Source organism: Urocitellus parryii, unplaced genomic scaffold (assembly GCF_045843805.1).
Source record: "Urocitellus parryii isolate mUroPar1 unplaced genomic scaffold, mUroPar1.hap1 Scaffold_118, whole genome shotgun sequence".
Taxonomy (NCBI): Eukaryota; Metazoa; Chordata; class Mammalia; order Rodentia; family Sciuridae; genus Urocitellus; species Urocitellus parryii.
In genome coordinates this window covers 143,116-210,527 of record NW_027551893.1, presented here as the reverse complement: position 1 = coordinate 210,527, position 67,412 = coordinate 143,116, and the positions used below count along the sequence as shown (strand labels likewise).

Here is a 67,412-nt window from a genome sequence, read left to right as displayed (position 1 = left end):
AAGTAGCCCGTGTCCACTGTCTCAGGGGAGTGGCAGGAGCCCGCGGATACAGGGTGTCAGGGGTGAATGAGGCAGAAATGCTCTGGAACTAGAACGTCGTGGTGGTCGCACAGCACCGTGAAGGTCCTCAGCACCCCTGAATTGTTCCTTTCCAATGGGTGGATATTATGTTCTGTGAATTTCACTTCCTTTATAAAAAGAAGGGGGAAAAAAAAAAAGTTCGATGTGCAAACTTGGAAACTTTTGCTGAAAAATAGAGTCGAGGGCTCCCTCTGGCGGCAGAGTGGAGAATAGACCATCCTGTGCCGCGGAGGCTGAGGCCGGAGGTGGGACTGATGAACTTGAACTTGACATTTTCATTTCAGAGTACTGGTCGGATATTTGGTACAAGGCCCTCTTTTGTAAATTTTTTTGTAGAGGTGGTAGACAGCACTCAAAGTGGGTTCATCTGACTTGTGTTTCTGTGGTACCAGGGTTGAACCCAGGGGTGCTCCACCATGAACTCCACATCTCCAGCCCCAGGTTTATCCAGGCGAACCTCAAACTTGCCATCCTCCTGCCTCGGCCTCCCAAGTAACAGGGATCACAGGTGTGTGCCACCACGCCCAGCTTCACACGATGATTCTATCACTTTTTGATGACAGGCGGCGTTTAAATAGTGTTCCCTTTAACAGGAGCAGCCTCTTGGTCACAAGAGGTTAAGTGACAGATGTGACTTCAGCATTTTCTTTCTTTTTCTTGACTCTTCTAGAAAAGACTTTTCTCTTCCAACTGAATTGGGCTTTCCCACTGGGATACTAAATGGCTGCAGACCACAGGGATGACCTCACCCCAGCTCCTGTTTGAAACCCATAGCTACGGCATCAACACCCACCGTTTTCTAATGGCAATCAGATGTGGCATGTCAACACTTTTCCCTCTTCCCCTTTTGGCTGTACAGCTTTGTGCAACCTCCAAAATCAAGAGCCGACTGTTGCCAGGCGCAGGGGCGAAGCCTGTGATCCCGCAACCTGGTCAGCTGAGGCAGGAGGATCCCAAGTTTGAGGCCAGCGTTGGCAGTGAATCAAGGTCCATCTCAAAACTTAAAAACTAATAATAAGAAGGGGGGACATAGCTCTGTGGCAGAGCACCCCTAGGTTCTATCCCTAGTACAGAGAGAGAGAGAGAAAGAATATTGTAAAGTAAAAAATAAGACGTGTTCGCCATGGCTGAGGATCAGAGGGAATCATGAGTTTCCAGTACTTTGGTGTCTCAAGGTCACCCTCACAGCACCCCCGGAGAAGTGAGTCTGTGAGCCATTTACCGGTCAGAAAAACAGGCTGGGTGGTGACATAACATCACCAAGTCATACAGTCAGCAAGGGCTATATGTGACATTTCAACGCTCCTCTGCTGTGCAGTGATGCTTATTAAATATAATGAAACCTTCTCCCTCCACCAAAAAACAAGAAAGTAGACTTATGCCAGGTGTGGTGGGTACACGCCTGCAATCCCCATGGCTCAGGAGGCTGAGGCAGGAGGACTGTGAGTTCAAAGCCAGCCTCAGCAACTTAGCGAGGCCCTAAGCAACTCAGTGAGACCCTGTCTTTAAAATATATATATAGGGCTGGAGATGTGGCTTAAATGTTTTAGTGCCCCTGGGTTCAATCCCCATACCAAAAAACAAACAAACAAACAAACAAAAAACTGACTCATGTCTTCTGTGCTTATCCGAAACATCTAGTGACCCAGTCCTGACCCTGGGTCAATCACAAACTGTACCCCAGAGTCCACTGTCCCTTTATTTTTTTAGTAACAGAATCCCCTGCATTTCAGGACATATGATCCCAGCAGAAACTACATTTCCCAGAAACTCTTGCAGCAGAATACGCCCACGTGACGGAGTGTGAGCCAAAGGAACAGATACAATCATGATAAAACCATGTAGAAGTCATCTCCTGTGACACAAAGCCACTTACCCCAGACTTTCTCCTCCTCCTTTCTGCTGGTTGAAACTTGGACAGGAGACAAATGTATCTGAGGACAGTCCCTGGGAGACGGAGGAGCACAAAGGTGAAGGAATCTGGTTCCTTGGATGACCTGGTGAAGCACAGAAAGACAGCAAATACTCCGCGTGTATCTTACTTGACCTTCTTGGCACCCTGCTTAGCTTTCATCAATGACTTGGGCCCACACAAAGTCTGTAGCGTAAACAAAGTAGAATAACATACCATAAAACTTGTAACCATCCCATCAAGTCCCAGGTCTTGTAACGATTACTGTAAAAAACAAAAATAAACTGGAGGCCACAGTGTGGCTATATCTCAAGGCCAAGTGTTCATAATCACGTAGCTGAAACTTAAGCTATTTATGAGATTGGGGTATAGCTCAGTGGAAGAGTGCTTGCCTAGCATGCAAGGGCCTTGGGTTCATCCCCAGTACAGAAAAGAGAAAAATAAAAGTCATGCTGATTTCTCAAAAACACTAGCTCTAGGGCTGGGGACCTGGTTCAAGCGGTAGCGCGCTCGCCTGGCATGCATGCGGCCCAGATTCGATCCTCAGCACCACATACAAACACACAAAGATGTTGTGTCCGCCGAGAACTAAAAAATAAATATTAAAAAATTCTCTCTCTCTCTTAAAAAAAAAAACACTAGCTCTAATTCATAAGCAAAACACACACAAAAAAACATAAGCTACATCCTCATCATCATGACTCAGTGAAATTAAACCAATCAGCTGTAGACACATCAGCTTAAACAGCTGTTTGCCTTTAAAAGAAAGTTAATGAATAACAGCCTATCACGAGAAAAGGTCAAAATACTTCCTCCTTAATGTTTTATAAACTGTGACCTTATGCTGCTGTAAAGGAGATTCTTAACCAACCAACTTGAAGTCTCTCGAATCACAACCTGTGCTTTTTGTATAAAGAGAAACTTACGTTTCTCTTAACTTGATTTGATTTTTGATGTTATAAAAGCATTGGGTAGGCTGGAAGGTAGATAGTACATACAGGACCATCATGCAAACAGAATAAGGCACCTCTCTAATTCACCAGAGGCTGGGACTGGAGATCAGCTTAGCAAGAAGCCTGGGTCCCATACCCAGCCAGGCTGGGTGGCGGGGAGAAAGAAAGAAGGGAAGGAAGGAGAAAACCTTTATAGGACTGGACCTGCTCTCTAGCTTGGAGACCGCAACCTGTGTCCATCAGCCCCAGGACCCTGCCCCTCAGCCAGTACCCTTTGCAGAACACAACTTGTAACGGCCACATACAGCAGCCCTGTGTGCAGGGGAATAAAAAAAATAGAAAGTGGGGAGGGAGAAGGATCTGGGATCTAAATGAATTTCTTGTAACATGAATCCTTCTCAGGGCACTGAGGAAGTTTTCTATTTAAAGAAATCCTGCGGCGAACTCTTTTGTAAAGGATGCTTTCGGAATGGAATTAGTCACCACTGAGTCATTTGTGCAGAACTCTGAGTCGCGGTTTTGTCTAAACAAGTTCTGGCTTGAAGAAGTCAGATAAATTATAGATGCTGTTAATAAATTATATAGTATTCCAAGGCAAAGGAGGAAAGGAGAAAAAAAGGCGGGGGGGGGCCTATGTGATGAGCCAGGTCGACACTGGGAGGTCTTTAAAGCGGTTTCCACTGGCATCGAAGCTGTCATTTGATTAAAAAGTGCTCCCCCAAGGCCTGAAAGTCAGTTTCTGTCCCATCAGAGAGCGAACGCACGAAGACCGGCTCAGAGGAGCGCCAGCCAGCGGCCAGGCAGCCAGGAACAAGCTCTCGCCGCAGCGTCCTCGCCCCGCCCGGTTGCCCCGACAACCGCGTCGGCGTCTGGGCGGGGCCTCGGGGAGCAGCCAACCTCCCACAGTCCCCCGCGCGTGTTCGCGCATGCGCGTGTGACCGGTGTCGCGCTGCGACCGGTGGCGTTCGGCCCACGGACCTCCGGGCGCAGGCCGGTCGCTTTCCCAGCCGAGAACTAGGCTCCGAAGGGCCCAAGAGGGATGAGAAGCTCGTCTGGGCGCCCCTCAGGTCTGGAGCCCAGGCCACCCCCTCCACGCCGTGAGATCGCGGTCTCGCAGCCTCGGGGGCCCCGTTTGTGGGGCAGTTCACGCCCCTGCCGCAGGCGGCCCTGGGCACCCGGAGAACTCGGGACAGGCTGAGCCCCGGAGTGGGGTCCGTGGGGCGAAGGGGCTCCCGCAGCAGCCTGAGGAGGTGGGCGCTGTGACTGTAAGCATCCCACGGGAAGAAGCCGGTCCCGGAGGCCCAAGTGGCCCAAGGGATGCCAGCGGGGCGCGGCGACAGGGCCCTTCCGGGAGCCCCCATGGAGAACCCGGGCCGAGCTGGTGGCGCACCTCCCACGTGCTCGGGGTAGATGTCGAGGGAGGGGACGCGGGGAGAGGGCAACTAGGAGCATGTTCGTCCAGGCTGCAAACGTGGTGGGGAAATGTTGGGATTTAGAAGCCCAAAGATGCTTGACCTTTGTTTTGGAGCCGGGTCGGGTACTGAGAATTGATCCCAGGGCTCGTTGCCACCGGGTTACAGCCCCAGTCGTGTGTCACCTGATTCCCATGTTGGCCTTGTGATCCCCTTGTCTCAGCCTCCTGGGTAACTAACAGGCCACCTTTGGAAATAATACCTTTGGTGGCAGATTCTTCGGCCCACTTGGCTTCTCCCTCTTGGTCAGCACGGCCCAACCTTCTGCCCGACCTGAGCTCCCCTTTTGGTTTCTATTCCTAGAGTGAAAGGTTTCTTAACCACACTACTGGCATCAAAGGCCAGATCTTTCTTTGAAGTGGGACACTCCCCTAGGCACTGTTAAGAAATTGAGCAGCATATGCAGCCTTTCCTCTCTAGACACCAGGAAAGCTCCCTTCCAACCCGAATGGTCACCACGAAAAACATCCCCGTGCCAGGTGCACCTGTAATTCAACCTCCTTGGGGGGCTGGGGGAAGCTAGGGCAGGAGGATGGCAGGCTCCAGGCCAACACCAGCAACTTAGCAAGACCCTGTCTCAAAATAAAGAACTGGGGATGTAGCTCACTGGTAAAGAGCCCCTTTTTCAATCCCCAGTATTGGGGAGGAAAAGTCTTCAGACACTGCCAAACAACCCCTGGGAGAGGAGATGGCCTGAGCTGAGAACTTCTAACCTAGAGCCCAAAATCAGAAGACAGAAAAGTGGGTTAGTCTTCACAAATAGATAGTTTAATTATTTGACCAACATCATATGCCAGAAGGTATATATTATAGGAGTCCTCAGTTTCAGTTCTCTGTAGTCTGAAAATGTTGAGTTGGCAATTCCAGAAATAATGCATAGGTTTCAAAGAACTTTCATTGTATGTGGTTATAATTTTTCTGTTTTATTATTAGGTGTTATTGGGAATTTCTTATTGTGCCTAATTGATAAGTTAAGCATGATAGGTACATATGTATGTGTAGGACAAAACGTGTTAATTGTCTCACCATAGAGATGTTTTAAATGGCCAGATGTTCTGGAAACTGGTTGACCCAATTGGATTATATGAAACACAGTGTATAAAATTGTAATGGAGCCGGGTAATCCGCCTGTAATCCCAGCGGCTCAGGAGGCTGAGGCAGGAGGATCACAGAGTTCAAAGCCTGCTTCACAACAGCAAGGCACTAAGCAACTCAGTGAGATCCTGTCGCTAAGTAAAATACAAAATAGGGCTGGGGATGGGGCTCGGTGGTTGAGTGTCCCTGAGTTCAATCCCCAATACCAAAAAAAAAAAAAAGATTGTAATGGATAGTTCTACTGCATAGAAGCAGCCCTGGCCAAGAATCAGGAGACCTGGGTTCTGTCCCCAGTTCTGCGACTGCACATTGTGACCTTGTCACTTATTTCCCTGGACTGGTTCCTCCTCTGTCAAGTGAGGATGCTGAGGTGATTTCTAAGGGCCTGGAAATACCCAGAGTCTGGTCCCCCCACAGGAAGTTATTGAGGCCACCCAGGCTGCCTGTGACCTTTTCACTTCCCCTCCACATGTCTTGTTCGGTCAGCCTCCCAGCCTGTCCCCTAAACACATCTTTCTGAGTCCGTTTTCCAGGCTGCTACCATAGACAAACTCATTATTATTCCTGATTTTAACAAGTAAATTATGGTGGTGTTGAGCACAGCAGGGCAGGGGCTGGTTTGTGGGAAATTATGGTGTTTAAGCCCAACACACCCTGGTGTTTGTGTGAGGAAAAGTAAAGTTAAAAACTGGTCTTTTAAAATGCTCTGTGACGTTGTGCTTAAGTTATGGGAATATTGCACATGTTCACATCAGTTATTTTGACCTGGCTAATATTCATAACAAACAAACAAACACTGACCATCTCTGAATTCCTTTGGCACTCTCCTGCCTTTCCAGGTCCTCTGCAGTGGCCAGGTAACAGGTCCGAATATTTGTGTGCAGGAACTTGACTGGGATCCTGCTCGTAGGAAAGGGTCTCCCCAGGACAACCCACACTGAGCCCGCTGCAGTGTAAGCTCCAGAGAGGGACGCCTTCTCTGGTCACCACGGCGTCTTTGCAGCGCTTAGTGACCATATTGATGACTGAACAAGGGGTGTCTGGGATATTTGAGTATAATAAACACAATCTAAATGTCTGCCTGACATTCGGGGCGGTATTCCAACTTCCTGGGAGGTATTTGTGTATTGGACATCTCCCCCCCTTTTTTCTCCCCCTGGCTGGGCACCTTCTGTCCTTTGCCCTCTGTCGCCCGCTCAGTGTGAGCAGCACCTGCCGCAGAGCTGGAGCAGCCTTCATGGCCCTTCCTGGTGGCAGGTGGAGAAGAGATGTGCGGCCATGTTGGGGACCGAGTTTCCTTCCCAGGGGTCTCCTGTTGGTCGGGGCCTGGCCCCTGGGCAGGAGCCTGTACTGTGATGTCTTGACCAACAAGAATGGCCTCGGGCGTTCGTTTTGGATTTGCTTCTATCTTGGTGCTGGGGATGGAACCCAGGCCTCAGGGATGCTGAGCTCACATGCTACCAGCTGAGCTCAGCCCAGGACCTTTGTTTTGGACTAAGCTCCTGTACCAGGCCCCAACTGGTCAGAAGAGAATCCAAAATGAGGTCACCCCCCTCTCCCCGCAAAGTAGAGCTCAGAGTGGGGCTCATCTGTAGCTCAGTTGCCTTGCCCAGCACCCACGAGGCCTTAGAAAAGTAGGGAGTCACTCAAACTAAAGTCAAACCAAAATCGTCATGACTCTCTGTCAGTCAGGATCAGAGAAACTATAACCAAATTTGAGCCAGTTTTAATTGGCTGGTTAATGGAATTCACTCTGTCTTAATCCTTACCCACCCCCAAAAAAAGACTAACCTGATGTTGACCAGGTTTTTGCGGAATTGGGGATGGGATCCTGCTTCACACTCCACTAATCCACTGACCACATCTCCAGCCCTTTTAAATTTTTATTTTGAGACAGAGTCTCCCTAAGTTGCCCAGACCAGTATCAAATTTGCAATCCTCCTGCCTCAGCCTCCAGAGCAGTTGGAATCGTAGGCGAGCGTGGTCAGGCCCAGCTACCTTGTCCTGATGTCCTCGGGTAGCCGTGATGGGCAGTGCGGTGCATGGCAAGGTCAGGGCGTGCTTTAAGTTACTGGAAGCTTGGCAGACGGGTAAATAACTTGTACAGGTCCACCCCTTGAGAGTGAGCCAGTGGAAACAGGGAGGGCTACGGGACAGAAGGACTGACGGGAATAACCTGACAGGGCCCAGGGAGGCCGGGTAAAGCCAAGCGAGGCCTCTGGCCACAGGGGTCGCAGGAGTTCAGAGGGAGGTTTCCTTAGCAGCACAGGCTGGCTAAGGCCAATTCCAACTGGCCCTGACCCCAGGGCCCACCTTAGCAGGACTGACTTGTAAGTGAAGCCCCCTGAATAGCATGGCCACCGTGACAGTTCCAGAAAGGACCAATTAGGGACAAAAACGCCACCAGCCGAGATGAAGGAGGAGTTGACACTTGATTGACAAAGTGCAGAGGTGGTCCCCAGGTCTCCAGGCAAACGTCCACAGGAATAAATCTGGGAGCCACATGGTGTCCTCTGTCGTCTGCTCAGGGACAGAGGCGGCCCACTCTCTCCCTTGAGTGTGTTCACTGCCACTTTCTCTTCACTTAGGATAAGAGCCCCCCAGGTGCCTTTTAGTGTCTGACCTTGGATTTTCTTTCGGGGACACAGAACCTAGGTTTGGAGTCGCAAAAGCCCGCTGTCCCCCGACAGTGTTTCCTCGGCCCGCCTCCAGGGAAACTGTTTACCGTTTGTTTTCTTCAGCTCTTTTCTGCCTAAAACCCATCTCCGCGCCTTGACTCATGGAAAAACAAATTCTATTTTATGAAATGAAATGTTGCCTGATTCTAGAATTGAAAATAAAGCCAGTTAAGATTGATAAACTAAATTGTCCTGATTTTGTCCTGGGACGGGCTTGTGTTCTAGGTGGGGGCGAAGTCTGTGGTCCCCAAACCTCCTGACTCCTGCCTGGTGCCCATCACCTTGTATCCTGGGGTTTGGAGTTTGTTTGAAACAAGCTCTCGCTAATTTGCCCAGGCTGCCCTCGAACTCATGGCTCCAGCCATCAGGCTCCCAGGCCCCAAGCAGCTGGCCCAGGCCTGCACTCCTGCTCTGCAGGCTGCTCTTAGCCCGGAAGGCGTCTCAGGTCAGCTGGCACCCGTGAGCTGGAGCAGGGAGAAATCCGCCACCAGGATTTGCCCTGTGACTCTGAGTTTGAGGCTCATGATGTCCTTGCTGAGTGATGACACGCAGTATCCTAAATTCTGACCATAAATTTGAGGTGAAGCACTTCCTCACACAACCCCAGTGAGCAGACAGAGGCCCAGGTCTCCCAGCACCTGCGCAGCAGCCCTCATCAGGAGCTGACTTGTAGACGCTCCCAGGAGAAGGATTTCTTCTTATCAGTCCCTTAGCCTGGCGCTCAGCAGACATTTACATATTGTCAGCTACTGTCCTTCAACAAGCAGGGCTGAGGGGTGGAGCCCTTCTGGCCCCAGAGCCTAAAATGGGTACTGTTTTTACCAACTCACCAACTCGGTGGGATCTTGTGATCTCTGTCAGGAACAGGAGTGTGTCACTCAAACGAAGGGAACTGGTTTCATTCAGATGTTGGTGTGGGGGTGGAGGCATGCTAATTGACCTGGGGTGCATTTCAGAAGGTGCTCTGCTTGTGCTGCCAGCATGTCTGGGGGGGCTGGGTGACACAGGTGTGAGGTGGGGAGAACTAGACTTGCTGGGAACAGGCCCTGGGGATCTGTTTTTTATCTGTGTCTTTGTCCGTTAGAGGGTCTCCCATTAAGGGTCTCCTTATGATGCACCTGGCTCATCGTGCATCTGCTCTTTGGGGGGGGGGGCTGTCTCACTCTCCGTCCCTTTAGGGAATCCTCCCTCTCCCCCCCTGGCAGTGCTTACAGCAACCCCATCTGGTCTCCCTGCCCGTGACTGGTTGAGAGGCTGTTCCTGGCACCCTAGGTCGGAGGCCTGGTCAGTACTGGTGGAAAGCAGGAGGGAAACTTCAGCTGACCGGCTGGTGTGCTGGGAAGGCAGGCAGGGGAGGTCCGCTCCTCCCCAGGGCACAGACCGAGCTGTAGGTCTAAACGGGAAGAGCGGGCAGGGCGGGAGTCTGGGTGATTGAGCAGTCTGTCCTGCTGGGGTCTGGGTGACCCTTCCTTCAGTTCTGGCTGCCGCGTTAGCTCAGGAAGAAGAAGCAGTGGAATGGCCGTGTCTCTGAGTGGCCGCGTCTCTTAAGTGACAGGCCCCCACTGAGGTCCTGTTCAGAGGCAGAGGCCACATCTGGCGGCTGACCCAGAGGCGCCTAAACGCCTCCAGGCAGGTCCTTTGTCCCAGAGGTGGCAAAACCGGAAAGGGGGGGGAGTGTGAACCCAGATGGAAGTGACAGAAAGCTACAGATACCTTGGTACTTTTTCAAAGTGTGTTTTACACAGATTCTAATTGGTGATCTTTGGTGATCTTGGTACTGTGTTCAATAAGGCACCAAAATCACCCATTTTACTCCGTGCTCCACCCAAGACTGCAAAGCCCTAAGCTACCTCACCAAAATCTGTTTTTCTCCTATCCAGCCCGCCCCACGTCACGTGGTGGGAGTGTGTGTGTCTCTCTCTCTCTCTCTCTCTCTCTCTCTCTCTCTCTCTCTCTCTCTCTAATGAATCCTACTGCGTTTGGATTCTATTCTTCAACATTTGGGAGACAAGAGCCCAGCGGCCGAGTGCGGAATCCAGTTCCCCCTCAGAGCTCCTGTTGGATCTCAGGAGCAGTCTTGTCCCCCGAGAGAGCCGCCTTCGCCTGTCGCTCAGGGTGTCCCCTCAGATCTGGGATCCTGCAAAGGGGCCGACTCAGTCCCAGAAGACAACGGCACCCTTTGATCCTGGAAGGTGTGGAATGGCGACTGGAGTGGCCCAGGTGTCCCTGCAGGGAACTGAGACCGGAGGCTGCCACCTGGGCTCAGTCTCGAGGGGAGACAAAATAAGGTGAATTCAGGGCTGAGGAACTTGGGGTCACTAGCTTTAGATGAACACTTCGTAAGTACTCCACGTGCCGCGTACAGACCCGGGCGGGATCCAAGTCAGCACTGAAATAGTAAAGGGGACAGACAAGGACGGAGCAGACATGCCAAGCTGTGCCCTGCTGTGGCGGTGGCCAGGCAGGACGTGGGTGTAAAATGAAGTGATAAGAACATCATCAGGAGAAGGCCGTGCTGGGAGAGGGTTGCTTCCCAGGAAATCTAATTAGCCCCAGGTCCCTGCTTTGGGATTGTGAAAAACCGTCCAGAGCCGCCTGTTCCCTTTGAAGTGTCCTCTCCTTGTCCTTCCTGCTTCTGTAAACAGCTTCCCACTAGAACCCCCCACGGCCTCTGTCATGGAGACAAGTTTACGGAGCCAAACAGCCTGTGAACTCCACTTCCTTAGGGGTCTGGTCTCCTCCGGACTTGGGGACTCGCCCTCCCCAGGTGCCCTTTGTGCTCTCCTCTGCTTCCTGACACTCTTGGTCCCCCAGAGGGTATCTGCCAGGGAGAGTCACTGCCTTCCCCACTTCAGCCTTTCTAAGCCCCTGTTAAGACCCTTGTGCGTGTCACCCCGTTTCCTTGGGCAGGTAGGAAGGCATCAGAGGGTGGCACAGGCCTGCAGTCCCAGCAACTGGGGAGGCAGGGGCAGAAGCCTCAGCAAAGCCGCCAGACCGGGTCTGAAAGTAAAAATCAAACGTAAAAGGGCTGCGACGTGGCTCAGTGGTTAAGCACCCCTGGTTCCAACCCTGGTACCAAAACAAAACACAAGACAGGCCCCGAGGGTCACAAGGTCTGTTCACATTTGTGGGCGCTCAGTGTTGAACGCAGGGCCACCGCAGCAGAGCCACCAGAGGACAGGAGGGGCTGCCGCTCAGGTCCTGCCTTGGCGGGGGGGAGCCCCCTGGCCCCTCTTCCCAGCCCTGAGCGATGACGTCCTGGGTTATCACTTCAAAGGCTTTTTTTAGACAGTTGCCCCAAATGATCTGAGTGTCTGTCTTCGTTCTTTGCTTTCTGAAATTTCAAGAACAGTAGGTTCCAAGAGATGGCCAAGTCCTTAGCGTCACACAGCAGGTCAACTGAAATCCACAGGTAACAGGGCCAAGAGGAGCACCCAGCGCTCCCACAAGGCACGGCCATGGTGTAAATGCGATTCTGTTGGGGGACAGATAGATGAGGACGCTGGGACACCAGGTTGAGGGAGTAATTCTCTAAAGTGGCCGCCGCTGTGCTGATCCCACACACGATTTCTGTTCCAGAAGCAATCTGCCTGCAGCCCTGCCTGGCTTCTGTGGACAGGCCACCTGGACCTGCAGGGGAAATGCAGCCAAGGTAATGCGGAGGGGGGGGGCCCAGGGGGCGACTGTGACGGGATCCTGAAATCCTCCCCACAAAACCTGGGAGAATGTGTGCTTAAGAATCCAGTTAGAGGGCTGGGCTGGGACTCAGGGGTGGAGCACTCACCTAGTGCGCGGGAGGCCCTGGGTTTGAGCCTCAGCACCACATAAAATAAATAAATAAATAAAGGTATTGGGTCCAACTACAACTAAAAAAAAGAAAGAAATATTTTTAAAAATCCAATTAGAGGGCTGGGGCTGTAGCTCATTGGCAGAGCACTTGCCTAGCACGTGTGAGGCACGGGGTTCAATCCTTAGCTCTGCGTAAAACAAACAAATAAAGGCATTCTGTCCATCTACAACTAAAGAGAGAGAGAGAGAGAGAGAGAGAGAGAGAGAGAGAGAATCCAATTACAACTGGTCAGTATGGGCCAAGGTAACCTAGAATCACCATGAGAGTAGGGACTTGAAAATCTAAGGTTGTCCTTCTGTCAGCCAAAAGTCAAGAAGTGGACTGGGCAGGACTCTCTGGAAACTTCTCTGGGACCCCCAATAAAACTGGGATGCAGGAGAGACAGACTCCCCCTCTCCTCTCTGAGAGGACCCACCGTCTCCCTTCAGAGGGTCTCCTTTCCTTCCCTCCCCTCCAGAGGTTACTGGGGATTGAACTCGGGGCCCTCGCCCACTGAGCCACATCCCAGCCCCATTTTGTATTTTATTTGGAGACAGGGGCTCACTGAGCTGCTTAGTGCCTCGCTGTGGCTGAGGCTGGCTTTGAACCCATGATCCTCCTGCCTCAGCCTCCCCAGCTGCTGGGATGACAGGCGTGTGCCACCACACCTGGCCCCCTTTCGTTTTTCTCTGTCCCTTCAATAAACTCCTTCCTGTTACTCTGAGTGACATGTCTGAAATCTGAGTTGGTCACAAGAATCAGGGTTTGAAGGGGGTCTTCACACTGCCTCAGTTTCTCAGAAGACCCCAGCTCTGTAACAATCGCCCCCAACAAATTCATGGTGACACCTGGTGCCCAGGGTGGCAGTGTGAAAATGCCCTGAGAACCTCCAGGGGCGTGTGGTTGGGGGGACCTTCAGGAGGCGGTGGACCCCTCTCCAAGTGCTGGGTGAGGTCTCCAGGTGGCAACCGAGGTCACTGGAAACAGCATGTCATCCCCTTAGTCTCCCCTTCCCCTCTTCCCAAGGTGCTCTCAGTGAGGGGCTGGGGTCTCTCTCTTAGAAGAGACCTGACTAAGCCGGGTGCCGTGGCTCATTCTGCAATCCCAGCAACTCAGGAGGCTGAGACGGGAGACCCCCACGTTCAAGGCCAGCCTTGGCAATTTAGTGAGGCCAGAGCTTTAGCCAATTGATTAACCTCTCTGAACCTATCTCCTAATCTATAAAATGGGAACAATAAAGAAGTTCCACCTCCTAGGAGCATTGTTTGAGGTCAGTACCCAGTGAGTGGGTGATGCTTATTGAGCAGCCCATGCCCAGCCCAGTATGAAGCACCATGATTACATGAGAATTTACCTGTGAGGGCTTTAGAACAGATGAAACCTGGCAGGAAGTAATATCATGGGTGATTAGCATCGTCATCACTTCTCACACTGCCTGTGGTAAACTGTCAGTTATCTGCCTGACTGTGGAGGAAAAGGTATGTCCTTTCCTCTCTCTCCCTGAGGCTTGGCAGACAGCAGATGCCTGATAACATCCCTTACACAAAATTATCAAGCCCATGCTGGTGGGCCCTACACGCTAGAAAGTTCTCAAAAGCCTCTCCTCCCCTTTGCAGAAAGCACCCTCAGCTGGTCTGGAAGCTCTCAAGCAAGCTTCTGCCCATCTCCATAAAGGGGCAGATATTCAATCCTGGAGGTTCTGTGGCCCACACACTCTCTGTTGCAACCATTTAATTCGGACCTGGTAGCAGTCATAGGTAATAGGTCAGTGAGTAGGTGTGGTTGTACTCCATTAAAACTATTTACGGACGGTGGAATTTAAAATTACTGTTTTCACAAGAAATGAAACTTTTTTCCCCCTCCCAATCACTTGAAAATGGAAAAACAAAAGCCGGGCGTGGTGGTGCTGTCCTGTAATCCCAGCGGCTCCAGAAGCTGAGACAGGAGGACAGCAGGTTCAAATCCAGCCTCAGCAATTTAGCGAGGCCCTAAGCAACTCAGCGAGACCCCAGTCTCTCAATAAAACATACAAAAAGGCTGCGGATGTGGCTCAGTGGTTGAGAGCCCCTGGTTCAATCGCCGGTACCAAAAAAGAAAAGGAAAAACAATTCTTAGTTTACTAGCTGTTCAAAAACAAGGGACTGGGCTGGAGGTGTGGCTCAGCGGTGGCGGCTGGCTGGTTTACTCGGGGACCTCACTCGAGCGAGCCCACCGGGCTTCTCCCGCTTCAGCCAGCCAGACGGAGCTCCTGGTGGGCGGTGTCGGGAGGAGGGCCTCGGATTGGGCCTGGCGGAGTGGGCGGGGACGGGGGTGGGGCACCGTGACGTCTGTGCGGTTGGGCGGGGCAGTCCTGAATTGATCCACTCCCGGGGCTGAGAGGGCGAGTCGTATTCGGCAGCCAGCCAATCAGCGTGACGTGCTGCCTCGCCCCGCCTCACGCCGGCGTCCCCGTCACGCGGGAAGGGCGATCCGCTCCCTGGCCGGCCGGGCGCACTTCCGGGCCCAGTCGCGGCGTGACGTCAGCTGGAGGGCAGGTAAGCGCTGGTGTGCTGGTGAGTGGGTGGGCTGGCTGCGTGGAGCCGGAGGTCTGGCCACCGCCCACCTGCGGACGGTGCTTCGGGAGAAGTGGGGCTCTGAGGTGCCAGCCGCGTCGCCTGACCCAAGTTCACAGGGCTCCAGCGGCGCCCCCTACCCTGCCCTGGCCCCTACGGTCTCTCAAGGGCCGCCCCGTTTTCTCCTCTGGAAAATGAGACCAGCCAGCCCCTACCTTGCCAAGCCGTGGTGAAGTGGTGACGGTGGGTAGGAGAACTAAAACTGCCACCGTTGACCTCGACCTCGGGCGCTGCCCCGACACTGCAGCCCACCTGGTCTTTAGGCAGCCTTAGCAGGTGGATGCTTTTTGTAAACCCCCGTTTTACAGCGGAGGAAAGTGAGGCTCACAGAGAATCCGCAGTTTACGTCAAGCATCTAGGACTCCGCAGATGCCAGATCCAAATTCACCCTGTGACTCTGGGCCAATGGGGTCAGTACTCTTTTGACACTGAAGATCGGATTTCCATCCATCGTTCTGTGGCCTTGTCTGTGCCACTCACTGGGGGGGTAAAAACACTTGAAGACACACATCCAGCTCCTGTGAGCTGCGTGTTTAACACTGTGCAAGCACTTCCCGTGCATCACTGCATCCACAGCAACCCCCAAAGTCATCCACTGTCGTCATCATCCACTCTTCAAAAGCCCAGGGAAACTCAGACACTGACCAAGGTCACCCAGCTGGTAAGGAGTGGAGCTGGGATTTAAGCCCAGGGAGCTGTGACCCCCCAAAGCCTGCATGGGCACTTAAGTTTTTTCGTTGGTAAGAAGGACTTTTTAGGGTTAAAAAGACCTTGGAAAAATCCCATTCAAAGGGACACACACGAAAATAGTTTCAAGGAAATGGCAGAACAGTTTACATCATGGGCATTGCACAAACCCCTACCCCCACTCCCTTAGAATCTTTGCTATCAGCTTCTGAGGCTGGGCAACTTACTAGATCCCACCCCCCACCCCTGTCCTCATTGGTTATCCAGAGATAATAGTAGCATAATGCAGACTAAACTTAGCTGTATCAGCTCCTCCTCCTCCTCTTCCTTTTCCTCTTCCTCCTCTTCTTCCTCCTCCTCCTCAGACCCCACCCTGCCTGCCCCTCAGTGAACATCAGAGAACATGCTCTGTGTGGTGGTGCACACCTTTAATCCAAAGGCTGAGGCAGGATTCCAAGTTGGAGACCAGCCTGGTCAACTGAGGGAGGTCCTGTCTCAAAATTTAAAAAGGAATGGGGATGTAGCTCAGTGGTAAAACTCCTCTGGGTTCAATCTCCATTATCACCAAAATTAATTTTTAAAAAATCTTTAGAGAGCATATACATAAGTAGGCTAAATAGGTAGTTAGAGACCAGTCTTCGTGATTCTTGGGCAAGAGCTGATAAACTCGGCCCATTTGATTTTGTACAATATTCAAGTAAAGAATGGTTTTAAATTTTTAAATCATTGTGGGGACAGATCCAAAGAATAATATTTTGTGACAGGTAGTAGCAATTTCAAATTCGAATTTTGAGTCCATAAATAAAATTTTTTATTAGACTATAGCCATGCCCATCATATGCATATCTTTAGTTTGGCTCTGAGGAGAGCTTTGAGTTGTTGAGCACAGACATTCTGGGCCAAAAATCCAGAAACATTAACTATCTGGCCTTTATTCATTTATTTATTGGTAACAGGCATTGAACCCAGGGGTGCTTAACCACCAAGCCATATCCCCAGCCTTTTTTATTTTCATTTGACACAGGGTCTCACTAAGCTACTTAGGGCCTTGCTAAGTTACTGAGGTCTGCTTTGAATTTGTGATCCTCCTGCCTCAGCCTCCCGAGCCACGGCCCGGATTAGAGGCTTGGGCCACCTCGCCCGGCTGTGAACTCTTTAATGTAAACTAGAACTTCCTTTTATTTGACCTAAAAGTCTTTCCTGTAAACCCTGGGGGTAGTCTGCAGCCTCCAGCCTGCACATTTAGTACCTGGGTCACCCAGTGGACACTTCTGAAACCTCCATCAGTTGTTTCATTCAGTCTCCAGTCAGCATCCAAAGGTGGCATGGGCCACCTGACCGAGATGACAGCCTATAAGGTGCATTAACAGCATGTGGCCTGTGGAAGAGCATTCAGGGCAGAGGAAAGAAAACAAAACCCACGTCTTCAGTGCTGAGGTGCAGCTCGGGTGGAGCGCTGGCCCAGCATGCACGAGGCCCAGGTCCCATCCCCAGCACTGCAGAAACCAAAAAGGAGGGGCAGAGGAAGAGTGTGGCAGGCCAGCTGCACTGGGCCTCTGAAGACGGCCGGGAAGCCAGCGCTGGGACCCAGGACCCAGAGGGAGACAGACAGCTCCAAGAGGCAGGCAGGGCCCACAAATTGATTCTAAAGGAATCACACCTCTTGGCCTCTTTGCAGGGAAGCCTGCAGGAGGGCAGGACTGGTCCACGCAGTGACAGAGGAACTCCAGGTTGACTGCCTCCAGGGCGAGGACCCTAGACAGCTCCCAAGATGGTGAGTAGACAGCCTGGTGCTCCCTGTGGTTTGCCCTGGGTCTTTGTGGGGTCCCCAGAGTGGCCCTGTCCTCGTCCTCCACAAGCTCCAAGGTAGTCATTTTTTTCCATATTTTTAATTGGTGCATTTTAATTGTGCATGATGGTGGGATTCTGCATAATTGGTGATTTCAAACTCCAGATTGTGATTTTTTGGTGTGGTAGGCTTGAACCTTCATTATGCACTAAAATGGTCACCCAGGGACTCTCTTTGGGTGGTGCTGGGGGTGGAACTCGGCTTCACATGTGCCAAGCAAGCACTCTGCCACTGAGCTACGTCCCTAACCTGGGCTACGTTTTTGAAATCTGTCATCTGTTGATGGACACTTGGGTCATTTCCATCTGCCGGTTGTTGAGAGGTGTGTTCCTGGAATGTGTGTCTCCTGGGCTTTGTGTCTCCTTTCCTGGGAGCTGCTGAAAGGCCCAGTGTCCAAGCACCATGCCCAAATGGGTCCTGGTGTCTGTACTTTTGAAGCACCTCAGGTGGCCGTACAGTCAAATTGCACAGCCAGGTTTGAGAAGCTGCGCTCTGAGGGGTCTTTAGGTCCATTGGGCGGGTGATGCCAGCATTTACTAGGACATGTGCCAGCATTCGTGATCCCTAAGGAGACCTGGGCTTCAGCTGCATTACGTGTGTGTCTGCACAGTGGTGACGTTAAAAGCGGAAGCGCTCTGCTTACTGTGGTGAAGACACCAGAGGTCAACACGTGCCGAGTCTGCACGTCTGCCCACGTTCCAGCCTAGCAGGGAGCGCACCCTCAGATCCCAGGGTGACTGGGGCCCTCAGCATCAGGAGATGGGCTCACAGGAATATCATGGCCTGTGGCGAGATTCACTTGCAGAATCTCCAGTGTGGTTTTCACTCCGAGCTTTCAAGCACCTGACTTTTGCACTGTTGTAAAGTCAAAAATCACTAGTCCAGGGCCTGGGGCTGCAGCTCCATGGTCAAGCACTTGCTGTCGTGAGTGGGACCACTGTAAGCCAGTGGCCCTCTGCATTTCTGACTGTTAGCCACGGTCCCCAAACAGTGAAGTGTGAGACTCCGCACCTGTGGGACTTCCCAGTGCGGCCACAGAGGGCCTGTCACCAGGTAGCCACCGCCTGGTCAGACACTGGACCCAGTCCTGTAGGAGGTCCTGTCCCTGGAGGCGGCACGGGCAGGTCTCCTGCAGGCCCTCTCCAAGTCGCGGCTCTCCTGCTTTCCAGGGTGAAAGGAAAGGTGTCAACAAGTACTACCCTCCGGACTTCAACCCCGAAAAGGTAAGGCCGGGCTCCCTGCCTCCTCCACGTCCCTCAGCAGAGACTCACGCTGTGCCCTGAACGTGGGGCCAGGATGGGAGCCCCAAGATCTGCTCTAGAGTCTTCTTCATCCCTGGTAACGTGTGGCTGTCCTCAGTGACCTTGCCATCTGTGCCCGAGTAGGGCTGAGCACACGGACTCTGGGTCAGATCCAGTGCCCTCCCGGCCCCAGCTCCTGCACCTGGAAGCTTTTCCTCCTTCTGACCCGAATCTCCTGTATTCCTTGAAGCTCCTTGCAGAGGTCTTCCCTGATCACTGGCTCATTCTCCACCACATCACCTGCTGCTTCTCTTTAATCTCCACCGCCATTTTAACTCTTGGCATATGATTCATCTCCCCAACTAGCACGTCCTCTCCCCAGGGCAGGGGTGTTCATCTGATTGATGGCTGCCTCCCCATGCAGAAGGCACTTAAGTTAGGCCCAAGGACCCTAGCACGCGCCCCTGGGCCTGGCACTCCTCCTTTCTGGAGTGGTGGCTCTGGAGGAAAGTACAGCCTGACCTCACCGAATCCTTGGGTGATCAATGAGGTCACGCACGTAGAGTGCCGAGTGAGCATCTGGCACTGCGGTCCTTCTCCCGACCCTCCCCACCAGACCTGCAGGTGATAGTGAGCAGCAGCCCCGCTGATACACGGGGAAACTGAGGCACAGAAGGGCAAACTGAGCTTCCTTGCCCACGTCACTCCCTCAGCTCAGAAACGGGAGCAGGACTGTCGGCCCTCCCAGCGGCCCTCCACCTGCAGGTTCCCTGTCCCTGGATTCACCAACTGCAGACTGAGAACCTCCTGGGAAATCCAGCGGCTTCTGTGCTGAGCATGCCCTGTGTTAGTTTCTTGTGCTGATTTAAGCACAAGAAATCAGCTACCCCAATTTATATCAGACTCAAACACACACAGACGGGGTGTCCCTGGGGCCCGGGAGCCCACCCTGGGGATACGGAGGGACAGCTGAAGTCCTGATTCCAGGTCCCCTGCTTCCCTAAGACCTCTGTGCCTCCCCTGCCACCTCTGACCACCCCACCCCACCCCACACACAGGGTAGGACAACCAGGCCTCTCTGCCCCGCCGGCCTCTTGGCCCAGAGCAGTGGGCCACAGAAGACCTGAGCTGCCCGCCCTGCAGCACTGACCTCTCGCTCTTGCCCACAGCATGGCTCCCTCAATCGATACCACAACAGCCACCCACTTCGGGAGCGGGCCCGGAAGCTGTCCCAAGGCATCCTCGTCATCCGGTAAGACCCTGGCACCACCCTGGCACCACCGGGGGCACCCTGCCCTGTGCACCCTGGCCTCAGGCTCAGCCCCTCTCATGGGCCCAGTGCTGTGGGGCCCTGATTCCGTGAGGCAGAAAGCCCCGTCTCGGTCCACTTCTGCCACACGACAGAATCAACACCGTCAGTGCCGGCCCGTCCGCAGGCCTCTGCTGGGCATGGAGGGCAGGCCCGGGCCCTCCTGTGTCTTGGGGAGTTCCTGGGAAGGACTGGCAGGTCCTGTACGGCTGGACTCTGCCTCCAGCACATGAGCCCGGCCTTCCCTGTCCTCCCAGCGCAGTGCGTGGTCTCCAGAAGAGGAAGCAGACGCCCGCCAGGCCTCCGGAGGCCGAGGCCCACACTTGCCACGCTGTCCCTCCCTTGTGTCCCACTGACTGCCCAAAGCAGGCCTTCACTCCAGGGCTGCGGCCACAGACTCCCCTCTGGACAGGAGTCTAGAGCCACGGTGCAGAGACCTGCAGGACAGGGAGGCAGAGTCAAGCCAGGCCAGGTGCGGTGGCCACCCCGGTGGTCCCAGCTGCTCAGGAGGCTGAGGGAGGAGGCTCACTTGAGCCCCAGGAGTTCAGGGCCAGCCTGAGCAGCGGAGCAAGACCCTGCCCCAGGAGCCAAAGCCAGATCCCCCTGTGTGTGGCCGCTGAGACTCCGCATCGTGTGCAGCCAGGGGAACGGGAAGTTGCGCTCCATTTGTGTACAACAGAACGCGTTCTGCTGGCGTGTATAACTAACGAGGATAAAAAATAACATCTAGGAGCAAAAAGCAAAAAGAAATTATTTGTTTCTGTAGATTCGAGATGCCATATAACATCTGGTGCGACGGCTGCAAGAACCACATCGGCATGGGTGAGCTGCGGCCCGCCCCCCTGCCCTTCCCCTTCCCCCTGCTCTTCCCCTGCCCTCTCTCTCTGCCTTTCCCCCCTCAGCCCTGCAGACAGGGAGCCACTTGCATGCTGGGCACTGGGAGGCTCATCTCCTCTGGGAACCCCTAATCAGGAACTGGGGAACAGACACCCAGGTTGCAAAGCCATTAAGTCTCTGGGCCCTTCGTTGAAATCCCGTCTCTGCCACTTCTTACCTGGCTGACCCTCAGCAGGAGACTAGCCTCTGTGCCTCAGTTTACCTGTCTGTAAACAAGGGCCCACCTGGTGTGACACACGGAGCTTGACACAGCACGTGGTCCGTGCAGAGGGCTGGAGCGGGCCAGCTTCCAGCATTCTCACTGCTGCCATTATCACCGGACCCTGGGGGTGCACAGGAGCAGGCGGGAGGGCCCAGCCTTTGTGAGGCCTTGGGCAGGGCCCTGGCTCTCCCCGCTCAGCAGGGAGCACAGAGCAGCTCTGACTCCACACGTGGGGGCTCTCTGAGTTCAATTGATTTGCTTGAGTGGCTCCCAGAACCAGGGAATGTGACTCAAACGTGGAGCCTGGCACGGTGGCCCACACCTGTGACCTCAGCCGCTTGGGAGGTGAGGCAGGAGCGTCACGAGTTGGAGGTCAGCCCGCGCAACCTAGTGAGACCCTGTCTCAGAGTGAAAACGAAAGCCTGGGCATGTAGCTCCGTGGTAAAGCACCCTCGGGTTCAGTCCCCAGCACAAAAACAATAATCTACACACACCATTTATTAGTTCTGGGGAGCTCAGGGGAGGACGCACTCCATGCTCACCTCGCACGAGTGAGGCCCTGGGTTTGATCCCAGCCGCCAGGGAAGTGGGAAGGGGCCTGAGCTCCCGGGGTGCCACCTCCAGGAAGCTCGAGCTTCCAAACCCTGGCCCTTTGGTTCCTGCAGAAACATCACTGCACGGCGTGTTTGTGACAGACAGGCCTGCCGTCCGCTTCCTCTTGGCCTTTCAGCATTCCTCCTCCGGGTATAGGGCAAGACCCTCGGGGGTGGGGAGGGTCCTGTGACCCCCGTTGGACAGGGCTGGGTAAGAGTTTCTTCAGGGCCAGCTCCAGAGCAGAAAGGCTGGGGAGGGGTAGAGGTTGAGTGACCCACGGCAGGGGGAGAGATTTTCATTTCTATGGGCCATGGGAGGAATTAGGAGCTGGGGACCACGGAAGAAAACCCAGATGCCTGTGTCGTAAAGCTGTGGCGGGAAGCCGAGCATCCTCCAGGACTCGGCCGAGGGGTGAACGCCTGCGGCTCACCAGCCCTCTGCACGGCACCTGGCCAGAGCAGCTCCCCGGGCAGGGGTCAGCAGCTGTGGGCAGGAGGGCCCAGCCCTCGCTCTAGGGCCCCAGAACTGCAGGAGGAAGGGGACAGGCCACCTCGTTGTCAAGGGGAACGAGTGAGTCCCATGTCCTTCTAATCAGACCCAGCTGGGTACCTACCTCATAAGCCTCCAGGCACTTAGAGGACACAGATTGCCCAGGGGCTGGTTGTAGTTCCTGTCCCAAGACAGGAGGGGAAACTGGGCCTCAGCCTGGCGCCAGGGTGCATCCCGGAGCCTGAACTAAAGCAGCCGCCCAGGAAAGTAAACCGCAGGCCACACCAGCCACCAGCCCGCTCTGCCTGCCAGGTGCAAGCCTTGAACAGAGTCAGAAGTTAGAAATACTGATTACCTGCGGCTGGGTAGTCGGTGGTGGGCCGGACTCACACCCGGGGTTTTAGTCCCCAGTTCCTATTAGGAGTCCCCAGAGTCGACGCTCAGTGGCAGAGCACTTTCCTGCATGTGTGAGGCCCTGGGTTCCATCCTCAGCACCACATAGAAATAACGAATCAGATAAAGTTTCATTGACAGCTAAAAAGAATTTAAAAAAGAATACAGATTACCTAACTAGAACAAAAAAGTCTGACCGTTTTTCTAAACAGGTAATAAAAGCCAAGCCTCCTTACACACCTGCCGAGTGCCAGCCCTGTCCAGCCCCTGTGCCCTCTTCTGGCTGGCTTCAGGGCCCCAGGAAGCAGGCGGTGGATCCTGGGACACAGGCCCAGAGGGCAGGGTGCAGCCTGAGTGCCTTGGCCGGTGGTGGAGCCCCACTCAAACCCGGGCCCTCTGGCTCCGGCCCACCTCTGTGGCTAGAGCACCTGTGGGTGCAGCCAGGACCCCCCCCCTTCCCACGTGGGTGTCTGTGCCCTCCCGAGGCCCCTCCAGTGCTGGGCCTGCCTGTCCCCATCCTGAGGAGACACGGGTCCCAGCCTGAGCCTTGTTCCCTGCCCTCGCAGGTGTGCGGTACAATGCAGAGAAGAAGAAAGTGGGCAACTACTACACGACCCCCATCTACAGGTAGGAGCGCCTGGCACCGGGAACAGTGTGGGCCAGGTTAGGGGACCACAAAGGGGGAGCTTTGCCCCCTCCTTGGGCCCCTCTCTGTAGAGCTCCCGAAGCCCCTCCCCACGGTCAGGCAGGCCTACCCCTCCACCGGGTCCTCTGGGGCTCCCGACCCCCGGGTGTGCCTCCGTCACCACCCTCACAGAAGCCTTTGCTAAGTGGCACTCACCTGCTGACACTGTGCGGTTGTTGGACCCCTCTGTGACTCGTCCCCCTCTGGAGCATCAGCAGTGGCACCTGCCTGTAATGCCAGCCTCGGGCTGAAGGCAGGAGCATCACAAGTTCAAGGCCAGCTTCACTCCCACTGAGCCGCGTAGCGAGACCCCATCTCAAAACCAACAGGCCTGGGGTGGCTCAGGTGCAGCGCTTGTCCGCGCGAGCAGGGAGGGCCAGAAAAGGAGCAGGTTGGCTTGCTCCACTGCCCAGCAGCGTCCCCAGCAGCTGGCCCCAAGCCTGGCACAGAGCAGCCTGTCTCAGGTTGTTGAATGAGCGAGCTCGTGCACGAGGAAGTGAAGGCGGAGAGACATCGATGAAGGAGTAAAGGAGCCGGCCCCTGCCCGGCCTCTGCCTGGCCTGTGCTTTCCTCCTGTTGGCCTTCTGCAGTGCTGGGGATGGAACCCGGGCCCTGACGCACACAAGCCTGTGCTCTACCCCTGAGTTGTTCCTGGGACCCAAGGTGGCCACTTTGTCAGAAGGGCACTGGGGGTAGGACCACACCTCACCTCGCCCTCCTCCTAGACACAGCCCGAGTGCGTGGTCGGTGCCCAGCGAGTCCTTACTGGGTGTCGCTGGTGGGTGGAAGGAAGCGAATGGGGGCCCTGGGCGTCCCGGGTGTGCCCACAGCATCCGACTCCTGCCCATGCCCTCACCCAGGTTCCGGATGAAATGCCACCTGTGCGTCAACTATATCGAGATGCAGACAGACCCCGCCAACTGTGACTATGTGATCGTGAGCGGTGCCCAGCGCAAGGAGGAACGCTGGGACATGGCGGACAACGAGCAGGTGCTGACCACAGGTGAGCGCCACCTGCCCGGCGCGTGCCCGGCTGCCTGGCCCTGGCCCTGAGCGGGGCCCAAGCCGCACTGTCGTGGTCCCTGCAGAGCATGAGAAGAAGCAGAGGCTGGAGGCAGACGCCATGTTCCGCCTGGAACACGGGGAGGCGGACCGCAGCGCGCTCAAGAAGGCCCTGCCCACGCTGAGCCACATCCAGGAGGCCCAGAGCGCGTGGAAGGACGACTTCGCCCTCAACAGCATGCTGCGGCGGAGGTTCCGGGTGAGCACCCCGGTCAGGAGCACAGGGCGGGGGCTCTGGGGGGCCGTCAGGGCAGGCGTGGAGCCGGAGAGTGTGGGTTGTGAGCCGGGATCAGCTAGCACCCCACCACACCCCAGGTCATTTCACCCCAGAGCCTCAGTGTCCTCCTCTGACCCGTGGGTCACTCCCGTCCTGCTGGAACAGAAACACAGGCGGCGACATGGCCACAGCAGGCCTTGACTGCTCATAGTCCTGAGGCTGGCAAGCCCAGGACCAAGGCCCGGGTGGATGAGTGTTCAGGGAGGGCCATTCCTCACAGACAGCACCTTCTGGCTGTGTCCTCGCATGACAGGGGACAAACAGATTCCTAGGCCCAATTTCCTCGGCATTGATCCATTACCTCCCCGATAACTAATCAGTTCCCCAGCGACCCCACTTGATGCTGTGACGGGCCCTTGGATCTACGCCTCCCCCTGGGGGCCTCCCCCTCTGCCCCGCATTGGTGCCCCTGGGCCACGCAGCCTCCTCGCCCCTCCTGGTCATTCTGAGCACTCCTCTGCCATAGGCTCTGCAGGAGCTGCTCCTTCTGCTCCTAGAAGAACCCACAGAGTTCCTGCACACACAGGTCTTCCCAGAGGTGACTTCCCGGGGAGACGTCCCCTGGCCCTCCATGCACTCCCCACGGACCTCCCTGCCTCTGCCTCCCCGCGTCCCCATGTCCTTATCTCTCCTACTGCTTTGCCCACTGACCCACTGCAGTGTCAGCAAGGGCTTCTGGTTTTTGTTTCTTGGTACCAGGGATTGAACTCGGGGGCACTCGACCACTGAGCCACCTCCCCAGCCCTATTTTGTATTTTATTTAGAGATGGGGTCTCACTAAGTTGCTTAGGGCCCTGCTTTGGCTGAGGCTGGCTTTGAACTTGTGATCCTTCTGCTTCAGCCTCCTGAACCAGCACAGCTGGGATTATAGGCGTGTGCCAGGCCACCACACCTGGCTCAGCGAGGGTTCTTGTCTACCCGATGTTGGGTTCCCAGGACCTAACAGGGCCCTGCCAAGGTGGCATCCTGTGCACACAGTTGCACCTCGCCCCACGACAGGAACGCATTCTGAGCAGTGCTAATGGATTCTCTGCTGTGCGTACATCAGGCCTTGACTAACCCAGAGTTGATGGCTAGATGAGCCACACACGAGGCCTCTTGCCACAGGAGGTGTGGCCAACCCAGTTCGTGACGCACCAGGTGCCGAGGCTGCAGCGGGCACGGATAGTACATAGACCCAATTCACTCCAAGTGCAGCGCAGTGTGCACACCTGTAATCCCAGCCACTCAGCCTGAGGCAGGAGGATCCCAAGTCCACGGCCAGCCTGGACAACTTAGTGAGTCCTGTCTCAAAATAAAAAGGGCTGGGCCAGACACAGTGGCACACGCCTGTAATCTGAGCAGCTCAAGAAGCTGAGGCAGGATCGTGAGTTAATATCCATCCTCAGCCACTTAGTGAGGCCCAAGCAACTCAGCAAGACCCTGTCTCCAAATAAAATACATTTTTTTAAAAGGGCCGGAATGTGGCTCAGTGGTAGAGAACCCCTGGGTCCAATCCCAGTACTAAAACAACACCAATAAAAATTGTACTCTCTAAAATAACAAACTGCTGCTCAGGAGGCTGAGGCAGGAGGATCACTTGAGCCAGGGATGCAAGACCAGCTTGGGCAACCCAGAGACCCCATTGCAAAAGAGAAAGGGAAAGCACAGTGTAGTAAACACGCAAGTCAGTGACGGTCACTAATCACTCATCAGCACTGTGTGCTGCAGGTGGCCACACCCTGTGCTTCCCTCTAGCTGGACGATGTTTACTTACACCAGCATCACCACCAGCACGGGAGGGGCATGGCCAGAGGAAGCCACGGTGGCTGTGCCACCAGGCAGCAGGTGTTTCCAGCCCCATCCATCTTACAGGGCCACAGCCGTCCCTGGGCAGCATGGCCATCTTGTCTAGATGGACAATAGAGGGGCCCTGATTTGTGTGTCGGTGACAGTGGCATCTCCCACAGAGGGGGAGCCTGAGACCCAGTTGCTGGAGCGGGAGAGGCGGGGCTGTGACCCTGAGCCCCTGCTGCTCCCTCACAGGAAAAGAAAAAAGCCATCCAGGAGGAGGAGGAGAGGGACCAGGCCCTGCAGGCCAAGGCCAGCCTGGCCATCCCCCTGGTGCCCGAGTCGGAGGACGACCGCAGGCTGGCCTCCCTGCTCAGGTTCCACACCCTGGACTGTGAGTTGGGGGCTCCCGGGAGTGGGGCAGCCATAGGAGGGGCATAGAGGTGGGGGTGCCTGGCTGTGAGGGGTGTGGCGGGCCGCGAGGAGCTATTTAATTTTTGGTGCCAGGCCTCGCTGGCGCCTGCTCCTCCGCGCCCTACCCTGAGCCACACCTGTCCCTTCCTCAATCCCCTCCCCCAGCCTACGAGGACAAGCAGAAACTCAAGCGCTCGGAGATCATCAGCCGCTCCTGGTTCCCCTCCGCCCCGGGCCCCGGCAGCGCCAGCAGCAAGGCCAGCAGCATCCTGAGGAAGCTGGCCCAGGGCCGCAGGTGCGCACCCAGCAGCTGCCCCATCACTGTGGAGGACCTGGGCATCGTGCGGCGGCCTCGAGACGTCCCTGGGAGCCCCCAGCCCACGGCCGAGAAGGCCAAGTCCAGGGAGCCGCAGGCACCTCAGGGGACCACCCAGGACAGACCCGCGTCCTCCCAGGACGGCTCTGAGGAGACATTGAACCCCAAGACCTGCGGACAGTGGGGGCAGGAGGGGAACGGTCAGGACAAGTCCCGGCCCCCATCAGGCTCCTCCCTGGAGGCACCGGACCCTCCAGGCACACTGCAGCCCGGCAGCCTGAGCTCCTCTCTGGTGGCCGACTACTCTGACTCCGAGAGTGAGTGAGGTGGACTGGACCCCTCGGGGCCATTAGAGCACCCAGGCCCTGGCCCACACCCCGGAGCGCCCCCTCGCCGCCCCTCCCCCTTGCCCTCCTCAGCGATGGATTGCTATTTATTTGGTCCTGGTGAGGGCCTCGTGCCTTGTGGGACCCGCATCCCCACATTAAAGCCCTGTTCTCTGCCCGGCCTTGGGTCGCTGGACAGGCCCAGGGGCTGTCCGTCCTGCTCTGTCCATCTGGCTCCCCGGTGGTGAGGGTTTCCAGGTGGTGGCACAGATGGGCTGGGGTCAGGCACCTTCCTGGAAAAGGCAGCACCAGCTGAGGGTGGAGGGTGGAGGGTGGAGAGGGGTCCAAGCAGAGGAACCAACAAGATGGCCAGAGATGGGGCCCAGGGCACCCAGATCCAGAGCAGGTGCGGGAGGGGCTGTTGGTCACCACCCCCCGGCACGGGGGCACACGGAAGGGTCTTGAGGAAGGCCCCAGGGGTTGCTCTGAAGGAAAGGGGGCAGAAAGTGGCCCAGAAAATGACATCTACAAAGGGCGTGTGGCCTGCCACCTCCCCTCAACCTGCAGAAAGACCATTTTATAAACACTGATTGAGCACCTAATGTTTACATCCACAGTCTTGCCACTGGAGACGGGGGTGAAATTTAAGGCCTCCTGTCCATGCCACACTGAGATCCAAGCCAAATTGGCATTTCCCCCACCCCCTTCAGGGAAGTGGCACCCTTGGCCACGCCTACTTCCCGCTGTGTTGCCCAACGCTGGTGCCTGTCTCCGATGCCAGTCCAACAGTGGGGACTCGTTTTGAGAAAAAGGAGAAACGGGTTTTATCCTTTGCCAGCAAAGGAGAAACACGGGCATCTCCAGTCCCAAAGGCTGTGATTCTGCCCACCAGCAGGCAGGGGGCCTTTAATGAAGTGCGTCAAGAGTGACATTCTCTGTCTGGAGTGGTCATTCACCTGTTAATTTGGGAGACAATTTCTGAGCTCTCCCAGGCCATCCCCGAGGTCTGGAGGACTTCGGTCCTGCGGGGCATGAGCTCAGGGACAGAGGCCTGTGGCCGGGATGGGAAGAAGGGTAGCCCTGCCTCCCCTGAGATTAGGGCGGAGGAGAAACGTGTCCCCTTAAAATCTCAGTAGCCGTGGGAGAGCAGCAAGGGCTGTGCTTCAAGCATCAAGTGGACGCTGTTCCACTGGGATGGACAGGGCTTGGGGCAGCGTTGAAGAGCCTGCCGGTTCCTTAGTCCCCAGTCCTGGAGTCCCCCAGGTAGTGGCCTCGGCCTACACCTTAGGATTCTGGGATGATGATGCGACCCCCACTCCAACTCCTGTCAGCTGGACGCCATATGCTGGCCCCGTCGGGGGGTGGGCTTGCCAGTTACAGGGTCAGGCCCAGGGGGCCCTGCCTGCGGAACCCAAGGGACTTCAGCACTCGGGCCTCCGTCTCCCTTCAGAGGCCGCTGCGCAGTGCGGTCAGGGGCCAGGCGCTCCGCAGACGCTGCGTTTTGGGGTTCCAAGGGGCCGGGTAACTGGCGAGGGGCTGGGGTGGCTTCTGCCACATGGACTCGGGTCTGGGAGTCCCTCGGATAGGGCTGGAATGCGCATGTGCAATCTTCCGGGAGGTCCCGCCCCGCCTGCGCGGTGGCTGCAGCGGCGGTGACGGTGGCGGCGGAGCCATGCCCCTGGAGGCCATCCGCTACTCGCGGGGCTCGCTGCAGATCCTCGACCAGCTGCTGCTGCCCCAGCAGAGCCGCTATGAGGCGGTGGGCTCGGTGACGCAGGCCTGGGAGGCCATCCGCGCCATGAAGGTGGGGCCGCGCGGGGACGGCGAGGCTGGGGGCGGGGGAGCGCGCGCCTCTGCAGCCTCTGCAGCCTCTGCAGCCCCTGCCGCCCTGTGCCACAGGTGCGGGGCGCCCCGGCCATCGCCCTGGTGGGCTGCCTCAGCCTCGCCGTGGAGCTCCAGACGGGCGCCGGGGGGCCGGGTCTTGCCCCTCTGGTGGACTTCGTGCGCGACAGGCTGAGCTTCCTCGTGACCGCCCGGCCCACCGCTGTCAACATGGCCCGCGCTGCTCGCGACCTGGCGGACGCCGCAACTCAGGAGGCGGAGCAAGAGGGCGCCACCGAGGAGGCGGTCCGGGAGAGGTAGGGAGCCCTGCGCCGGTCACCCCGGCAACAGACGCTGTTGGCTTTGTGTACGCATTTTACAGATGGGGAAATAGAGGCACGGCATTCAGGTGACGCCACGGACCTGGGCCCTAGAGCTCTTGACCTCAGCTATGCAAACCCCACCCCTCCCATGCCCAGCTCACCTGTGCCCGTGTGGCTCCCCTGGTTCCCTTGATTTTTGCTTTTGAGGAACTTTGTTTCCGGTCTTCATCCCTTACCTGCCTTCTTCCTTTCTTCCTCTTCCCGGTGGCTCCAACCACACCTGTCTCCTCAGTGTTCCTTGACTAGGCCAGGCTCACTCCTGCCTCAGGGCCTTGGCACATGCACTTGCTACAAGCCAAGTAACCCCAGAGCTTGGGGTTTCAGGTCTCTGCCTTCCCCAACCCCTCTTCATAATACAGCTGGCCCCCTGCTCTCTGTTGGGAATTCTGCTGCCTCCTCCTTCATTTTATCTGCTCATCACCTGCCCCCCGACCCCAGTGTCAGCTCCACAGGGACAGATTTTCATCTTGTTTACTCCTTTGCCCCCTCCCTAGCATTGGCACACCAGAAATAGCGAGCACACACTGTGAGCATAAGGGGTTTGTGCCGGTGGCAGAACGTCCAGCCTCACAAGAGCAAGAGGCCTGAGCAGTAGGCCTCACACAACAGCCCTGGGCAGAGGCGGGACCAGCCTGGACCTGGCAGCTGGCGCTAACCCTCCTTGTCGGCCCAGAGTCATCCGCTGCGCCGAGGACATGCTGGAGAAAGACCTCAGAGACAACCGGAGCATCGGGGACCTGGGAGCCCACCACATCCTGGAGCGGGCAGCCCCTGGGGGGGGCAAGGTGACCGTGCTGACCCACTGCAACACTGGGGCACTGGCCACTGCTGGCTACGGCACGGCCCTAGGTGAGTGGTGTCTTCAGGGACAGGAGTGGGCCTTTGTTTTTATTGGATGGAAAAGAAACTCAAACCACTTTATCCACCCAAAACAGTGAATGTAGGTGGTTGGCATCAGGTACAGCTAGACCCAGGGCTCAACCAATGACATAAGGATCCACCTGTCCTGTCCTTAGCTTTGCTCTCCTTTATCTTCATGCTCTGGGGGTTGGCACGGGGGACTCCCAGGGCTCAGATCACAAGAAAAAGAGCCAAGAGTATCAAAACTTTCCTTGTATCTCAAGATTCCTGATAGGATCACCTGCTCTTCCAGGCCCGGTCACTTAATGGGCCTGGACTGAGGCTTATGCCTGGAGAGTGGGTGGGATGTGGACTCCAAAAGGACAGGAGAAGGGAACAGCCTCCCTGCAGGTGAGATCGGGGTGGCTGTGACCAGGAGGGGTGGGCAGTGTCAAGGCGGCAGGTCCCCTTGACGCTCAGGATCCGGGAAGCTTCCTGGCTCTCTGGGCCCCTCCTGTAGTCCTGGAATTCTGGTCTCATAAAGGACTCCTGCCTTTGACTCATCCACTCAACCGGCTGTTTTCGTTTCCGGTGGCACTGGACCTCAGACATGCCAGATACGCGCCCTCCCGCAGCGCCACGTCCCCAGCCCTTGTTATTTTGAGGCAGGGTCTGCTAAGTGCCCAGGCTTGTCCTGAACTTGCAGTCTCCTTCCTCAGCCTCCCAAGCAGCTGGCACTGTGGGCGTGCACCACCATGGCACTCCAGTGCCCTGCTGCAACCAGCATGCATTAAGCACCTGCTGTGTGCTGGGCACTGGAGTCCGAAGGAAATAAAGCAATCAAGGTCTCTGCCCTAGGGAGGCCCCAGGGAAGTGGGAGGGGCCGACTGCGGGAAGGACAAATAGGTGTTAGCAGGGACAGGACTGCGCTTGGTGAGGTTTTGGGGATCCCCTCCCAGCCTAGGCGCCTGCGTCCCTCACCACTGGGCAACCCTGTCCTTCTGCTGCCCCCACAGGTGTGATTCGCTCCCTGCACAACCTGGGCCGCCTGGAGCGCACCTTCTGCACAGAGACGCGGCCCTACAACCAGGGAGCCCGGCTGACAGCCTTTGAGCTGGTTTATGAGCACATCCCCGCCACCCTCATCACCGACAGCATGGCGGCCGCCGCCATGGCGCACCGGGGAGTGTCAGGTCAGCGGGCTGCGTGCTGTGGGCAGGTGGGCAGGGCTCGGGGCAGCCAGGACCAGGTCACGTGACCCCCAGCCTCTCTCTCCCAGCCGTTGTCGTGGGAGCCGACCGCGTGGTCGCCAACGGTGACACAGCCAACAAAGTGGGCACCTACCAGCTGGCCATTGCCGCCAAGCACCACGGCATCCCCTTCTACGTGGCCGCCCCCAGCTCCTCGTGCGACCTCCGCCTGCAGACGGGCCAGGAGATCGTCATTGAGGAGCGGCCCGGCCAGGAGCTGACTGACGTCAACGGGGTCAGGATCGCAGCACCCGGTAAGCTGGGGGCTCAGACAGGAGACGCTGGCACCTGAGCACTTCTGGGGGTGGGTGGCATGTAGGGCATGGGCAGCCTGCTGGGCGGGGGGGACAGGCAGCTCCGTCAAGCCATTCCTTACAGCAGGGCACTCTGAGTTCAGGTGAGAGTTTGCAGTGAGTAACGTGGTGTCCTGTATCCTCTGTGACCTCCTCACTTGAGTGAGAAACAAGAATAGTCCCGCCAGCTGTCTCGGAGGAAACTGAGCCAGGCTGTGGTGTGGCTGTGGTAGGGCCCCAGCCCAGCATGTGGGAGGCCCTGGGTTCCATCCCAGGGCTGCAAAGGAAAAAAAAAAGATAAGCTACCATTAAAACCTCTTCATAGAAGCCAGGCTCCGTGGAGCACGCCTGTCACCCCAGTGGCTCCGGAGGCTGAGGCAGGAGGATCTCTAGTCAAAGCCAGATTCAGCAATGAGGAGGTGCTAAGCAACTCAGTGAGACCCTGTCTCTAAATAACACAGGGCTGGGGTGTGGCTCAGTGGTCGAGTGCCTCAGAGTTCAGTCCCTAGTAGAGAAGAGAAAAGAACCTCTTCGTAAACTCAGGGACCTTCAGTAAATGAATCCACATGACCTTTAGAAGCATGCAGTCCCTTTAAATATTAGCTCAAGAAATATCAGCAGTTACAGTGATGATCACAAATAGAAAATGATTTTTTCTTTTTCTGTTTGGTGCCGGGATGGAACCCAGGGCCTTGTGCATGCCAGGCAGGTGTTCCACCTACACCCAAGCCCCAGTTTTTTTTTGTTGTTGTTGTTGTTGTTTGTTTGTTTGTTTTTCCATTGGCCTGGGAGTAGCTGAGTGGTAGAGCACTTAGGTTCCAGCCCAAGTGCTAGAGAAAAGGAAAGAAAGAAAAAGACCTCAAGGAGGACAAACGAGGCAAGGCACCTAAGACGACAGGAAACAGTTGTATTTGGCTGCAGCCAGGTTCAGAGGGCACAGCTTTTGCTGTCATCAATCAATTCCCTGAACCCCAAGTTCAGGGAGTTTCAGAGTTTTATACCCAGCATGTAAGGGGAGGGGCTCAGAAGTTCACAGTCTGCAGAAGTTCACATAAAAGCAGCCTTTTCTTTCTCTGTTCTGGGCAAGTTAACTCTTCAAGGACAACACCTGAGAAGGGGAGAGCTTCTTCTCCCCTTTCTTCCCTCCCCCTGCCAGCTGTCACCATGGAGCCCATTTGTAACTTATCTTAAAAATGTAGACATCTCTGTGAAGCCCAGCTCAAGGCCAGAGGCCTTGTTTGCACATTTCTACAAAGTACTATACTGGATACGTTTGTGAAAACTAGTAAGGGATGTCCAGCACCTGGAGTGCTGGTATCTTCCTGACCAGTGGCCAAGTAAATAGGGCGACATGAAAATAGGAAGTTTATCTACACTGGACTCTTTCACAGAGACTCTTTTGCTGAAAGTCCTAAAATCAGCCATGGGGAAGATTTCTGGAGAGGCCCAGTTAAGACTTTCCAGTGGAGAAAGGGGTGCCACTTCAGAACAGGGCTAGGTCCTGAGGTTCTTTCCCACCCAGGCTTGACGGGCTGCGCCGCACCCTGCGGGTCTGAGGTTCCTGATGAAGCTCCACGGTGGCCAGAGGTGGCGGAGGCGCGTGAGGCCGTGAAGCTGCCTGCCTGGGCTGGACGGTCCAAGAATGGAGGGGTCTGACCTTGTCACAGGTGCACTGCCCCAGCCTTCCTGCGCTTCAGGGGCGAGGACTCTCAGATTCTCAAGAATCACCGTGATGGACACAGGTGACAAGAGCCTGGGAATGTCCACGGCACCACATCCTCCCTCCACACCTCCCTCTCTCCCTGCAGGAATTGAGGTTTGGAACCCGGCCTTTGACGTCACCCCCCATGACCTCATCACGGGCGGCATCGTCACCGAGCTGGGTGTCTTCGCCCCGGCCGAGCTCCGGACGGCCCTGAGCACCGCGGTCTCCTAGCGGAGGGACCCCAGACGGACCGGATGGAACCACCTCAGCCTTCTACCTTGCCCATGTCTCTCAGGTTTTATAATAAATTGATCGAGTGGCCTACCCAAAACTGACCTTCCCCCGGTTCTCTCTAGAGCAGGGAGAGCGGTCAGGGCCTTGCACAGCTCTTCAGAACCCAGCAGCAGGCTGGGGTGGTGGCTCAGTGGTAGAGCACCTGCCTAGCATGCGCGAGGCACTGGGTTCGATTCTCAGCACCACATATAAATAAATAAAATAACGGTCCATTGACAACTAAAAGATATTTTAAAAAAGAACCCAGGAGCTGCAACTAAGCTGCCCAATTTCAAATCCCAGCTCTATCTCTTTCTCCACTGTGTTATCTTGGGCAAGTCGCTTCACCTCTCTGTGCCTTTCCTCAATTATAAGATGGGGCTGATACTAGTACCTCCCTTAAGTAAGTAGCGTAACACCTACTTACTTAAATGACTCCCCAAAACCTTAGTAATTAAGAGAAATAATATTTTAATACAATTTTTTTCTTTTTCTTTTTTCTTTTTTTTCGGGGGGGATAGGTACCAGGAATTGAACTCTGAGCCACATCCCCAGCCCTTTTTTTTTTTTTTTTTAGAGCCAGGGTCCCACCGAGTTGCTTAGTGCCTCACTCAAGTGGCTGAGGCTGGCTTTGAACTCATCCTCGTAGTCCCCCAAGCCACTGGGACTACAGGCGTGTACCACCACGCCCCACCTAATGCAGTATTTTTCTCTTTTAAAAGAATTAGGCAGCTGGACACAGGGCCACACACCATAAGCCCAGCATCTTGGGAGGCTGAGGCAGGAGGATCGAGAGTTGAAAGCCAGCCTCAGCAATTTAGTGAGGCACTAAGCAACTCAGCGAGACCCTGTATCTAAATAAAATATGAAAAAGGGCTAGAGATGTTGTTCAGTGGTTGAGTGCCCTGGGTTCAATTCCCAGTTACAAAAAAAAAAAAAAAAAAGAATGTAAAAATAATTCCATGGTTCCAAGATTTTAAATAAAGAATTTAACCTTATATTTGCCATTTGAGTTTACTCTCCTCATGCCTGATACCAGCTATGGTTCCAATAAAACTTGATTTACAAAATCAGGCAGCCATTCTACACGCTATAGTTGAATGTGGTGAATTTTATTTGTTTTTGTTTTTTGGGGGAATAGGGTGCTGGGATTGAACCCTCACACACAGCAGGCAAGTGTTCTAGCATAACCACATCCCCAGCCCCGGCCTTACTGGGGATTGAGCAGAATCCAACCAGCTTTTTTTTTTTCCCCTTTCAGTCAAGCTCTCCCTAAATTGCCCAGATGGACCTTCTGGAATTTGCGATCTTCCTACCTCAGGCTTCCAAGTGGGTGGGATTACTGGCGGGTACCATGCGCCTGGTTTAAGATGGTTTAAAACATTGAAAGGATTCTTGGGGGGCTGGGGTGTGACTCAGAGCTTCTGCTTAGCCTGCAAGAATCCCTGGGTCCTATCCCCAGCACTGCAAAGAAAAAAAAAAAAAAATGTATATATATATATATATCATGATCACTGAAGTTTTTGTCACCCCTTACATTTTCCAGGCCTGGCCTCACCCTAATCCGGGCTTCTATGTATAAAGAGCATAAAATGATGCGCCTTTTAGGAAGCACTCGTAAAGTTGGCCTTACACACTGGGAACTGTTCGCTAGTGGTATGATTGACAGCTCCTGGGGAGCCACGCTATATCCCGTGAGCCCTTGCGCCCTCTGGCCCCGCTGGATCCCAGGTGCCGAGCTCCTTCCGGTTACGACTGGCCGAGGCCTCGCCCCTTCCGGCGGTGCCCGATCATGGCGCAGGGGCAGCGCAAGTTTCAGGCGCAGAAGCCGGCGAAGAGTAAAACTGCAGCGGCGGCCTCGGAGCGGAACCGCGGGCCGCGGAAAGGAGGTGAGAAGCGGGGCCGGGAAGGGCGGGGAGAGCTGGGCTCAGGACCCTCCGGCCTCATGCCACCGCGTCTTTCCCAGGTCGCGTTATCGCCCCCAAGAAGGCGCGCGTCGTGCAGCAGCGGAAGCTCAAGAAGGTGAGCGGGGCCAGCGAGCGGCGGCGGGTGGAGCCGGCGGGCGACCTGAGGTGGCTCCCAGGGAGCGTCGAGGGCCCGGGAGAAGGCCCGGCCTCGGAGCCTCTGCCTCCTCTCTGGCGCGGGGAGTGAGAAACGCGCCTCGCGTTCTGCAGGCCTGGAAGCAGCAAGGCCTGGAACGAGGAGCCTTCCCAGCCCGCCGGCTGCGGGGTGCAGAACCCCGGCCTTGCCAGGAGGCAGCGCTGGGTGCAGATCTCGGCTCCGGCGACGAGCAGTAGCTCCTCGCTATTGGCCTTTTACCTGTGAGCCGCCCTAGTAAGGGCACCGCCTTCCCGGCGCTGAGAGCCCTGCGGGGCGACAGGGGTGCACGGCCTCGGTTCGCGTTGTCTTTTTTTCCTGGTACCAGGAATTTAACTCAGGGGCGCTTAACCACGGAGCCACACCCCCAGCCCTTTTTAGTTTTTGAGACAGGGGCCTCACTAAGTTGCTGAGGCTGGCTTTGAACTTGCAACGTTCCCACCTCAGCCTCCCGAACCGATCGGACTACAGGCCTGCGCCACCACGCCCAGGCTTTTTGTGCTAGTCTTGAAGTGTAGCCGTTCTGTGTAAGTGGGTAGGGTTGAGCTGATGGAGAAGTTGGAAGGAGATTCAGGTGTGTTTTGTCGGCAGCAGACGTGGATTTGAATTGTAGCCCACACTCACTAGTCTCGTCACCTTGAGCAAATCATTAGTCTCCCCAGAGTGTGATTCTTTAAAAACTGGGTACCTAACCCCCAACCCATGCACAGTGGCTGGCCCCTTTAATCCTCGCTATTGTGGAGGCTGAGAGAGGAGGATGAAGGCTAGTCATAGTACCTTAGAGGAAGGTTGGGCTTGCACTTGGTGGCAGAGTGCTTGCCTAGCATTTAAGAAGCCCTGGGTTCCTTGACCAGCCCCAGTGGGAAGAGAAAACCTGGGTAGAAGTGGTCTGCGTATCTCTGTGGGGGGTGGGTAGGAGTTTCAAGTACATCCCAGACTCCGAGTGTCCAAAAGAGCTCCTGATGCATCTTTCCCGTCCCCCTCCTCCCCACCCATGGTCCTGGAGTCTTATCTCACTACATCCTATTCCCGCTTCTCTCCATCCCTTTAGAATTGGTCTGGGATCCACCCACTTCCCATCCATGTCACCTCCCAACTGGACTTCGTGGTCATCCCCTGCCAGGTCTCCTGGCTTCCACCCTTTCCCCACAGCCACCACAGCAGCCCTAGGGAGCCTGTCCCTGCTCTGCCCAGAACCCCCTTCACAGGAAAAGCCCAGGTCCTCACCTCAGCCAGAAGGGCCCTGCCCATCTCTCCTCCCCTCTTCCCCCTCCCTCCCTCTGGAGAGTCCCTTACTCATCCCTTAGTGACTCCTTGTCCACTTTGGAACTTCACTCTGGCTGCTTTCCCTGCCTGGACTCTTTCCCTGAGAATCTGCATGGCTCCCTTCCCTTCTGCAGGTGGCTTTAGTGACACCTTCCCTGATGGCAGCGTCACCTCCCCATCATCTCTGATTCTGCACAGCAGCGCTTAGTAGCATTTAAAAGTCTAATGCACCATGTCACTGAGACTAATTTCTTCCACACGTTTGCATTGAATATTGGCTCCACGTGGGCAGGGATTTTTCCACATCTTGTTCACTCTCCTGTCCCCTGTACCTGAGCACGCGGTCAGCCACCCTGGTGGTGGTGGTCATGGTGTTGGAACTTGTGTAGGTAGGGAAGGTGCAGTTTGAGGGTGGTGATTCAGCCAGACTGGTTCACGTCCCCATTCAGAGCCTCAGTCACCTTCAGCAAAGCAGAGATGACATGGGATAGGAGGGTCATCTGAGGTCAGAGGCTTTGGGCACCCATGTGGCTTGGGGATCCCCGGCAAGGACCTCCTTGCTACATAGCCTCAGTTTCCCCATCTATAAAGTGGACATGAACAGAGGTACAGATGTGAGAAAGTTGAGCATTTAGGCCCCAAAGTGGGTGGGTGAGACTTAGGTCCAGACTCCCAGGCCGGTGCCAGGTGAGGGGAGACCTGCCGACCCAGCTCTGAGGGCTCTGGGCAGGAGAGTGGCAGCCCGGCTTCCCCACCTCGGGTTTCTCTGGTTGCCTCCTCAGGACCTGGAGGTTGGGATTCGGAAGAAGATCGAACACGACGTGGTGATGAAAGCGAGCTCCAGTCTGCCCAAGAGGCTGGCACTGCTGCGGGCCCCAGCCAAGAAGAAGGGGGCCTCTGCCACCTCCAGGAAACCCTCCTGAGGCCCCAGCCCCACTGCACCCCGCAGGCGGCACCGTAGGCAGAGGGTCCTGTCCCCAGCTCCGGGTGGCACCGACTTGAGGGGGCACCATAGCATGCAGGTGGACCTCCCAGGGCACCAAGAAAGGGGTGTGCTCAGCTGCCTCTGTCCCGTGCCAGGGCCCCGTCTCCACTGCTGAACCCCAGAACAATAAACCTGGCTTGGCCTACCTCCTGTCAGCCCTCCTGCCAGCGGGTGGTGCCCACCGGGCTCCACTGAAGACCTGTCCTGTCCTGCTCATCCCAGATGATGGTGCTCTGCACATGGAGCTGCGAGGGCTCTTGTGCTTACTGAGACCCTAGGTGACTCTGGTCATTTCCTCTGTCTGCCCAGCCATTCCTCAGCCCTGGGGACACAGCCAACGAGGAGCCACCTTGTAAGGTCCCAATGCCAATCAGCCCTGCCCCCATAAAGCATTGCCTGTGGGCAGGCACTGTAGGTCACCGCAACTGGCGGGATGCCCAGGTTGGTCATGGCCTTGATGTTCCAGCTGGAACCTGCAGCTGTCCCCGGCACTGTCACTTGACCACAGTCTCCCTGTCCATCCTGGGGCCCTTCCACCTGCATTGGTACTCAGGTCTGCTGGACTGGACTGCCTGTGTCCGCAGGGCACTGGCCTGGTCACTGCCCTTTTCTCCTGTGGCTGTGGTCTGGGTGACACTGAACTGTGGCCTTTGGGGAATGGGGCCTGTGGACACAGATGGCTGGGCCCCCATGGCCCATGCTTTCCTGACCGCCCCATTCCTCCCTCCAAGGAGTTGGCGTCACCAGTGGATGTCCCTAAGGACTTAAGCATATGGATAGTGGCTCCCAAAAATCCACGTGTGTAGGTGGTCCCCAGGGTATTGCTATTGGAGGTGCTGTGAACCTTAAAGAGTAGAGACGGGCTGGGGCTCAGTAGTCCAGCACTTGCCCAGCACCTGTGAGGCCTACGTCCAAATAAATAAAATGTGTTGTGTTCATCAACTAAGATTAATTTGGTTTTTAAAAAAGTAGGGGCTGGGGTCGTGGCTCAGTGGTAGAGCGCTCGCCTAGCACATTGCAAAGCCCTGGGTTTGATCCTCAGCACCACATAAAATAAAGGTATTTAGAAAAAAAGTAGAGCATGCTAGGAGGTCCTTGGGTCACTGGAGAGACGTGCCTTCAGGAGCCTGTGGGACCCTAACTTCCTGTCTTTGTGAGCAGTTGCTCTTACACATGTCCCCTGTGTCCCCTCCCACTGCCATCTGGCACCCTCACCACAGGCCCAAAGCAGTGAGGCCCCCTGGTCTTGGGCTGAAATGAAGCTTCATAAATGATAGTGAGGGGTGCTCACTAGCAGCCCAGCACTGGGTGTGATGTCCCCAATCCACCCCAGCCAGAGACTTGAAAAGAGAAAACAGGTGTTCACGCAAATACCTGTGCACAGGTGATTCTAGTAGGATTATTTACAACAGCCCAAAGGTGTGGAGGAGCAGAGGGGGTCTGGCCACACAGTGGAGTGTTGTTTTGCTTTGAAGAAGGGCGAAGTGCTGCTGCAGACCATGGCACAGTGACCAGTGAGAGGCCAGACAGGAGAGGCCGCAGAGTGTGGTTCTGTTGGTAGGAAACTTCCAGAACAGAAAAGTCTACAGGGACAGAAACATCGGGGGACAGGGTCTTCTTTTAGGGGATGGAAATGTTCTGGGTCCAGGTAGAGGTCATTGTGCACATTGCGGTGGCGAGTTTTGCCAGGTGTAGTGGCGCACGCCTATGATCCCAAGGGCTCAGGCGGCTGAGGCAGGAGGATGGCGAGTTCGAAGCCAGCCTCAGCCACTCAGTGAGGCAGGAAGCAATTCAGTGAGACCTTGTCTCCACCGTTTTTTAAAGGGGAGCGGGCTGTGGCTGTGGCTGTGGCTGTGGCTCAGTGGTTCAGTGTCCATGGGTTCAATCAGTCCTTGGTACCAAAAAAGAAGTGTATGTGAATTTTACATCCAAAAAGTGGGGGGAAGAAAATTTTCACAAACGAGAAAATCCTGGCTCAACATATTTTTAAATATTTGTTTAGCTGTAGGTGGACACAATGCCTTTATGTTTATATGGTGCTGAGGAGCAAACCCAGTGCCTCCCATGTATGCCCCAGCCCCAGCCCGACTCCACCTCTTCAAGAAGTGAAGTTTTGGCTGGGGCTGGAGCTCAGCAGAAGAGCGCCCGCCTGGCACGCGTGGGGCACGGGGTTCGGTCCTCAGCACCTTATGCAAATAAATAAAATAAAGGAATCGCGTCCAGCTACAGCTAAAAAAAAAAATGTAAAAAGAAAAAAAGAAAGAAATGAAGTTGTGGCAGCAGCGCCCACTCAGACGGGGAGGCCCCAGTTGGAGTTTCCCGTCTCCCACCTTCTGCTTCTGCGGCAGGAGGCGGCTGGAGGAGAGCCGGGCACGGGGCCGGGGGCGGGGGGGGGGGCGGGGAGGGCTGGGGTGGGCCGCTGAGCCTCCCGCAGGGGACCAGGGCCCTCACCTGTGCCCAGCTCAGCAGCGAGTGACATCTGCCCTTGGCGGCGGGCTCTTGGAGCACTCAGAATTCGTTCTGTGCCCGTCTCTGCCCTGGGCAGAGCTCAGAACTGACTCTAGTGAGAACAGGACACAAGCCCCACCCCAGCCTGTGTCCCCTGGAGACCACCCTCCTCCCCGCCTTGGCCCACGGCCTTTGCATCTGGAATTTCAGCCCCTGACTGCCCTTCCCAGATGTCCCCTGGAGCAGCCTGCCCTGTCCCCTGCCCTGGTAGGGGCCTTTCTGAGTTTCTGCTTCCGTCTGTTTTTGTTGCGTGTGCTGGGGTGGCACCCGGGGCCGCACGCAGAGCACGCAGGTCCCCTGTCTCAGGCTCATGCGGTCTTGGTGGTGGCTGTTGGCTGCTCATGCGGTCTTGGTGGTGGCAGGTGTGCTGGGGCGGGCGCAGCCCTCCTTTCTACGAGGACAGCCCGGCTTCAGGAGCCGGTCCTGCGCGGCGGGCGGGGGGCGGGCCCACGGGCGCGCCCTCTGCACAGCCGTCGCGGGTACCGCGCCACTGGCCTCTGAACCCCCCCATAACTCCCGGCTGGAGCCGCGGAGCCACACGTCGTCCTTCTAACCCACTGGGCTCCAGACTTCGGGGCCTGGGACGCTGCAGGGCCACCTCCGACCCACGGGGAGCCGGTGGCCTGGGCGCCTGCGCTTCACACCCTGGACCCGCGAACGGCCGCGCCTCCGGCTCGGGCCCTTTGAAGCGCTGGGGCGTCTGCCGGCTCCGCGGGAGTTAAATTAAAACTTAACACGTTCGCATCTTCCCATGCCTTTGAGAGTCACCGTCTTTTGAGAACTATCTTTCCACCTTCCAGTCTGAAGAGGAAAGAGCCACGACAGGCTGCGCCCTGGTGCCATCTGGCACCTGCCTGCGCCACCAGGAGGCGCCTAGGCTGGAGGCCAGGGCCGCCCACAGGCTGGCGCGCGGGCGGGCCAGAGAGCCCTGAAAATTGGCTCCTTTTGTGTCTCCGCCACCAGCCCCTGGGAGGAGGAAGGACCTCGGGGGCAAAAGAGCTTTCGGGAGCTACAGGTAGGGAGTCTGGAATGTGGACCCACCTGTTTGTCCCCCTTCGCCTGCCCCCCTGGCCCCAGCCTCATTTTCCCATCCTTTCCCTGGACCTCCCCCCACCAGGACTTCCACCTGCCCACAAGCCCCCCTTTAGCACCGGACCCCAGACTCCAAAACCCCACTCCTCAAGTTCTACACCATATTTTCGCCACCGAGCTGTGTGACCTTTAGCAAGTGTCTAACTCTCTGAGCCTCAGTTGTCCCATCTGTTAAATGGAGAGCCCAACACCCTGTCCTTGTGTGGACTCAGCAGCCTGAAGGACTTGGGACTCGCTGATGTAACTGGGTACAGCCCTTGGGTGCTGGAGGATGGGGCGAGGAGACGCCAGGGCTGTCATTAAATGTGAGTTTTCAGACCCAATTTTTCTCACTCAGCCCTCTTCCTGCACCTCCCCGGGGCCTGGAATGCCCGTTTCCTGGCCAGGCCCTGATTCTCGCACGTGAACTTGTGTTTGGAGAGGAAGGAAGGGACGCAGGCAGCTCTTGCTTGCCAGCCAGCCATCTCCACCAGGAAGCAAGTGACTGACGGGCTGGTTTCCTGCTGCGTCAGCAGGGGTTCGGGGTGCAGGGGGCTGGACTCTCAGAGAAGTGGGGTGGCATGTCCTGAGCCAAAGGTCCGGGTCCCCTCCCTCGTCCGAGCCTCCAGGAAGCCCCATTTCCATTCCGTGGGTCAGGTCGAGAGAGGACACACGTGGTTTTGGGGTCAGGAGCTGCACATGCCTAGACAGTGAGCTCACGCCGCGGCAGGGATGAATGTGGCTTCCATTTCCCAAAGCCAGAGCTCGCCGGCTGCCCGGAGACCGAGGGAGCGAGTGTCTGGGACCCACGCCTCACCAGTCCCCCACTCTCCTCCCCTGAAGCTCTGCCTGGAAGGAGGCCGACTTGAAATAAGCCTAGAGACTCCATCCTGCGGACTCCCTACCTCCCAGGGGCCTTTGGACATCCCACATTCTCCCAGGATTACTGTGTGGCCTTGGGCAGTTTCCCAGCCCTCTCTGAGCATCTTTTCCCTCACCCATAGAATCAGGGGATGAGAGCCCAGTGTTCCTGTTTCCCAAACTCTGCTCAGGCGCTTCCCTCTCCTGCTGTGGGCCCAGGGCAAGTCATTCTGTCAGCCCCCTGCCCCCTTCCCTGTCCAGCAAAGGTGGCAGTGAGCCTTTGGGATGGGCTGGCCCCCATGGGGCTGTGCTGCCGATGTGAATACAGACTGCGTTTCAGAGTCGTGGGTCTTTCTGTGTCCCCGACTTCTGGCATGGGAGACGGGGTGTCCCGATTAGAGGACAGAGCACCCTCAGCCCATGACACCCTTCTCTGTTCTCTTAGGACCAACCCGCTGGCCTAGGGTGCCCTCAGGACACCACCGTGCCCCCTGGAGGGCAAGGACGGGCTGGCTGTCACACAGCCTGGTGGGTGCTGGAAGCCAGGCCTAGATTGTTTGGAGGGGATCTGCCAGGTCCCCCGCCTCCCACTCCTGACTCCCTCCCACGTGGCCCCAGGTCGGGGGTGAGGCTCACCCATGCCAGGCACACACCCGCACACCCGCACCCGCACCCCGGCTCCTGCAACCTCCGACTCCACACAGCCCCACCTGGCTTCCACCTGGCTCGCCCTTCCTGCTGGGTGACCTCAGGCCCGCCAAGCCTCAGTTTCCTCCTCTGGGAGATGGTGACGCTCCCCACTGGCCAGTGCCTTTGGAAAACCAAACTCCATCACCCATCTCAACAGGGACAGCACCGCACGAGTGGCCGCCTCTGTGGTCGACCCACGCAGGCCCTGGCTTCTCCCGACAGCGAAGTCCAGTAGAAACAGTGCAGCCAGGTTGAATGTCCTGACGCCACGTGAAACTCAGCAGGGGGCTAGACCTAACAATGTATGACGTTTAGCCACCATCTCAACCTTTAACCAGTATTTTAATATGTGTGTGTGTGTGTGTGTGTGTGTGTGTGTGTGTGTGTGTACCCTTTCAGGACGGGGGATTGGAACCCAGGGCAAGTGCTCCACCACTGAGCACTTTGCGCTAGCCCCACCTTAAAGTTTCTGAGACCTCTGGTGGCCACTGCCACCCCAGGCTGGTCAGAGGGAAGTGTCCATATGGAGGGGAGAGTCAGGCCTCTGAGGGGCGGGCTTGAGGTCTTCCTGCTGGTTCTTGGAGGAGCTGTAGACTGAGTGCCTACTGTATGCATTCCAGGTGCTGCAGAGAGGAACTCCAGCCTCCTGGGGCTCACAGTCAGGAGCGAGACAGAAATTAGCCTCAGGAATAGACAGACAGATCCACGATAATGGAGAGAAGAGGGAGGAAGGTTCTCTGAGACCATGAGCTGGGGATGGGAACGACCCACAGAAGATAAGGCTGCTTTCCAGGCCAGAGGTGGTGGCCTGAACAAGCTGAGTTGGGAAGTGGTGGGATTTGACATGTATTACACGGAATGAAATGGCCACTTTTACAGATCGAAAATGAGGAATTTCATATGATTCAACATATTATTTAGGAAGTAGAAAGGATTGGGGAGTATCCTAGCTTGAAGCTCAAGGAATGGTCTACAGACCTCCTAAGTGAGCCCGGTTTCAGGAGAGAGGGTCTGCAGCCCACATAAACTCTACAAGGAAGGCTGCGACCCACAGCCCTCCTCCCGAAGCATCAAAACGACCCGGAGCCCAGAGAGGTTGAGTGATTTTCCTGGGGGTCATACAGCCCGGAGAGAAGAGAGGCTGAGCTGTTGCCCAGGATCCCACCGCTCTGTCTAGCTCCTGGCTGGCTTATGTTGATTGTCCCCATGCGGCGCCCGGAAGCGACCCTCAGTAAACAAAGCCGTGTGTGGGCGCAGCCCCAGCTGCCCCGGGCGCACTGTCCAGCCGGAGGGGGGCGGGGGAGGAATGTTGTGAATGAACCCAGGGCCCGCCCCGAAACTCCGCATAAGGCATGCGCCACAGGGGTTCTCCAGATCTGATTGGCCGGCGGCACCCCGTGATTGACAGCGCCCCTCGCTTTACTCTCTGATTGGGTGGATGCGAGAAAACAGGCACCTCAGCCAACGAATGAACAGTGGAATATTGGAGACGGGTCTGGAAGCGCAGCCAATGATAGGAGAGGACCGCGGAGGCCGAGGGGGGGTCCAATGGGGACAGGCGCCGGGGGCGGGACTACGGCGGTGGATAAAGCGGCGGCCGAAGCAGCTTCATTGTTGTGAAGAGTCTTAAAGGGGCCGCATCACCCGGCTGGCCCGGTGCGGGGCGGGGTGGGTGCAGCGGGGGTCCCGGGGCGGCCGAGAGCAGAGGAAGGACAGGAAAGCGAGTAGGGGCCGCGGGCTCCGGCGAAGCGAAGTGAGCACCGGACAGACCCCCCCAAGCAGGCCCCGCCCCGGCCCCGGCCCGGCCGATGGACCCCCCCGCGGCCAAGCGGAGCCGGGGCTCCCCCGCGGGACCGGAGGAGCGAGATGCCGGGGCCGGGGCAGCGCGCGGCCGGGGCCGACCCGAGGCGCTACTGGACCTCAGCGCCAAGCGAGTAGCCGAGAGCTGGGCCTTCGAACAGGTGACCGAGGGGGGAGGGGTGCTGGGAGGGACGCGCCCCCAGCCCTGTCCTCACCGCCCCTTCTTTTCACCCCTTCTCCTCCCAGAGACTCCGGACCTACCTCTGCTCTGAGACCCCCTGAGATTGCACCCCCTAGAGCCCTCACCCTGCCCGAATCGCTCCCGCATCCTCCGTGGCTGTTCTTCAGACCCTGTGTCCACCCTCCTTCCCTTCGCCCCATCCCCACCCCTCGGCGCCCCAGATTCCCACGCGGGGCACTTCCTTCTCCTCTGTCCCTGACCCCGGGTCCTCCCGCATCGCCAGGTACCTGGTGTCCCCACTGCACCCTCATCTCCCAGTGAGGACGCCCCACTAAGACCGCACTCCTCTCTCAAACTCTTAGGAACAGCTCCCACTTTGGGACACTCTACGTCCCCAGAAGCCCGCATTTCCCCACTCCTGCCCTCCATATCCCCAGGTGGAGGACTCCCCCGGTCTCCAGATCCCAGCTCAGGACACCCCCTTTCTGCCCTCCTATCCCAGCCCTCAGGTCTACAGAACCCACCCATCTTTGGGGCCCTCCTCCTCTCCAGATCCTCCCTCCGGAGGCTGCCCAGCCCCTGGCAGCAGGGGTTACTCAGGGGGGTCTTCCCTTCCCCCACATCTCACCTCCCCCCCCCACCAAGCTATCCCAGTGCTTCTGGGAGGAGGAGCCCAGGCAGAGCCTAGGAGGTACCTGTACAGGTACACCTGGAACCCCACAGCTGTGGCTTCTGGGGGCTCCTTGGAGTCCTCTTTCTTGTCCTGGGTGTGGGTCCCAAGGAGCTGGAGCTGTGTCTGAGCCTCACTAAGCAAGGGCAGCCCCCAGGCTCTGTCCTCTGACCCTGGGGGGCATCTCTGCTCCCAAGTCAGGACTGATGGTTTCGGCCGATTGTGCATGGAGTAGGCTCTGATTCACGGACCGGAAAATCCCTCCTTAGTCATCTGCCAACTGTCACTGGGCCAGTCACCGGCTCTCCCACTTCCCCCAGAAACCTACATAGGACAGGGGCTAAGGCCCCTTTATTGTGTGGGAGATACACAGAATAATCCCCAAACCATATCCAGGGCTCCCGTGTACCTGCCCTGGACAGGCCAGATGCTAGAGAAGTTCTTTCACCCTTTAAGGATTGTCATTCTCACTTTGAAGGAACTGGGGCACAGAGAGGTTGGGAAACTAGCCCAAGGTCACCCAGCCTGTGAATAGCAAACCCAGATTGGAGGGCAGGCTCAACCAGCTGGTTTCATTGCCTGGAGTCCACAGGGGTGGCCTGGGCACACCTTGATTCCTGGGGGCCCTTCCCAGGGGAGGGGCTCAAAGAGGAAACTGAGGAATGGAGCCAGCTTGGGGACCCTGAACAAACGAAGTCGCTGTGCGCCTGAGCCTCAGCTTCCCCTGGCTGTAAGACGAGGTCAAGGCTCAGTGTGGGCCAGGTGGTTGTGAGGTTAGGGAAGTCAGTCCCCAGGACATTCCACACAGTGCACACTGAGAAAGTCACCCTTGATCGTCATTCTTATCGCTTTTATGTCACTTCCTTCTGACCCCCTAGTGCCTGGGAAGTGGGAGAATCTTATGCCAGAACCCAGGGACCTGGAATCCTGGAGGGAATCTGTAGAAACTTCTGGAATGCTAAGGATGGACCAGGCATCATTTTAAGTGCTTTACATCTATCAGTGCTGGGTTTTGTTGTGGTGGTTGTGGTTTTTTCTGTCTCATTTTTGTTTGTACTGGGGTGAAACCCAGAGGTGATTTACCCCTGAGCCACATTCCCAGCCTTATTTATTTATTTTTTTTGTGGTGCCTGGGGTCAAACCTAGGGCCTCATGCATGCTCCCCAGCCCTTTTTATTTTTTTTATTTTGAGACAAGGTAGCGCTAAGTTGCTTAGGGCCTCATTAAGTTACTGAGACTGTCTTTGAACTTGTGATCCTCCTGCCTCAGCCTCCAGAGTTGCTGAGATTACAGGCGTGCGCCACTGTGCCTGGCTCCCAGCCTTTTTTATTTTTTTATTTTGAGACAGGGTCTGACTGAGTTGCTGAGGCTGGCCTCAAACTTGGAGATCCTCCTGCCTCAGCCTCCTGAGTCACCAGGATTGCTTCCTGCTGTGAAGCTCAGTTTTTTGTTTTTGTTCTTTATTTTAAAGATATGGGGTCTCAGGCTGGAGATGTAGTTCAGTTAGTAGAGTGCTTGCCTGATGTGCACAAGGCCCTGGGTTCTAATCTCCAGCACCACCAAAAAAAAAAAAAAAAAAAAGAGAGAGAGAGAGAGAGAGAGAAAGAGAAATGGGGTCTCTCTGATGCTCAGGCTGTTCCTGAACCCCTGAGCTCAAGCAGTCCTCGCTCTTCAGCTTCCTGAGTCGCTGTGACACCAGGCAACCTGGCTCACTTGAGCATATAGATTTCAGGAGATGGTTGCTATTCACATCCCACTTTATACTGGGGACGCCGAGGTTCAGGCCGTGTGCCTCTTGTACACAGCAGAGGGTGGTCCAGGGGGGGTCCCAGCTTCTAACCCACCAGCCCTCCCTGCAGGTGGAGGAGCGCTTCTCCCGGGTACCGGAGCCGGTCCAGAAGCGCATCGTCTTCTGGTCGTTTCCACGCAGCGAGCGGGAAATATGCATGTACTCCTCGCTGGGCTACCAGCCCCCGGAGGGCGAGCAGGACGCCCGGGTGCCCTTCACCCGCGGGCTGCACCTGCTGCAGAGCGGGGCTGTCGACCGGGTGCTGCAAGTAGGTGAGTGTCTGTCCCCAGCCCTCCAGGGAGGTCCAGCGCAGGCGGGGGTGCAGGGGGGCTGTGGTGGAAGGTTCCAGACCTCGGGCTTGGAGGCCCAGGTAAGGTCCACAGAGAGACTGTCACCTCAGATATGGTCCTAGACCTTGGGCAGCAGGAAGTGGGGGCAGGGAGGCCCAAGCAAGGGCTGAGCGCAGAGACAACAGTCACCCCACATCCCGGCAGAGGTCCCTGGCGGGGCCTGCAAGGGGCCCAGCACAGCGGGTTGAGATGGTCTTAGACCTCGGGCCTCAGGCCCAGCTGGGCTGGGGCGCAGGTTGTGAGCTCCAGGTGGAAGGCAGACCTCGGGCGGCTGAATTGGGGACCAAGGGAAGAGGTGGGATCAGAGGAGCCATCAAACCATGGGTAAGAGAAGTTTCTAGACTGCAGACAGAGGGACCCGGCGATTCGATGGAGAGTTCAGAGGCACAGGTAGGAGCGATCCCAGACCTGGGGCCATGTGACAGGTGGACCCAGACATGCAGAGCCAGGTGAGAGCTGGTCAGAGCTCAGGCAGAGACTCAGGCAGAGGCTGGGGTCAAGGTCAAGAGCCCTCTGCACTGCAGCAGTTACTTCAGGTCACAAAAATGTGCTCTGTATTATATAAAGAATCAGAAGGAGGAATGGGAAGCTTTCAAGCACAGAAACAGTCAGTGTTAGAGGAGCAGGAAAGGCCGATTCTCCTGACTGGATCATCACACGCCGTGTGTGGTGCGGAGTTATCACCCACACCCCATAAATGTGTGGGATTGTTCTGTGCCAATTAAAGAAATGATTAAAACCGGATTTAAAAAAGAAGGGTTTAGGGCCATCGTGGAGAGATGGTCTCAGACCTAAGGCAGTGGAGCCGAGGTAGGAATGGAGGGTAGAAGTTCAGGGTCAGATATGAGAGGCACTCTTGGACCTCAGGCGGCGGGGCCCAGGTGAGGTCGGAGGCCCGAGTCCAGAGCTGGAGGAGGAAGCTGACCTAGACCTCAGGCGGCGGGGCCCAGGTGAGGGTTGGGGGGAGGTTATGAACTAGAAGGAGAGGAGGGGACTGCAGAGCTGGAGCTGGGGGAGATGGGGAGGAAAGGCCTCAGACCTCAGGCGGCAGGGCCTGCAAGGGGACCAGCACAGCTGTGCCAGGAAACTCTAGCCTCCTGGGTGGCAGGCCATGGCAGGGACCCAGTCAGCCGTCGAGCCCCCCTTGCCTGGACAGTGCCCAGCTGTCCACAGGCTGCTGGCCTCCTCTGGTATGAGGAAGCCATGTCTCTGGGTGACGCAGGCTGGGCCCGGGCTGCCCAACCAGTCGGATGAGCCTGGGAGACATCTGGGCTGCCCAGGGGCCAGGGAGGGGCAGGGGGTACCAGGGTGATGTGGCCCCTGGCCTGCCACATCAACCCCTCACTCTCAAGTGTCACCAGCCTTTAGCATCTTCCCAGGAAGTCCGAAAGCCCCGGGGGTATCCATGGTAACCCAAGGACTGACAGACCATCTTGAACTTGGGGACTGTGGTACACTGTCATTGGAAGGAGAAGGAGGGTTGCCCAGGACTGAGCTTTACACCAGTGTCCTGAACGTTTGTCGCATATTAGGTCACTCAATTTTTCTGTAACTCCAGGGACGTCGTTAGCATTCCAGGTGGACAGTCGGGAACCGAGGCACAGGCAGGGCTCGGCTGGGCTGTGCAGAGGGACAGGGCCACCGGGATCTGGGTTGACACACCAGACACCAGGCGGTGGCCTCTGCTTGTAGGATTCCACCTGAGCGGGAACGTCAGAGAGCCCGCGGCCCCCGGGGAGCCGGAGCACCTCTACCACGTCTCCATCAGCTTCGACCGCTGCAAGATCACGTCTGTGAGCTGCGGCTGTGACAACCGAGACCTCTTCTACTGCGCCCACGTGGTGGCCCTGTCCCTGTACCGCATCCGGCACGCGCGCCAGGTGGAGCTGCGGCTGCCCATCTCCGAGACGCTGTCCCAGATGAACCGGGACCAGCTGCAGAAGTTCGTGCAGTACCTCATCAGCGCCCACCACACCGAAGTGCTGCCCACCGCCCAGCGCCTGGCAGACGAGATCCTGCTGCTGGGCTCCGAGATCAACCTGGTGCACGGTGAGGGCGCATGCGCGAGGGCGGCCGCTCAGCCCACGGCCATGGGGGTCGCTCAGTACCAGGCGCCTCGGTGCCTGCCGTGGGGGGGGCACAAGGCTTTGCCTGCGCAGACCCAGGGCACGTCCCCAGTGAGTGGCACGTCCTGGTTATACTTTGGCCCTGGGGCAGATGAGTGGTCAGGAACCAGGACATGGGCAGAGGGCGGGGGCCAGAGGGAAGAGCCCGCGTGCAAGGTCCTGCCCAGGGTGGAGACGGCTCAGAATCCCTGGCGCAGGCCTGTGTGGGTGGGTGGAGGGCGTGAGGGTGGGGGTCGTGGGAGGGGCCTGGGGGATACACACCGAGGGGACCGCAAGGGCTTGCCACGGTGGGGTGGCGGGAAGAGGGCAGCTGAATGAGCAGTGGGCGGGGCATCGGAGGGGGACTCTGGGAGGGGCTGGTGGGTGCAGAAAGCTGGGATCAGGGGGTGAACTGTGGTGTGGGAGAATAAGTGGGGTGAGTGCATGGGTGGTGAAGGACGATGGCGGGTGAGTAGGCGCTGGTGGTGAGGAAATGGGTGGGAGGCTCTGGCAGTGGACAGTGGGGTTGGCGGAGAGCGGAGGCCCCGCTTGGGGTGCGTCGTGGGTGCGGGGAGGGTCTGCAGTGTGGACGGATGTGTGGTGGCCGTGGAGGGTGGGTTTGTGTGGGATGGATGGACAGGTGGAGGGTGTTTTGAGAGGGACTGTGAGCGGCTGGTGGACACAGGAAGATGGCAGGGGCAGGGACTAGTTGGATGGGGGTGAGCAGGTGTGGGGGTTGATGGTGAGTGGGAGGGTGGGGATCCCCAGTGGTAGATGCACGTGGGTTGAAAACCTGGGGCAGTCAGCGGGTGGAGTGATGGGATGGGTATGTAGGTGGAAGGGCCGTGGGATTTATGGGTTGGGTGGCCTCGTGGTCATGTACAAGGGGTCAGATATGTGGGCTAATGGGGGCCATGGTAAGATGGATAAAGACAGGCATAATGTGGCTTGGCAGATGTGTGTATCCGGTGGGATGGGTGGATGGGTGAATGGGTGGGTGGATGGATGGGTGGATGGGTGAATGGGTGAATGGATGGGTGGGTGGATGAGTGGATGGATGAATGGATGGGTGGATGGGTAGATGGGTAGATGGGTGGGTGGGTGGGTGGAGGGGTGGATGGATGGATGGATAGGTGGATGGGTAGGTAGATGGGTGGATGGATAGATGGATGGGTGGGTGAGTAAGTGGATGGTATTCGAGGCAAGGTGGATGGATAAAGGAACTGGTGGGTGTATGGGTAGATGGACAGACAGATGGATTGGTAGGTGGATGGGTGGGTGGGAGGGATGGACAGACAGGAGGGTGGGTGGTGCTTACTCTAGGAGAGATGGAACTTTGGGATAGACGGGGTGACTTAGAGGACTCGATGGGGAAGGCGGACAGACACCCTCTCTCCCACCCCAGCCTGGGCTTCCCTTCACCCACCCCTGCCTTCCTGCAGGTGCCCCCGACCCCACAGCAGGTGCAGGCATCGAGGACGCCAACTGCTGGCACCTGGATGAGGAGCAGATCCAGGAGCAGGTGAAGCAGCTGCTGTCCAACGGCGGCTACTACGGGGCCAGCCAGCAGCTGCGCTCCATGTTCAGCAAGGTGCCGCATGGGCACGGGGCACGGGGGCTCAGAGGCCCAGCCCTGGCACCCCACACCCTGCTCACTGCCCTGTCCCCGTGCAGGTGCGGGAGATGCTGCGGATGCGGGACTCCAACGGGGCGCGCATGCTCATCCTCATGACGGAGCAGTTCCTGCAAGACCCCCGCCTGGCCCTGTGGCGGCAGCAGGGCGCGGGCATGACGGACAAGTGCCGGCAGCTGTGGGACGAGCTGGGTAAGGCTCCCTGCCCAGGTCTTGCTCCCCCGATAGGAGCATGTCCCTGGATCCTCCTCCATTTATTGAGCACCTCCAACATGCGGGTGCTGTACAGGGTGCTGGTGCCACAGCAGAGAACAGACAGACGGGTCCTGCTCCCGGGGGCTGACAGGAGAGGGACAATGAAATACCATACCCTTGTCCCTCAGTATCCAAGGGGGATGGGTTCCAGGATCCCCAGGGACACAAAAATCTGTGTGTGAGTAAGTCCCTCATATAAAAAAGGAAAAGGGGCTGGGGTGTCGCGCAGCGGGGGAACGTTGCCTAACGTGCAGAGCCCTGGGTCCCATCCCAGCACCACAAAAGTAAAAGTAAAAGTGGCCTACCATGTGCAGAACCTACTCACATCCTTCATGTATTCACTTATTTATTTGGTGCTGGGGATGAAACCCAGGACATGTGCTTAAAATGCACAAGGTTCATGTGCATGTTCAGCACATGTCCTGCCTGAGCTGTGCCCCAGCCTTTCTGTGTTCTTTAAGTCACCAGGAGATCACTTATAACACCCAACACAGAGGAACCGCGACGAAAGGAGGGTTGTGTTGTCTAAGGACTAATGTGAAGGGGGGAAAGTCTGCACGTGTTCAGTACAAATATAATTTTTTTCCCCAAAATATTTTCAACCCAAGGTTGGTTGAATCCAGATAGGTGACCGCTGGATTTGGAGGGCAGATGGTCAGCCTAGGAGGCCAGGGGTCAACGTGTGTCAAAGTCAGATAGCCCCAGTGTTTTCAGCTTCTCCGGCCATTTGGTCTGCAGCTCGACAACTGAATTCTGCACATTGTAGCAGAAGAGCAGCCACAGACGTGGGCCACTAAGTGGAGGTGGTAGTGTTCCAATAAAGCTTTTTTTAATGGACACTTTATATATTTATTTGAACTTCACAACTCATAAAATACCCTTCTTTTGTTTTTGTTATTTTTTTCCCCCACCAATTAAAAATGTAAAAATAAGTCTCAGCCCGTCGGCTGCTCCGAGAAACCAGATTGTGGGTTCTGTTCTCTGCATGTGCTGTCCTGCGCTGTTGGCTGACCCCCGTATTAGGTGGGGAAAACATGCGAGAGATAAAAAGGAAAACAGAAACATTGAGGGGAGTCTGGCGACCTGGATTCGAATCCCGATTTCTAACTTAAATGACCTTGGATGAGTGTGCTTCCTCCCTGGGCCTGATTTTTCTTACCCATTAAGTGAGAAGTCTATGAGCCGCCACCTCAGAGGGTCCAGATTAGGAGTGAGCGGAACTGCCCAGGACTCAGGGGACGCTCTGTCGTGTCTGGTGGGAATGTGGCCTCCTCTGTGCCTCCTCAGGGGCCCTCTGGGTCTGTGTCATCCTGAGCCCCCACTGCAAACCAGAGGAGCGGGCGGGCTGGCTCCAGCTGCTTGGCACATGGGACAAGCTGGACGTGTGCCCACTGGAAGAGGGCAACTACTCCTTCGATGGCCCCAGCCTGCAGCCCACCATGGCTCCCAGCCCAGGTAGGAGAGGGTTCCAGCCTGCTGTCCCCCACAAACCCATCACCGCTGGCCATGTCCCGACTTTGTATCGTGCAACTCTGTCTGAGGGGAGAGAGGGAGTCGGGGAGAGAAGGGAGCCCCAGCCGTTGGCTGTCCTCTCAACCAGGAGGGAGGAAGTGGTGAGGGCAGGTGCAGAGGCAGCCTGCGGGACAGTTAAATACAGTGCGTCACCCTGAGCTGGTCTCCTAGCTCCACCTCCTGTTATCTGTGGAGACAGTCCAGAGGGAAGAAAACAGGTGTCTGCAAACACAAGGGGGAGGTGAGATATTGAGAAGGGGGAGGAAGGAAGAAAACAGAAAAGAATGGAGAGAGAGGAGGAAAGAGGCAGACAGGAGGTGGAGAGAGAGGCCGGGGGAGAGGAGAGGAGAAAGGGTAAGCCGGGAGAGAGACGGTCACTGAACTGCTGTTCTGCTGTGACCGCCACCAGCAACCCCACGCACCTTCGAAGGTGCTTTGAGGACTGGGAGCAAGCCCGTGCCCATCCTCTGCCCAGGGTCTGACCCCATGGTGGCACCTGGTGGGGGAAGGTGAGCGTGGCTAGGGCCCCCCTCACTGGACCACACTGGGTCCCTCTCCCACAGGCTCTGAGGAACAGGAAGAGGGGGAGGTGGCGGCCACAGGTTCCCGCCACACGGTATTTGGCCGAGCCCTGCAGGCTGGAGACCTGCACTGGGAAGACTCTCACCTGCAGCGGATCCTGGCCGGTGACTCCTACAGCCCCAGCCTCACAGGCACCATGGGCAGTGACAAGTCAGCCTTCGACCCTCAGGGCCGCCCACTCTGGCTGGGCGAGCCCTTTCCAACTGCTTGCGCCCGAGTGGACACCCTGCGTGCCCATGGGTATCCCCGCCAGGCCCTGCGGCTGGCCGGTGCCATAATCAACACACTGCGGCTCCAGCGGCGGCATCAGCTTGAGAGCTACAAGCAGCAGAAAAAAGGTGGGGGCGAATACTCTCCTCACGTCCCTGGGGCGGTGGGGCAGGCCTGTCATCCCAGCAGCTTGGGGAGGCTGAGGCAGGAGGATCGCCAGTTCAAAGTCAGCCTCAGCAACTTAGCAAGGCGCTGAGCCACTCAGCGAGACCCTGTCTCCAGATAAACTGTCGACAAGGGGCGGGGGAGGAGGCTCAGTGGTAAGCTCTTGCCTGGGGTGCTGCAGGGCCTGGACTCAGTCCCAGGACTGGGAAAAAAAGAAAAAACGTTTGGGGACTGGATATGGAGGACAGGAGAAGCCATCCATTGAGTTCTTGGGCAGGGAACGGGTCACTTAGTTACCAGGAAATTGAACAAAGTGTAATGAAGGATCTTCAGGGTGCTCTGGGCTTGAGAAGAGCCCTGACCCAGTTTGAGGGCTCAGGGATGGCCCGGGACCCTTCCAGAAAAGCTGAGAGGAGGGGAGGGAGGAGGTGCTGCGAGGAGCAACCCACGGGCAGGAGCCAGGCGGAAGAGAGCCAGGCCAGGAGGTCCGTGGGCACCGCACCCTAGAGAAAAGAGAAGCGTCAAGTGGCCCCCCGGGGTCCCAAAACCTATTTGGGCTTTTGAACATTAGAAAGGTGCAGAAGAAGCTATTTTGGAAAGTGCCCAGTGTTGTCCCTGTACCCTGCTGGGTGGCCACGGCAGAGCCCCAGGACAGAGCTGGCCTCTGGGTGGGCAAGTGGTGAGACTCTGGAGTCAGGAAAAGGAACCACCCAAGAGGCCCTCGCGGAGGGGTGGGATCGAGCCCCCTCTTTCTGCCTGCAGAGTTGCTCCAGAAAGGCGCCACCTGCATCACCAACCCCGAAGGCTGGGTGGGCCACCCCCTGGACCCCATTGGCTGCCTCTGCAGGGCGCTCCTGGAGGCCTGTCGCCTGGAGGAGGAGACCCTCTCCCTTTACCCAGGTACCCACGGGGGAAGCCCTGGAGGACCTGGGACACACTCTTGCTGTTAGCCACGCCCCTGCTATTGGCCATGCCTCCTGGCGCTCTGGAAGCAGATGGGCCCAGTGAGGCCACCCATAGACCTAGCGACCACCAGAAGGGGCCCTGTGGCGAGTGCTGGGAGATTGCGCTGCCCCCTGCTTCACCCACCCCTATCGCGGTGCTTGGGCCCAGAGATCCCAAGAAAGGGGGTCCATGGTCCTCCTGTCCCCTCTTCCTCAGACTCAGGACCCGAGAAGCGGAAGGTGGCCTACCAGCACGTACCAGTGCCCGGGAGCCCTGGGGAGTCCTACCTGGCGCTGGCACTAGAGGTGGCACTGCTGGGGCTGGGACAGCAGCGGGCCCTGCCCGAGGGGTTGTACGCCCAGGACAAGGTGGTGCGCAACGAGGAGCAGCTGCTGGCGCTGCTGGAGGAGGTGGATCTGGATGAGCGGCTGGTGCAGGTGCTGCGCAAGCAGGCGGGGCTGCTGCTGGAAGGTGAGGCCCCGCCCCTGCCCAGGCCCCGCCCCCTGCCCAGGCCCCGCCCCCGCCCTCCATGTCCCTCAGACCTCGCGGGTCCTGAAAGGGAGAGCCCGCTCCTCTGGCTCCGCCCATGGTCTGGTCCTATTGGCCTGTTCGCTGTGTCTCTGCCCACACCAAGATGGCCCCGCCCCCTCCAGGGCCTCTGTGCTGCTGAACCTTGCTGGTAGCTCTGCCCCTGGGACAGCTGCTCCTTCATCTCCTCTGACCCATCCTGCATGGGAGTCTGGCCTCACCCAAGGGTGCCTAGGGACTCCTTTTTTCTTTAGATTTCCGGAGGTTGGCTCAGTCTCGATGCCTAGTGCCTGCCCCTGAGACCTCTCAGACCCAGCCTATCTTCCATATCCATCCTGGAACCTGGGGAGACGTGGGATGGGGGTGGAGGAGAGCCCACACCGAGGGGCTGAACTCAGACTGTCCCTCTAGGAGGTCCCTTCAGTGGCTTTGGAGAAGTACTTTTCCGGGAAAGCGTGCCAATGCACACCTGTGCCCGCTACCTGTTCACTGCGCTGCTGCCCCATGACCCCGACCTGGCCTATCGCCTGGCACTGCGAGCCATGAGGTGAGGACAGGTAGCAGGGGACACTGCCTGGGTTTGGTGTGGGAGCAGGAGGGGGACGGGAATGTCCACGTGGTACTGGATTCAAAAAGTGCACAGAGTGGAGTCCTTTTTGAGGCGGGTTTGTCGTGGTCCACCTGAATCTCAATCTCTCTCCACGTGATGAACAATTTGGAGGGGGGGGTCTTTCCAGGACATTTGGAAAGAATAATATGTAAGCATCATGAGTTCACGAACAGCCTTTTTGATTTTTCTTTTACTTTATTTGGTTGATTGATTGCGGTCCTGGGGATGGGACCCAGGACCCCCTGCGTGCTAGGCAAATGCTGCACCGGACTGTTGGTCCCCAACACTGAAAAATGCGCTATTATTTGCGGGACTTTTCAAGGCTGCGTCAGGGAGCTGTAGTCCACAAACTTAATTTGATCTGCCACCTATTTCTGTGCAGCCCACGATGTTTCCATTTTGGGTACCTGGGGCACAACTCTGCTTTCGTAGCATGTGCCAGGCCCTGGGTTCCATCCTCAGCACTACCAAAAAAAAAAGTAGTTTTTATTTTTAAATGATTGAAAAATATATGAAATTCAAATTTCTGTGCCCCAAAATGAAGTTTTCTTGGCACCTAGCCACACGCACTAATCTACTCCGCCGTTTCGTTGGTGACTACTTTTGCAGGAGGCAGAGCAGAGCATGTGTTTGCAACAGGGACCAAACAGCTTGCAAAGCCAAAAATATGGGCTGTGCAGCCTTTGGCTGATCCTTGGCCTAAGTCCATATAGCAACCTAGCTAAGTGAGCTTAAATTTACCCCCATTTACATACCCGAAAAGACTTAAGGTGTCTTCCACTACCAAGGTCACACAGCAAGGTTATTTATGTAATATTTGGAACCGGAATAGTTTTCACTGCTGATAATTACATCTAGCAACTCTGAATAACTTTCATAACAGAAAATTACACGCACAAGTTGGGCTTACACACCTGTAATCCCAGCAACTCGGGAGGCTGAAGCAGGAGGATGGTAAATTAGAGGCCAGCCTCAGAAACTTAGTAAGGCTTTGTCTCAAATTTAAAAAAAGGGCTGGGGAGGTAGTTCTGCTTAATAGTAAAATGCCCTTAGGTTCTGTCCCCAGTGCCAGAAGCAAAACAAAACACAAGACTTTAGAGTCCTCTCCTTATCCATGAATTTGATCAAACGCAGATCAAAAATATTTGAAAGAAAGCTGTGCCTGTACTGACCGCGTACAGACTTTTTGTCTTCTGTGATCCCATAAGCAGTGCAGTGTGACAGCCATGTACGTGGCATGCACGTTGCCACAGGTGTCCTAAATCTAGAAATGAAGACACAGGAGGATGGGCCTAGAGTCTTCAAAGGCTGCACCACGTAAATCTGAGCAGCCACAGGCTGGAGTCCACGGGGGGTCCCAGAATCAGTCTCCCACGGAGTCAGAGTGACCGCACAGTGCGCCTCTTAACAGGGCACTTTGTGGCCACCTTGAATCATCCAACAAGCAGGTTCCCCTTCTGTGGCCAGGGTTGCTCTGGTACATAGAACAGTAAACAGAGGCACATCCCTGCCCTGGGGAGGGGACATTCTGGTGAGTGGCAGTAAATAAATGACTAGGTGAACACTCTTGTCCGCCGCTCAGTGCAGTGAGGACACAGAATGGGCGGAACACAAGGCGGCAGAGTGCCTCAGGGTTCCTTGGTGGGGGTGTCGGGAGTGCCCACTGAGCAATGTTTGAGCAAAGGTCTGGAGGAGGCGAGGGAGGGGCCACCAGGCAGAGGGGACAGCCAGTGCCAAGGCCCTGAGGTGGGACTATACCTGGTGGGTTTGAGGGCGACTAGAGTGGAGGCAGCGAAGGGAAAGAGGCCGCGGGGAGTGACGGGAAGCCGTGTCAGGAGAGCACTTTCCTCCCCCCGTTTTTTTTGGTACCAGAAATTGAACTCAGGACCACTGGGCCACGGAGCCACCTCCCCAGCCCTATTTTGTATTTTATTTAGAGACAACACTGAGTTGCTTAGGGCCTTGCCATTGCTGAGGCTGGCTTTGAACTTGAGATCCTCCTGCCTCAGCCTCCTGAGCCGATGACAGGTGTGCGCCACTGCGCCTGGCTGTCTCCTCCCCTCTATATCAGCATGTGGCCTGGGGGATGAATGCAGCATTATTTTATTTAACTAACTTGCAAGTGATGGACATCTAGGCAGTTTCCTATCCCCTCTCTCCTTTTTTTATTTAAATGAATTATGATGATGGTGATGGTGATTGATTATTATTTGCAGGACCAGGGGCTGAACCCAGGGGGCGCTCTAGCACGGCCCTTTTTATTTTCATTTGTTAATTTGAGACAGAGTCTCACTTAGTTGTGAGTCTGTCCTCAAACTTGAGCTCTTTCTGCCTCAACCTCCAGAGTTGCTGGGTTAGAGACATGTGCCGTGGTGCCTGGCTCAATTTATTATTTTTTATTGTCGGTTTTATTTGTGTTTCTGGAGGAGGGGGATAATCTGATACACGCATATAACGTGCAACGGCCAAATCAGAGTAATTCGCACTTCCATGTCAAACCTTTCCCTTTCTATGTGTAGGGAACCTTGGACTCTTTAGATATTTTGAAATACATCATAAATTGCTGTAGCCTATCATCATCCTCCTGTGCTGGACACGGGAACCCCTTCCTCCCATCTAGCCGTGTCTGGTACCCATCGTCTACCTCCCTCCGTTCCTGTCCTCCCGCCCTTCCCAGTCTTCTGGTGACCACTACTCTCCTCTCTTCTTCTATGAGATGAACATTTTTGGATTTCACATGAGTGACAACAGGCAGAACTGTCCTACAGGCTTGTTTCACTTAAAACATCCCCCAGTTCCATCCAGGTGGCTGCAAGTGGCAGGATTTTAATTTTTTTTTTATATTTTATTTTTTAGTTGTAGTTGGACACAATACCTTGATTTTGTTTATTTTTATGTGGTGCCGAGGATCTAACACAGGGCCTCGCCAGTGCTAGGTGAGCACTCTGCCGCTGAGCCACAACCCCAGCCCTGGACTTTAATTTTTTTATTAATTTTTTTTTCTTACTTGTAGTTGGACACAATACCTTTATTTTATTTATTTATTTTTGAGGTTCGAACCCAGCGCCTTGCACGTGCTAGGCGAGTGCTCTACAGCTGAGCCACACCCCAGCCCCTTTAATCCTTTTTATGACTGAATAATATTCCATTGTGTAGGCCAACATTGCCACAGTGAGCACCTCACACGTGTCCTCTGTCTTCCTGGGTGTGCGGGGTGGCTGTGCTGGGCAGCCCACCCACGGAGTCGGCAGGGCCACCCGCCCCTCACCAGGCTTGCTTCCCCCAGGCTGCCCGTGCTGGAGACGGCGCTTCCAGTTGGAGAACCCCATCCCACCCCGCTGGACTCCATCCCGAGCAACCGCTTCCCCCGCTGGTTCATCCTGGGCCACCTGGAGACCCGCCAGTGTGAACTGGCCTCCGCCATGCTGACCGCAGCCAAGGGTGAGGACGGCGACCACCTCTGTCCATCATCCTCTCCACCGTCACTCTGGCCTCTCCCCCTTCCTTTGATCCTTTTGCCAAATTGCCCCGATATTCCTTGAGCGCCTTCTCTGTGGACCAGGCAAACTGTCCCCAGCCCCCTGACCCACGGGGCAGGCGGACAGTAAGGAAAAGATCTGCCACGCAGGAAGTAAGAGAAGGATCTCGGTGTGGGCGGCCAAGCAGGGGCAGTGTTTGACTTGTTCTTTGGCAGCGCTGGGTTGGAACCCAGAGCCTCACACAGGCCTGTCCCGGGCTTGACCACAGAGCGGGGTCCCCAGCCCCAGCAGGTGGATGCTTAAGCAAAGATCTGCAGGGGAGGGCAGAGCTTTGCAGATATCTGGTCTTGGTCAGCTCGGACGGCCACAACCAAACACCATCGGCTGTCAGTGCCATGGCACACGCCTGTAACCCCAGTGACACAGGAGGCTGAGGTCAGAGGACCCAAGTTTGAGGCCAGCCTGGGCCACGGAGCAAGACCTTGTCTCAAAATATTTTAAAAACGGGCTGAGGATGTGGCTCAGTGATAAAGCACTGGGCTCCATGTTTCAGAGTTCTGGATACTGTGTTTCAAGGTCAAGGTGCCTGCGAGGAGCTTCTGGGTGACAGCTCCCTTCTTGGCGTGCACATGGCCACCTTCTTCAGTCTCCACGCGGCGGAGGCTGGGAGAGGGAGGGAGAGTTCTTTGGTGTCTCTTCTTATAAGGGCCCTGATCCCCTCTGAGGGCCCCACCTCAGACCTGGCTTAACCCTCCACAGTCCCCACCTCCAAACCATAGCGGTGGGCTGTTCAGCATGTGAGCTGGGAGGCCAGGGGGCGAGGGGGACACAGTCCAGTCCATGGCATCTTGAAGAGCATTCCACGCAGAGGGACAGCCAGTGCTCAGGGTCACACGCCCAGGAGCAACAGGAGTGACAGGACAGACTTTGATTCCTGACATTCTGGGTCCAGAATCGACCCCTTGCTGACATGGCTTCCTCCTGCTAGGGGAGAAGGACCCAAAGGACACTGCGTACCTGGCAGGTGGCGTGGGGCCGCCAGGGCTGGGAGTCTTCACAGGTGCCTTGCCTGGTCCCCCTCTTTGTGCCGCTAGTCCCCAGGCAGATGACCCTGGAACAGGTCGCTCAGCTGCGCGCCGCTGGTGGGTGGGTCTAACAGTGCCCCCGTGGCTCCCTCTGCCCAGGAGACCCCAAGTGGCTGCACGTTGTCCTGGGCTCCATCCAGCAGAACATTCACTCGCCCGCTCTGCTCTTCAAGCTGGCGCAGGACGCCTGTAAGACGGCCACCCCGGCCGGCGCGCCACCGGACAGCACGCTGCTCGGCATCGCGCTGGAACTGGGCCTGCAGGTGAGGGTCACTGAGTGGATGGGGACTGGGGGCACCGCCAGGAGTGGGGCCTCCGGGGACGAGGCCTGAATAGGAGCTGCTCCTTTGGGGGCGAAGTCTGAGCGTGATCCTGTCCCTGTGGGCCGAGCCGCAGACGCACCTGTGAAGTGAAGGTCTGGGGTAACCGAGGGCGTCCTCAGGGGTGAAACTGGATGACGCTCCACCTTCTAAAGGACTCAAGGTGGGGGGTCACCTCAGGGGAGAGCCCGGGCCGGCCAGCTGTACATGGGCCTTGAGAGGGAGCAGAGCACCTAGGGTGTGGCTCGGGGTGCACAACCTGCCTGGAACGGGTGGCCCTGGGTCCCATTCCCAGCGGGAGGTGGGCTGGTGTGCTGCTGGCTGAGGACCATTGGAAGGTGGGGCTGAAGTAGGAGGGGGGACAGAGCCTGCCAATAGGGAGCTTCCTTGGGGGTGGGGCCTGGAGGAGAAGGCGGGGCTCTAGGAGGGCTGCAGTACTAAGGGTTGGGCCATGGAGGAAGGACCAGAAGGTGAGGGGCAGCCCCTCTGGGTGGCATTCTGCAAGCAGGGCCTGTAGCTGAGTGCGTAGTCCCCAAAGGTGGGGCAAGGAGTGGTCCTGCAAGTCGGAAGCCAGCCTGTAGATGAGGAGTCACTTAAGAGGCTGTGGCCCCAGGAACCTGGAGGGGGCGAGGCACTGCAGGAAGCGTTGCCCACCACAGCTGAGGTTGATGCCTGCGGCCCCCTCCTCCTGCCCCGTGTCTCTCTTCTCTCTTCTCTCTTCTCTCTTCTCTCTTCTCTTTCTCTCTCTCTCTCTCTCTCTCTCTCTCTCTCTCTCTCTCTCTCGGTGCTGGGGATGAAATCCCGAGTTCTCTCGTGCTAGCCAAGCTTTCTACCAGTGAACTACACCCGCAGTCCCAAGATTCAATTTCTGTCCCCATTTTATCAGTGAGGAGACTGAGACCGAGGAGTGCGGCTATTGGCCCTGGTGTTTTGGATCAGCTCTTAACCTCCAGGCCTCCTTGGGCCCTCGGGCGCCTCCTCCACAGGCCAGTCTGAGACGCTGAGGAGCCGCCTCTGTCCCCTTTCCACCCTGCAGGTGATGCGCATGACTCTGAACACCATGACCTGGCGGCGGAGGGAGATGGTTCGCTGGCTGGTCAGCTGCGCCACAGAGATTGGTGAGCGCCCCAGGGGACGCACCTCACCTCCCTTTTCTGGTTCCAGAAGTGTCACTGAACTGGGGGACATGAGAGAAAGGCGGGTTTTTCCCAGATTCCAGCCTGGGCCAGGCTGGGAGGGAACGTGGGCTCTGGGGACGGAGGGGGACCAAGGGCGGTCCCTATCCCAGGCCCCCACACATGCGGCTTGCCTTCAGTCCAGCTGCGCCTGCTCCCTGGGGAAGGTAAACAGTTTCTGTCCCCTGTGGTAAAGAAGTGGTGCGGTCCCTCTGCGGCTGTGGCTGCTGCAGGTTGGGGTGATGGCCGTGCCCTGGGCACCCCTTCAGCCCGAGCTCTTTCCTCCTGACCTCCCCCCAGGCCCTCAGGCGCTGATGAACATCATGCAAAACTGGTACTCCTTATTTACCCCGGTGGAGGCGGCCACCATCGTGGCGGTGACCGGCACCACGCACGCCACCCTCATGCGGCTGCAGCTGGACACAGCCCGGCGGGAGGAGCTCTGGGCCTGCGCGCGCACCCTGGCCCTGCAGTGCGCCATGAAGGACCCACAGAACTGCGCGCTGCCCGCCCTCACCCTGTGCGAGAAGAACCACGCGGCCTTCGAGGCGGCCTACCAGATCGTGTTGGACGCGGCGGCCGGCGGTCTGGGCCACGCGCACCTCTTCACAGTGGCCCGCTACATGGAGCACCGTGGCCTGCCTCTGCGCGCCTACAAGCTGGCGACGCTGGCCCTGGCGCAGCTCAGCATCGCCTTCAACCAGGACAGCCACCCCGCCGTCAACGACGTGCTGTGGGCCTGCTCGCTCAGCCACTCGCTCGGCCGCCACGAGCTCTCCGCCATCGTCCCCCTCATCATCCGCAGCATTCACTGCGCCCCGATGCTCTCCGACATCCTGCGCCGCTGGACCCTCTCGGCGCCTGGCCTGGGTCCCCTCGGGGCCCGCCGGGCTGCCAAGCCCCTGGGCGCCGACCGGGCGCCACTGTGCCAGCTCCTGGACGCAGCTGTGGCCGCCTACATCACCACCAGCCACTCGCGCCTCACGCACATCAGCCCGCGGCATTACGGCGACTTCATTGAGTTCCTGGGCAAGGCCCGGGAGACCTTTCTGCTGGCGCCCGATGGACACCTTCAGTTCGCCCAATTCTTGGAGAACCTCAAACAGACCTACAAAGGCAAGAAGAAGCTCATGCTGTTGGTGCGTGAGCGGTTCGGCTGAGGGACGGTGCCTGGCATGGGACTCCATGGGGACCCCTGGGCCCTGCCTCCCTGACTCTGGTGGGCCTGGGCACTGGAGGCCCAGGAGGGGTTCAGTATTAGCCAGGGAAGGAGTCCTGCTGGACACAGGCAGGAGGTGGCATCCCGCCTGTGTGCGTGCCTAGGAGTGTGTGAAGGTGTGTAAGGACCCGAGGAGCACAAGCCATACTGCCACCCAGAAGCCTAGAAGGGGTGTGTGCTCGGGCAGCTGGCATGACCCCACTGTGGCCCCCCACAAGCAATAGGCAAGCTCCCTCCTCAAAACTCAAAGCCCTGGCGTGGGCTCCAGGAGAGGGGCCGGAAGGCAGGCCTTCCCAACTGGCACTTGGGCCCACCAGCCTGGCCAGGGGACTGAATCTCCTCCTACCCTCCTTCCTTCCCCTCTTCCACTGCTCAGGGGCCCCCCTCCCCTGTCCTGTGCCCCCTCCCTGCCCTGCCAGGACCAACGCCCCACTTCCACTGAAGGATTTCAAGAGGTCTCAGGCCTCAGCCACATACCTCACCCCCTTGTCCTCCTGTCTGGCCAGGACCCCATTCCCTTGGGCACCAGGGTCCCAGGGTGGGCTGGGTGGGGGCCATCGCTGCCCCTCCCTCCACCCACTAGTCACTGGACACATGACTCAGGAACCAGGCGAGGCCCGTGTGCCCTCTCAACCTGGTGTTGGGGGAGAAAGGCAGGCAGCTTGGTGTCTTCAGCTGCTTGTCCCTCCCTGTCCCCGTCTCCACCTCACCATTCAGCCTGTTCTGTCTTCATCTCTGTTAAGTCCCAGCTACTGTCTCTCCGGCCCCCCTCCCCTCCCCTGCCTCAGCCCAGGGAGGAGCAGGGAGGACCACCATCCCCCACCCTCTTTTTCCCTTCTTGTATAGTAAGGAAAAAGATCATCATTTTGTAACTTTTTCTATTTATTGAACGGTATATTGTACTCCCTTTCTTTTTTTTTTTTCTAAAGATGGAACACAGTTTCTTTTTAATTTATTTTGAGACTGGGGGGTGCCTCTCCTGCATCCTGGGCCAGGGCTACCCCCTTCCTTTGACAAAAAAAAAAAAAAAAAATTCCAGCTTCGTTTCTGAGCGTAGTTTGAAGCAAGAGGTGGAATGGGAGTGGCTGCTGGTGCCGTCCAGAGGTAGTGGAGTGAGCAATGAAAAAGAGATGGAGTGTGTTCACCACTGGGTGCTTCTCAGCTGTCTTCTGCATGGCTCCACGGCCTTACAGATCAGTGGGATTCCCCATACCCTTTCTACAGGCAAGAAAACTGAGGCTCCAACCTTTCAGGAAAAGGCAGCCAGCTAGCAGGCAATTGATCTTGATTTAGTACCTGTGTCTGCCCCAAATTGTACGACCCTTGCACCTCCGAGAATGGCCACTAGGGTGCGCCTTGGCTCCAGGCACCTGCGGTTGTGGGGTACCGTGCATGGGAGGAGGCCATGGCAGGTACTTGGGTGCTCCTTGATGGGAAAGGGCACCCTGCCCAAAGTCGGAAACCCTGAGCTAAGACTAGGCCTCGATGGGCAGAGTTCTGGACAGGTAAAGAGGTGGGTGTGGTCTTAGGAGTGTCGCCAGGGCATGCTGGGCCAGTATCACTTCAAGTGAGGCTCCAAATAGAGCTAAGGGGTCTGGGGACGAGGGAAAACCATTGGGAGAGGAAACCATTGGTTGTCCTCCTTCCCTGGTTTCCCAGGGAGCGGCTTCTTCAAGGCCTTCCTGTCTTCAGAGACTGGCAGCCAAAGGGCCTGTCTGGGTCATTGTCAGGGCCAGGGCAAGCGAGGACAAAGTTTTCCCGGAGGGGCGAGCCGGCCACTAGAGGGCGCCGCGATCACACACAGACAAGGGCGTGACTCCGATGGGCGATTTGCTCGTGGCACCGCCCTCCGCTCGAAGGAACCAATCGGGGGCGGCCCTGCCTCCTACCCCGCCTTGCGTGTTCCCGCAGGTATGTGCGGGCTGATCCGGGGCCGCCCACGTGCTCCTCAGCGCCGCCTGGTGGCCTGGGATGGTGGAAGTGACAAAATGGTCTTGAACCTGGAGCGCGCCTTCCTGTACCTAAGCTGCTGTCACCAAGAGAAGTTCCTCATGTACCTGGGGCGCCACTCGGGTTCCGCTGACGCAAATGTTCCCCATGGGCCTGGGGTCCTTCTCAGGTCGCCCACCATCGCAAGTCAAAATTCCCTCTGCATGCTCTGGTGCCAGTACCCCAAGTATCTGTCCCGCCAAGCCTCAAATCTCAGCTGCCCCCCAAATGTCACTAGCTCTAGACTGACATCCCAATTGTGTCCGAATCACCCCTAAGGCCCAGGGTCACCCCACCACCACAGCCTCGGGGCCAGTTCCATCCCGGGGGCCCTGGGCATCCTTCAGGTAACCTCAGTAAATGCTCCCTATGGGGGTTTCCCTGTCACCCCAAAAGTCAGTCACCCTGTTCAAGCTCAGGACACCCTCCATCCACATGAATAAATTCCAGCCTCCTCCCACCCTCCTCAGAGCAGGTGGGGTCAGGAGCCCGGGGGCCAGGATTCAGGGGGATCAAAACCTGGATCTCCAAGGACCAGACGGCAGACCTTCAGGACAAGGCTAGTGACTTTATTTAATTAACTGCACAACACACAACACAAACTCTCCCTCCCACCCCGGGCTTCGGCCTGCCCCTGGGCTGGGAAAGAGGACCCGGTCCAGCGCTGATGGCCTGGGGGCTCCCCTCAGCCTCTGGGTCCCACCCCAAGGGGCTCCCATCCCAGCCGATTTCAGGATAGGCTTTAAGTTCCACCTTCAAGGCCACCAGGAGGAGGTCAGCCTGCTTGTGTGGGCCCACCTGGACCTGGTTCCCTGTCCCTCGTTCCCGGTAGGCACAGGTGTCACTGTTCATCCCCACAATTAGGAGTCTGCAGGCCCCGGGAGCAGGGCCAGGCTCACTCGGCCAGGCCAGGCCAGGCCAGGCCAGCTGGGTTCCGGAAGCTGGGAGTTGGCACTTAACGGTCAGGGGCCGAGCAGCTTCCTCTTGGGTAACTGCCTCGTTGATGGGACAGGGGCAGGCTGGGGAGAGGAGGGGCTGGGGTGCCAGACCGGAGGGGACACAGCTGGCTTCCCTTTTTCTGGAAGGGCCACCCACCTATCTCCATGTCCACCCGGGACCACAGCCCAACCCACAGTGTGGCCATGGGAGGGTCCCCAAAGGGCAGTCTAGGGAGAAGAGACCTGCAGCAGACAGGACAGCCAGCTGGGCTGGCCACCCCCTCCTTTCTACATCCCTTCTCCAGACACACCTGGGTCTGGGGCTGGCCTCACCTTTGGGCGGCCGACCCAGCCGCACAGGGGCTGCGGACTCCGAGGGGGCTTGACCCCTGTTCCTGCTGAACTGAGCCAGTGTGCACGAACCAACTGTGTTTCAGCTCAGTAGGCACGGGGGGCGGAGCCCAGGGAGCGGGCAGCGGGCAGTGGGCAGCGGGCAGGCCCCGAGGAGGTGGGAGCCCGGGGGGCGGAACTTAGCCACTGTGAACACGACTTGGTGTGGATCCTGCTCACAAGCAGCTAAGCCCTGCTCCTCAGGCCAGCATAGGTGATGGCAGGGCATCTGACACTCTGTCCCCGGTGACATCCTCAGCAGCAACGGTGGCCCCGGAGGCAGAGCTCAGGGTCGG

The 67,412-nt window shown here is 57.0% G+C and overlaps 4 protein-coding genes across 6 annotated transcripts; all 4 read left to right on the top strand.

The window, feature by feature from the left end:
• Window positions 1-14,476: 14,476 nt before the first annotated feature.
• Window positions 14,477-27,356, top strand: Yju2b (YJU2 splicing factor homolog B). The gene is made up of 10 exons (XM_026399683.2): window positions 14,477-14,554; window positions 16,998-17,093; window positions 18,338-18,391; window positions 19,579-19,661; window positions 20,485-20,540; window positions 22,860-22,920; window positions 23,839-23,981; window positions 24,067-24,239; window positions 26,343-26,481; window positions 26,667-27,356. The coding sequence occupies exons 2-10, from the start codon at window positions 17,091-17,093 to the stop codon at window positions 27,140-27,142; spliced, it is 1,188 nt and encodes a 395-aa protein (XP_026255468.2). The 5' UTR covers window positions 14,477-14,554; window positions 16,998-17,090; the 3' UTR covers window positions 27,143-27,356.
• Window positions 27,357-28,766: 1,410 nt separating this feature from the next.
• LOC113190430 (methylthioribose-1-phosphate isomerase) lies at window positions 28,767-34,624 on the top strand. Of its 2 annotated transcripts, none has more exons than XM_026399692.2 (6): window positions 28,767-28,947; window positions 29,043-29,281; window positions 30,021-30,196; window positions 31,204-31,380; window positions 31,467-31,691; window positions 33,539-34,624. In XM_026399692.2, the coding sequence occupies exons 1-6, from the start codon at window positions 28,816-28,818 to the stop codon at window positions 33,664-33,666; spliced, it is 1,077 nt and encodes a 358-aa protein (XP_026255477.2). In that variant the 5' UTR covers window positions 28,767-28,815; the 3' UTR covers window positions 33,667-34,624. The 2 variants fall into 2 exon arrangements, with proteins under 2 accessions (XP_026255477.2, XP_077650560.1); XM_077794434.1 differs by lacking the exon at window positions 33,539-34,624 and adding an exon at window positions 33,253-33,496.
• Window positions 34,625-35,473: 849 nt separating this feature from the next.
• Window positions 35,474-38,998, top strand: LOC113190416 (leydig cell tumor 10 kDa protein homolog). Of its 2 annotated transcripts, XM_026399673.2 has the most exons (4): window positions 35,474-35,597; window positions 35,675-35,730; window positions 37,854-38,028; window positions 38,152-38,998. In XM_026399673.2, the coding sequence occupies exons 1-3, from the start codon at window positions 35,501-35,503 to the stop codon at window positions 37,992-37,994; spliced, it is 294 nt and encodes a 97-aa protein (XP_026255458.1). In that variant the 5' UTR covers window positions 35,474-35,500; the 3' UTR covers window positions 37,995-38,028; window positions 38,152-38,998. The 2 variants fall into 2 exon arrangements, with proteins under 2 accessions (XP_026255458.1, XP_026255457.1); XM_026399672.2 differs by having other exon boundaries at window positions 37,854-38,998.
• A 5,978-nt stretch (window positions 38,999-44,976) lies between these two features.
• On the top strand, window positions 44,977-64,268 carry LOC113190482 (zinc finger SWIM domain-containing protein 4). Its single transcript, XM_026399799.2, has 14 exons — window positions 44,977-45,147; window positions 47,697-47,898; window positions 49,669-50,025; window positions 51,524-51,672; window positions 51,756-51,906; window positions 53,257-53,424; window positions 54,045-54,401; window positions 55,201-55,338; window positions 55,600-55,854; window positions 56,323-56,458; window positions 59,808-59,962; window positions 61,185-61,348; window positions 62,442-62,523; window positions 62,881-64,268. The coding sequence occupies exons 1-14, from the start codon at window positions 44,995-44,997 to the stop codon at window positions 63,738-63,740; spliced, it is 3,327 nt and encodes a 1,108-aa protein (XP_026255584.1). The 5' UTR covers window positions 44,977-44,994; the 3' UTR covers window positions 63,741-64,268.
• Window positions 64,269-67,412: the final 3,144 nt, after the last annotated feature.

What these genes read in the sequence shown, in the direction of transcription:
- Yju2b (XM_026399683.2), top strand. An exon ending in CAAGAACCACATCGGCATGG is followed by an intron (nt 20,541 to 22,859) that starts GTGAGCTGCGGC and finishes CTGCCCTCGCAG; the next exon opens with GTGTGCGGTACAATGCAGAG. An exon ending in TGCTGCGGCGGAGGTTCCGG is followed by an intron (nt 24,240 to 26,342) that starts GTGAGCACCCCG and finishes GCTCCCTCACAG; the next exon opens with GAAAAGAAAAAAGCCATCCA.
- LOC113190416 (XM_026399673.2), top strand. Translation starts at nt 35,501, where the DNA reads ATGGCGCAGGGGCAGCGCAAGTTTCAGGCGCAGAAGCCGGCGAAGAGT. An exon ending in CCGCGGGCCGCGGAAAGGAG is followed by an intron (nt 35,598 to 35,674) that starts GTGAGAAGCGGG and finishes CGTCTTTCCCAG; the next exon opens with GTCGCGTTATCGCCCCCAAG. An exon ending in AGCAGCGGAAGCTCAAGAAG is followed by an intron (nt 35,731 to 37,853) that starts GTGAGCGGGGCC and finishes TTGCCTCCTCAG; the next exon opens with GACCTGGAGGTTGGGATTCG.
- LOC113190430 (XM_077794434.1), top strand. Translation starts at nt 28,816, where the DNA reads ATGCCCCTGGAGGCCATCCGCTACTCGCGGGGCTCGCTGCAGATCCTC. An exon ending in TGGCTACGGCACGGCCCTAG is followed by an intron (nt 30,197 to 31,203) that starts GTGAGTGGTGTC and finishes CTGCCCCCACAG; the next exon opens with GTGTGATTCGCTCCCTGCAC. An exon ending in GGTCAGGATCGCAGCACCCG is followed by an intron (nt 31,692 to 33,252) that starts GTAAGCTGGGGG and finishes TTTCCCACCCAG; the next exon opens with GCTTGACGGGCTGCGCCGCA.
- LOC113190482 (XM_026399799.2), top strand. Translation starts at nt 44,995, where the DNA reads ATGGACCCCCCCGCGGCCAAGCGGAGCCGGGGCTCCCCCGCGGGACCG. An exon ending in CGACCGGGTGCTGCAAGTAG is followed by an intron (nt 47,899 to 49,668) that starts GTGAGTGTCTGT and finishes CTCTGCTTGTAG; the next exon opens with GATTCCACCTGAGCGGGAAC. An exon ending in CGAGATCAACCTGGTGCACG is followed by an intron (nt 50,026 to 51,523) that starts GTGAGGGCGCAT and finishes GCCTTCCTGCAG; the next exon opens with GTGCCCCCGACCCCACAGCA.